The sequence below is a fragment of the Phascolarctos cinereus genome, unplaced genomic scaffold (assembly GCF_003287225.1).
Source record: "Phascolarctos cinereus isolate Bilbo 61053 unplaced genomic scaffold, phaCin_HiC Scaffold_1;HRSCAF=81, whole genome shotgun sequence".
Lineage (NCBI taxonomy): Eukaryota > Metazoa > Chordata > Mammalia > Diprotodontia > Phascolarctidae > Phascolarctos > Phascolarctos cinereus.
Window position 1 is genome coordinate 22794413 of NW_027555514.1, and position 71372 is coordinate 22865784.

A 71372-nucleotide genomic window follows, 5' to 3' on the forward strand; every position below is an offset into this window, starting at 1 on the left:
GGCTTCTAAGGCTCCTTCCAGCTCTGGATCCTGAGCACAGGGTTCAAATCTTCTCTGGGATGCTTTTTGCCTGCGTTACCCTGGGCAGGTCACAAGCTCCCTGGGCCTCAGTTTGCTCATCTGGAAAATGAAGGGGTTGGGTTAGAGGGCCTCTCAAGTCCCCTCCAGCTGGAGATCCCAGGAGCCTGGTGCTACCGCTATGTATGTAGTCCTGGGAAACCTCTCTGGGCCTCGGTTTCCTCATCTGTAAAATGGGAGATAGGCCCTAGATGGCCTCTTGAGTTTTGTTTCAGTTCTAGGTCTAGGACCCCACGATCTAGGTAGCAGAGTCACCAGACTGGAGGGTGGATTAACACTTCAGCACTGATTAAAAGGGGACGAGAACCAGCTAACGACCTTGAAAACAGCAAAGAACTTTACCAAGGTCAGACGTGTCGGGGTGCCAGCAAATCAAGCAATAGCCCCATGGGAAGATCAGAAATCCAGCCGTTGGTGACAGCTGGGCCTGCTTGAAGCCAGCAAAGCCGCTTGGTGGCAGAGGGAGGGTGGTGGTAACCAAGTCCTGGTCAGGGGACTGAGGACTTCCGGGTACACGGAGGCCATTTCTGGGGAAATCTACCTGGGCACTTAGCCTGAAGCATCCTAGATTTAGGGAAGAACCTGCTGGTTCTGAAAAAGACACTTAGAGATGGACTCTGAGTTCAGATTGGGAATTCTGGCCATCACACAGAGGAGACAGTTAGGGCTTGTGGACAGCAAGGCTGACTGGACCCCTGGGAGGAATTGGGGACTTTGGAAGTGGGTCACAGACTTACCTCTAAGACCTACCTGGGGGGACTCTAGGAACTCCTGGTCTTTGGGTGCTTTCCTGGGGTCACTCTCCTTAACAGCTCAAGGTAAGGGGCTGTGGGAACGCCTTAGACTGAGAGCTGGACTCTCATTTCAGAGACCTCTTTGAACTGGCCCAGGGGCTGGGCTCCTCCTTTGTTCTAGGAGGATGGGAAGGGGCTTATTAAGTCCTGTGGAACAGATAAACAGCTAAAGTAGCCCGGGTGTTTGAGATCATGCTGTCCGTGAAACCTGAAACCAGTTTACATCTGCCTAATTAGACCTGCAACTAAGATCAGGTACAGGGGATGGGGCTTGGCCCCCCAGTGCCCGAATTTAGAGGGGTTAAGGAGATGTGGTGGAAAAATACTGGGCTTTGGAGTCACAAGATCTCGGTTTGAATCACGGCTTTGCCACTCAGCTTAGCATGTGCTTAATAAATGTTTATTGATCAATTGCCACCTGCTCTCTGTGTGGTGTTATGAGCAAGTCACTTAACTTCTCTGTCCTCAGTTTCCCCTAGATGTCCTCAACAGCTCCACTCTATGATTCTATGACCACTTTAGCAGCTAGAAACAACAGAGCTTAGCCTCTAATTAGCAAGAATAATTAGTTCATAGGGTTAGAAGAGCTAGTGTATTATGTTATTTTTTTGGAGAAGCAATCGGAGGTAAGTGACTTGCCCAGGGTCACACAGCTAGCAAGTGTCAAGTGTCTGTGGCAAGATTTGAACTCAGGTCCTCCTGACTCCAGGGTTGGTGCTCTATCCACTGCGCCTCCTAGCTGCCCCTAGTCTACTATGTTATGCAAATACTTGGTTTTTTTCCCCATAAATTGAAAATAAATAAAAATTTTAAGGGTAAGCTAACCAACTCTGGATTATAACGAGCTCCTGTATGGTCAGTCATATATGTTTTGTCCCAAGAATAAAAATTCCTAGATCTGATTGTGAATTTGCCATCATACCTGAGCGGGGGCATGACAAAATGAACAGGATGCTAGGGATGGAGTTGGGTTCAAATCCTGCTTCTGAAACTTACTGTGGGACCCTGAGGAAATAACTTCAACTTAGTGCCTCAGGACTTTTTAACTAAGTAGCTTAGCCCTGGGCCTGGTGCACAGTAGGCACATGTTTATTAAAGGTTTATTGGCACATAATAGGCACTTAATAAGTGTTTATTGGTATACTGTGGGCACTTAATAAATGTTCATTAAATCCCAGACAGGTTGAATTTTGCATTATGGGAGGGTGTTCCAGACTTGGCTCTTGGCTATATGTGACCCTACGAAGGACATTTGCTGGAGTTCCAAATCCAATTACCCTTTAAAAAATAATGGAAGCTCTTTATGGCCCCACTGCTTTGTACACATCAGGTGATTAACACATGCTTTTTTCCTTCAATGTTTGAGGGCAGAGACTATCTTACTTTACTATTTGTATCCCTAATGCTTTGTATACAGTAAGCAATAAATGCCCCCCCCCAAGCTATTTAGGGGCAGGAAGTTTCATTTTCATCTGCTTCTTTAGTGCCTGGCTCTAAGTAGGTGTTTCATAAACGCTCGTTGATTATAGGCGATGTTTCCAGTCTTAAGTTATTAAAAAATGGCATCACATCTATTTCTCCTCAAGGAAAAACAGGCGTGAGCCTCAGAATCTTAACTCTGAGGGAGGCATCGTCAGGAGTGTGTGGGCTGCTGGCAGGTGCCTGCAGGGTGTGGTACCTCTGGGTCAATAAGATTTATCAAGTACCTACTTTGTGCCAGGCACCAGGGTGATACAGAAAGAGGCCAGGCAGTCTTTGCCTTCAAGAATGGCTTGGGATGCTAGGACCTGGGCTCCTTCTAATCCTGGCTCTGCCACGGGGTCCTCGGGTGCCTTGGGGACAATCTCCCTCTCAGCCTCAGTTATACAGGAGGTGGGTGGATGGACTAAATGGGCTCCCACATTGACATGGCTGAATTATATTTATGACCCAGAAGTGAGGGGAGAAGATGGAGAGGAGAAAGCAGGCCCCAGCCCGGGGCGCCCTTCCAAGAGGAGCCAGCATGCTTGCTGGGAGCAGGTAGAACAGGGCTTGCTGCTGACCCGCACGGCCAGAATAGATGGGCTGGGTGACCCCAGGCTGATTCCTTCCAGCTCACGACTATGTAAGATCCCATAAAGGACATGAACTGGAGTTCCAAACTGGGGCCCAGTATTTGGTGTCAGAGGAACTGGGGAAGACCCCAGCTGCACACCATGGCACTCTGGCTGGGCCTCTTTAGTCAGTGAAACCAGGAAAATCTTCAACCTTAAATTAGGTCCAGACCAGTGGAGTGAACTCCCAATCAAGTGAAAAGCCTTTGATCCTCAGCATAGAAGAGCCAGGGATTCTTGAGGCTGAACGGTGAACTTTCAGTATTAAAAACTCTTGGAAAGTGTCATCAAGTTCAATAATGGGCCCTAATTCTTGGCGAAGTTGGCTCTGAGAATGTCTGATCCCGCCTGGGCCTGTACCGGGCCTGGAAGGAGAGTGCGTTTGTCTGCCCAAGGGTGACCTCTAGTGGGAGAGCTGGTCACCGGGTGTTGGGCCTGGAAGGCTGTCCTCAGGGACCATCTACTGTGCTGGGCAGAGTGCTTTACAATTTATAAAACTATCGTTTCCCTTGCTCTCACAATCCATGGGGCCTTTTACTGTACTCCCCCACTGACACCAAAACACCCCAAAACCCAACCCACCACAAGGGGATAAAAACCGCCCCAGGAAGGTGTGTGATCTCACCTCCACTGTGGCAGGGTCTCAGATCCAGAACTGAAGGGGCATTAGAGACCGACTCCAACCCTCTTATTCTATGGAAGAGGTCCAGCCCGGGGTCAGTCAGTAATCAACAGAGGTGGTCCTGGCTCCAAGATCAGTTTTCTATTCTCAACAAACCCAAACAAACAAACAAACAAACAAAAACCCACAAAGACCAGGATTCAGGGATAAAATGTTTATTGTACCAAGCTTTTAATCATATGCCCATCTACAAGAGGCAAACAAATACAATCCACGTAAAAGTAAATGATGGTTAGTAAGCTTAGTAATGGAAAACATTCTTTTTGTCCACGGACACCCCACTCTCGCACCATCTCCTTTCCCCATCACCCACCTGGTCCACACAATGGGACCATGACATCTCCAAGATTAGTTTATAAACTAGGTCCTTCCTTCACCCCACTCTTAGACGGGGAATCCGAGGAGGTGGACACTGGCTCCGTGCCACTATTGGCCACGCTTAGCAAGGCACCCGATGTCGTCTGCCCGTTCACAAATGGGCACCCCCCCCCCCCCGTTAGCAGGAAGCGGTAATACAAGTCAACATCAAACCAAAGGTCACAGGGGGTCAGCAGATGGATACAAGCAGTGAAACAATAAACTGAATCACCAGGGTGCAAAGTTCTTAAAGAATCTGCCCCTTTCCATATTGTGTGGCTGTTGTATATGTCTAAGGTCTAAATGGACTTTATTTAGAGAGAGTGGTACCAGGGCCTGTCCAAAGAAAAAAATACTCATGTATAAAACCCAGAGTAAGATAGACTTATGCAGAAGAGAATCCACAAAACCCCAACCGCCCCCCACAATTAAGGTGCAACAGGAGACCCCCTGATCAGTGGACTGCCCTTTAAGGACCTTAAAATGCAACTTTTTTGTATGAATGTACAAACTTTTAAAAGGCTTCCCACCAGTCAAGTGGTTTGAAGTCAATTAAGAGAATAACAGCACGAGAATGGGTCCAATTTGGGGCATTTCATGTGCTTTTCACAGGTGTCCATGTTTCTGATTCTAAAATGCCCAGTGATATCTGGGATGGAATTTTTTAAAAACCCATAAAACATTCATCTACAATCATTTTCAGCAATAGCAAAAATAAAGAACAAATGTTTCTCAGAAAGTGATTGAGCAGACCCTGAATGCTTGGAGACATTCACACGTTTCCTTACCATTTGTCAGATGCTAGAGGGTGGTCGAAAGAAATAAGTCGGGTCCCCTGGCTGAACCCAGGCCCATTCAAATCCCAGAATGAAAAAAAATCACATGGTACATAATGTGCGCATTAGCGAGGCTGATTTCTCCTAGGTTCTGTTGGCTTCTGGAGTTACCTTAATGCATCATAAAGAATTTGTGGGAGATCTGAGCAGATAGCGATAGCCACCACGATGCCCAGTCTCTCACAGGGACTAAGGTGAAGGCTAACAAGCCAGTTCAAGATCGCCATGAGCCCAGAGCAAGCCTTCTGAAATGAAGACAGGCTTACACTGGTAGATGGGTCTGTCTTAATGTGCGTGATTGGCCATCCCTGGGTCTCAGGCGAACCCTCGGACTTTGTCTACCCCCTCGGCCCTCATCCCTGGTTGATAGAGCGACTGAGCTAAGGATGAGGAAAAGGCAGAAAGCCAAGGTCATCTTCTTAGGGCCTCCTTGACCTGCCATGGCCAGGTCATCTTCAAAGAATCATGGTTCCCTGGTGATGGAGGCCCAAAGGTCAGGGCTTCTCTTTCCACTTCAATCGTGCTAAAAATCACACCTGTAGTGTTTTCACAGCTTTGCAAACAGAGACACAGAGAATGGTTTGACTACTGATGAGGCCAAGGAGGAGAGAAGTGGCCTTGAATAGCAGGCATCACACAGGCCTGATTCTGCATCAGGCCTCCAAGATGGCCGTCCTGAAACCTTCTTTGGAAAGCCAGGCACACCAAGGGGGCTAGGCCCAGAGATGCTGAAGGCTTGTGAGTTGTAGCAGGCACAAGGAGAGATGCTATTTACAAGAAGCATCTTATTGGGTGACAACACAGAGCTGGGAAAGGCCCGAAGCAGGCTTAGAAGACTATTCTGGAAGTGGCGGTGGGTGGGAGGCATGCAGTTTTCTCAATGCTGCTCTGCAAATTCTAAGCCGAAGCAACATGGCAGAAGAGGCCTGGGGCCCCACATCAGCCCACTGCCGTTGCCACTGGACTTCCAAAAGAGCCAACCAAGATGCTCACAACAATGGAGGTGATAGAACATAGTTTAAAATGTCATTTTAAAAAAAACCGCATCCAACAGTATTACTAAAAAACAACGCTGGCCTTGTTATTAGACTGTAAGCTCCTTGGATGCAGGCACTGGTTTTTTGCCTTTCTTTGTAACTGTCTCCCTCCCACCCCCACCCAGGGCACTGAACAGAGTACCTGGCACACAGTAGGTGCTTAATAAATGCTTGCCGATTTGACTTGACTGCCCAAGGTAAAATTCTCACTGTATATTTGGTGCATTCAACAGATAAACGTTATTCCTTCTTTCCCACCCACCACAATAATGCTGGTTAATTGTCTTTTAAAAACAAAATTGCCCTCACCCAAAGACCTAATATTAATGAGTTTTAATTTAAAAACAAACAAAAAGAAACAATACAGTCCCAATCTCCCAAGCTACCACGATGGAGTAATTCCAAAAGATGGATTCAAAAATCCACAGGAGTGGGTTTTGGAGGTGCACACACACAGAAGACAAAGATGCACACAGACACACACACACACACACACACACACACACACACAGAGCTGTGCAACATTTGCATGATGGTGTTTTAAACACCCACATCTCGGCCAATGAAATGAGTCTCAAATCCATCCACCCATCCCCCTCCACCTGGGCTAGAAAAGAATGAACCTGGAGAAATCCACCAACATTCATGTGTGGAGTAAAACGTCACGCAAGGAGCGTCTGGCCTTCACCATCATTGCTGCCACAGCCTGGGGGTCGCTCGGAAAGGCAGAGGCTGCCCGGCACGTGGCGGTGTCATCTGTCAGATATGCTCTGGGTGGCTCTGGAGGCAGGAAAGCATCTCCTGGACTGGTCGACCTTCGTAGCAGATCTGATAGACGGCTGTAAACAAGGGAAACCTGGAGGGAGAGGAGAGGGGGACATGGTAAGACGGGCCATCCGGGCTAACGCTTGCATGGCACCTAGCAAAGGCACTCCGCCTCCTGAGCCTTCCTTTACACCTGTTCGTTCCCATCTGAACCAAGAGTTCTCATGGCACCAGTCGCTCCAAAGCATGCATCACCACTCCCATGTGACAGGCATGGACCGTGGGGCTGGGCAGAGGAAGGCTCCGCCCTCCAGCTGGCATCTCGGTTAAGCCAGTGGTTCCGAGTTCAGGTGCTTTCCACCATCTTCACTTACATCATTAGCCCTAATGAAGGGTGGTCTCTTCCTACATAATCTCAAGATGGAAGTCATAGGTGATATTGAAAACGGGTCACTGATCAATCCCACAACATTAAGTGCCTACTATGAGCTAGGCAGAACGCTAAGGCGTAGTACCTTACAAAGGCAAGGCTGAGACTAGACAGGAGGATGGGGACTGGCGTGTGACCGAGCTCTCACCAAAGAGCCAGAAAACGATCCAAGGTCGTGGGAGGGCACTAACAGCTGGGGAAGGGGGGAGGGAAGGGAACCGTTTCGTGATGTCATACAACCCGGGGACGTCCCCCAGCCTATCACCTTCGTGCTCAGTTCACTGTTGTTAAGAGCAATGGCATAAAAGTCTTAGCCTGGGATGTGTAACTTGGTTTCTTAAAATTCTGATAACTGTAATTCAATTTAGTTGTTTTTCTTTGCAACCTTAGGTATTTTATTTGATACCTGTGCAGACTGCTCTGAGAAGGGGCCCCTAGGCGTCCTTGGTCCCCAGTACAAAAAGGACCCTTGGGTCTGAAGTTTGGTTCCCAATCCTGGCCTTCCTCCTGCTCTCGACCTTGATGAGAAGAGGGCTCGAGTCACCTCTGTGACACACTGGATTGTTGTGGATAATACGGAAAAGAAGGGAATCTGCAAATTCACTTTGCCATCCTAGCTGCACGTTACTGAAAGATGTCGGGAGCCTTGCTTCTTAAAGAGAGCGCCATGGTGCAGCACAGCCCTCCTGGACTCATGAAATTACTGGTCAGAAGACAAGGCGGTGACACCCATTGCTCACAGAAGATCTAAACAGCCTGCCGATGGATGTCATGGAGCATGACTGTGCTCTGAGAAACAACGAGTGGGATGGATGTGGAGAAGCAAAAGGAAACCCACAAGGATGGATGCAAAGTGAAGATGGAAGAGCCAGGAGAAACATCACTGACAATGATGCTGATGGAGACGACAAAGACTGAACACACGCACACACACACACACGCGCACGCACACACACACACACACGTGCACGCACACACACACATGCGCGCACACACACGCACACGCGCGCGCGCGCACACACACACACACACACACACACACACACACACACACTGTCTCCCTGGCTGGACTGGAAGCTCCTTGGGGACAGGGGCTCTGTTTTTGCCTTCCTCCCTATCCCTGGCACTGAGCACAGGGCCCAGTACGTAGCAATCGCTCAATAAATGCTCACTGCTTACACGCTTACATGAAAACGTGACTTGGGTGCTGAGAGCTCCTGATGCCCAAACGTGGCCTCAAAGAAGAGAGGTGAGAAGACGCCTCCCCCAATTCTCTGCCGAGTTCCGGGGGAACTCATAAAACAGCCTTTTTTTGATATTATGGCTAGTTTTGTCAAAACTTTTTTCCTTCTAAAAAATGATTTATCATAAGGGCCCCCTGGAGAGGCATAGGGGAAGGGACAGCTTGAAACGTGAGGCAGTTTTTGAAAGGATCGATGACATCTATTTTAATTTCTTAAAAGAAGAGTCAGTCGGTAAGAGCACAAAGCACTCACTCCTTCTGGGACGCTCTCGTACAGGGTGAGGGAGAAGCCAAGGCAAAGGCCACTTCTCACAGGAATAAAGGAGTGAGAAGGACGTGAAGTGATCACTAGCCGCAGCCTCTGCTCTCCAGGACATCCCTGCCTGGGAGCAAGAGGAAGAAGAAAGACCTCGGTTCAAGTCATGCCAGCGCCCCCAGGCAAGAGCAGAGGCAGATCTGCATTGGGCAAGGGAGCTTCCTCATACCCATAAATCACAGACAAAGTAGTAAGGTCCACAAAGACTTGCAGGAGAGCAGGAGCGCCATGGCCGGGGTGGGGGGAGAGAAGGCTCAAGCCCCTTCCTCTCCACCTCTCGGCCCACCCCCATCAGTGGTAGAGGCTTCTCCTGGGCCTCCAGGGTTCCACCTTCTCCCTTCCGCTAACCGCCCTCCACACTGCTGCCCACGCTGGCCTCTTAAGGCACGTGCCTGGCGCCAGGCTCAAACACGTTCGTGTTTCCGTGCTGATTCTTGGATAAAATCCACGATTCTCAGTCTGGCATTTGGGCAAAGGTCCCCACAATCTGTTCCCAAACTAGTGAGGGCATGAACAGAGGCACGGCCCACTCGTTCTCAAGGCCAAGTGCTATGTTCAGGTAAACAGCGTGCGCTCTGGAGGAATTTAGCAGAGCGCAGATTCCCTGAATGTAGGGATTGCTTCTTTTTGGTCTTTGTGTCTCATCCCCAGAGCCTATCACAGCACCTGACAAACAGCAGGTGCTCAACACACGCTCGATGACTGACATACAAAGCACCGAGTAACATCCTTGCGCTGGCGACCCAGAGGGGGGAGACGCAATGCAGCCAATGGAATTACAGCCCGGTTGGACATCAAGGCGCCATGTGACGAAGTGGTGAATGGGGATAAAGACCATGGCCTCAGCTTCCCGCGCTTCCCCCGGAACCAGGAGTGCCAGAGCTGGGCCCGCGCCCACTGCCCTGCACCTCCTGAGAAGCAGCCACTTACTTCTCCAGGATGCCCTTCTGCTTGATGATACGATGCACCTCTGCGGCGGTCGGGGGGCCCTGGAGCTTCTGGCCATTTAGCATATCTCTCTCCAACTCCTCTATGCTCTGAAAAACCAAAAACCCAAGCCGTCACCGTGACGAACGCGGCAGAGAGGCCCCCGGCCAGGGCAGCACACTGCCCCTGGCCCGTTCTCCCACTGCCTTTGCCCAGGCTGGCTCGGGGAGCCAAGGTCAACTCTCCCCACCCCCCGGGGCAACGGCTCCTCTGGGGCTCCTGGACATCGGCCAAGGGAGGGGCGGGCCGACTACCTTTCCCGTCTTGACGAACGCTTCAGCGACTCTCCGGTTCCGGCCCGCGTAGCACGTGGTGATCAGGTCGGCCACGCCGCAGCTCTCCAGGAAGGTGGCGGTGGACACCTGCCCCTTGCAGAAGATCCTGGCGAAGGCGATCATCTCCATGAGCCCCAGGCGGATGACGGCGGCCTTGGTGTTATCTCCGCAGCAGAGCCCATCGCAGAAGCCGGCTCCCACCGCCACGATGTTCTGGGGAGGAAGGAGAAGACGCGGCGTTAGAGGGGCTGTGAACGATCACAAAGACCCAGCACCGGAAGGTCTCGGAGCCCTCACCGCACCGCACATGCTGCTGAGCCCCGTCACCACCCGGTCCTGTCCAGCCAGACTGGCCTCCCTTCTGGGCCTCACACAAGACATTTTATCTCTCACCTCCCTGATGTGGGAGCTTGGGCGGGGTGTGGTGGGCATAGTACTGGAATCAATCTCAGGAAGACCTGAGTTCAAATCTAGCCTTAGACTCTCAAACTTGCCCAATCCTAGGCAAATGACTTAACCTCAGTTACAATGCGGAGGAGAGAAGGTGGAAGCGAGATTGAAAAAAATATTCAAAACCAAGACTGCTCAAACACTCTCTCCTGCAGGAGGCTGTTAGCCAGTCAACACGCATGAATGAGTTACTAATGCTCACTCGGTGCCAGGCACTGGGCTGAGCGCTGGGGATGGCCCCTTCAGGCCTGGGACGCCTTTGTTCTTTACATATCCTCACTGAGGGGAGCACAGGTCAGGGGGCGTGAGGACAGCACATCCCACAGGGAGGGAGACCCCAGGACGCTGGGACGGCGGCACTAGTGACGGCGCGGACGCAGAGGCTGAGGAGAGCTGGGATCTGCCTGGACGGGGACAACAGAGGCCCCTGGGCTCAGCCCATCTTAGGGCAGTTTTTATGAATAGTTTTATAACTTCATTTCAAGAGATTTCCTTTGTAATCTCACGTATTTTATACATTTAAAAACACGACTTGGAAGTGGGCGTCAGCTCCTGAGAGCTAGGCACTAACTTAGCTTCCAAGCTCCATTCCACGGCGTCAAAGCTGGTGATGGACAAGGCCAACCCAGCCACTCGTCCCTTCCCCCCAGACCAGGAATTCCCAAGGGGCCCATGAATTCTGCCTGTGGGTCACGCCTTCCACACCCACCGGTGCGGTCACTGTGCAGTTGGAGGCTCTTCGGGATTCCTACTGATTTGGACAAAAAAGGATCTAACCCTCCCCCCACACAGAGCTCTCTCCCAAGTGAGGACTGGCTGGCCTTTCTGCACTTTGCCTGGGGGTGGGTGTGGAGAGAAGTGGAAGGAACTTGTCTGGAGAGGGAGTGATGGTGCTGGCTTCCAATGGGACCCGGTCACTTAGCACCCCCACAACCATCAATCGATGAACAAGCATGCGTGTGAGGGGCTCTGGAGGAAGAATGAAAGAGGTCTGACCTCAAGGAGCCCCCCACTTCTACTGGGGGGCCATGCGTGTGCACGTGCATATATATGTGTACACACACGTACGTACATGCCCGCAGACAGGTATGCACGCACGCGCACACTCCAAGCACATGCATGGTACACACGTGCACACATACACACACACACGCCTGTCTGATATAATGCACTATCAGTAATGTACTAGGCAATACATGAAATCCCTCACACCAAAGCCACACTGTCCATGCACAGACAAGATGAATGTAAAGACTCAGCATGAACAGAATGCCCAGGAGGCGGTCTAGGGGGAGATCCGGGAGGGCTTCCAGCCCCGGGTGGTACAGGGAGCTGTGTCTACAAGAGGGTGGCAGTGAGGCCCGGGGCAAAGGCAGCTGTGCACAGACACAGCCGTGGGGTGCCCTGGGTCAGGAAAGGGAGAGAAGGGGTGTTTGGCCGGACTGCAGAGTCAGGAAGGGGAAGAAGGCGGACCGAGGCTGGAAAGGCCCTGGCTGGGAAGAGCTTTCAACGCTAAACAGGGTTCGTGCTTCACCCTAGGGTAAAGGGGGCTAAGTGAAATCCTCGGGGCCTCAGCGCCCTCCCGGCTCAAAAATCTATGACTGGATCATCCCATAGACCATGCCGCCAGAAATATGAGGACCGTCCCAAAGAGTCTCAGGCACAAAGGGCCCACATAACAGTGTTCTGTGATGGCCAAAGTGGGTGCCCAGAAAACTCTCATGTGAATGTAAGGAAATATAATGCCAGACGTAGCTGGTGGCACAGCGGATAGAGCACTGAGCTTGCCATCAGGAAGACCCGAGTTCAAATTCAGCCTCAGACACTAATTGTGTGATCCTGGGCAAATCACTTAACCTCTGCCCTCAGTTTCCTTAACTGTCAAATGGTAATAATAATAGCATGTACCTCCGCGGATTGTTGTGAGCATCAAATGAAATAATATTTGTTAAAAGCACTCAGCACAGCGCCTAGTCCTAGCACACAGCAGGCGCTATAAACATGCTCGTTCCTTCCCTTCCTTGCCTGCTGTAAGAAAAGACATGAACAGAAGCTTGTTGCGGGTTTCTGCCCTTGTTCTCCCAGTGCTGGGCACAGCTGGCACTTAATCTTTCTTAATGGATTAGGAGGAATTCAGAGAACACGGCAAGGCTGCTATGACTCGATACGGAGCAAGGTGGTTCCGAGGGTGATCCGAAGAAGCTGCCGGATGTGACTACCAGAGTGACACAAATGGAAACCCCGCGGAGGGGCAGGAGCCCTCGCCCCCCTGCAATGACCACTCGTGGGCCAAGGGGGTGGGTGGGGCCGCACGTGCCCGTCCGCTCTGTTTGACTTTGTCCTCCTGGTTACAGGGGGACAGTGCAGACAGTCACAACGCCTCGATGGCTGAATGGGTGACAGCGTGGCCTGGGGGCCTTGGAAGCCACCCACCAGTCCCCCCCCCTGCACAGCCAAGGAAGTTGAGGTCAAGTGACTTGCCCAGGGTCACAAAGTATTAAGTGTCAGGGCCAGGATTTACACCCAGGTTTTCTGCCTCCAGAGCCAGGGCCTTTTCTGCTGCCTGTGTCCGTCCCCCCCCCTCACTTTAGAGGGCGCACCCCCCTTTCAGATAGAGTACCATTATCTGTGATCAGTCCCTAACATGCCTATTCCTTCTATCAGAGGCATCTGGCCAAGGATAAACAAACCCACAGGCCGAGATCTGGGGAGTGTTGGGCGACTGGCCTCGCAGGTGCCCCGGTGTCCGCTCAGCCGTGACAGTTACTGGGACACAGGTGGCAGCTTAAGTCTGTGGACTTTTCTGAGCTAAAATTATCACTCTTCCAGCAGGCCTCCCTGTCTGCTCTGTTTGCAAGCCACAAGGCTAACCAGCCTCATTCGAAGGTGGAATGGCAAAGTCTCTCTTCCAAACCCAAAGGGGAAAAAAAGAAAGAGGCCGGGCTTCCGGACAAACCCTCTGCCTGCCATGCCATGAGAACATAAGGACACAAACAGATCTTAAGGTATCGTATGCTCCCGAGGCCTTACCAGCCAACCCAATATGGTAGCACCCTCCCTACAACTCTGGTCCCGAGGGGAAGATGTTCTTGGTTCAGTAACACCCAAAGCGGCCAATGAGAGCTTCCCTCTTTCATAAAATACACGTGAGGCAGTGGAGGGGAAACAGGGGAAGGTGAGAGGGAATGAGGGAATCTTATTCTCATAGGATTTGGCTTAAGGAGGGAATAACACAGACATTCAATTGGGTAAGGAAATCTGTCTTACCCTATGAGAAAATAGGGGGAGAAGGGGACAAGAGAGCAGGGGGGTGATAGAGAGGAGGGCAGATTGGGAAAGGGGGTAATCAGAAGTAAATACTTCTGAGGAGGGACAGGGTCAAAAGAAAGAATAGAATAGATGGGAGGGCAGGATAGGATTAAGGGAAATAGAGTTAGTTTTTCACAACATGTCTACTAAGGAAATGTTTTGCATAACTGCACATGTACAACCTATATTGAGTTACTTGCCTTTTCAAGGAGGGTGGGTGGGGAGGGAGGAAGGAAGAAAATTTGGAACTCAAAGTTTTAAAAGCACATGTTTTAAATAAAATGTTTTCACATGCAACTGGGAAATAAGAAATACAGGAAATGGGGGTACAGAAGTCTATCCTGCTCTACAGGAAAATAAAAGGGGAAGGGGATAAGAGAAGGGAGGGGGGAGAGATAGAAGAGAAGGCAGACCAGGGGAAAGGGTATTCAGAATGCATGCCATCTTGGGGTGGGGGGAAGGGTGAGAAATTTGGAACGCAAAAACTTGTAGAAGTGAATATTGAAAACTAAAAATAAATAAATTTATATTAGTAAAACAAAAAATAAAATAAAATAAAATAAAATACATGTGAGGAACAGCTGGAGGAACAGGGTGGGCAGAATGCAGAAAGAACTCTGGACCAAAAGGGAAGAAGATGGCACGGAATGAAAGCCTGGACCCAGCTCTGGAGGACCCTGAAGGAGCCATTAGTTTCCATAGCTGAAGAGTTCAGACTATTTACTGGGAATGTCCCTCTCAGCTCTGACCCTGGTTCTCAAGGTCTGGTCTGGAGCTAACATCCATGGCCCTATAGGCTTGGCATGGCTCTAACATCTTTTGTTCTAAAAGTTTCCCTTGACTCTGAGCTCTGACCTTGATGTTCCAAAGGTCCCTCTCACTGTGGTTTCTCCGTTACCCAGAACACAAGCCTGCAGGAATCACTGTTACCCAGTGAGTTTCCCAGGCCCATTCTGGGGGGGCCCATAAAGGCTTCTCACCGACTTTCTTCCTTCCAGAAACTCCCTCTGCATAATGGTAGTCAGCATACACCCACTTCCAGGCTCTTTGCCAGCAAACATTTCTTGTCTATTTCAAGTCCGAACATGGGCTGTCCCTGTGATAGCTGACAGCTGGAGATCGCAGGAGCCCCCTCAGACCCAGCCAGGATTTCACCAGGCTCCAGCTACACACAGCACTCATCGTCAGCCTTGGGGTTTCCAGGCCAGCCACTGGGCAATTAGGCGCTTTCCAATGTCAACGGTGCCCCGCTGTTAAGCGGTCATTACCTTAATGAAGCACCATTAAACAGACATTTAGAAAAGGGCCCAACAAAAGTCCAGTCGCCTGAGCTAGTGTTTAAATGGCGGCGCTGCCGACGTGGCAGGGCACGCATCCCCCTACACAAGCAGAGAGACAGGGAGAGAGGCTGGCCAGGGGCCAAGACCTGCCTTAGCTTCAATTCAACGCTTTTCAATTTGCACAGGGGAGGGGTCTGAACACCTATGCTGGTTGTGCCAGGAACTGGTTTTTCTATTCCTCCTGCCCTGAGCCCCCATTCTTCCTCCCCACCCCACCAAAAAAAGAAAAAAAAACAGAAACCAGCCAGGAAGTAGAGTTCTCATTTCTTGGAAGATCAAGGGTAGGACTTTTGGGAATGATGGTAAAGCAGGTACAGAATGAGGCATAGGCTGATCACTGTCCCCCGTAGCCAATGTATTTGTTTTACTTAATTCTACTTTGTTAGAAGACAGAATTCTATTTAGGGAAGTGATAATAATGCAAAAAAAAAAAAAGAATGAAAACCATTACCAACAGGCAAGAGGCAGGTTTCATTTTCTGTCCTGTTACACCCTGAGGGCCTGGAGTATCACCCACTTATTTTTAAGAACCCCAGTCTGACCTACAAAACGATTGTCGGGCTGCATCTGCAATGTCTTCATGCCTCCCTGCGTCCAGGAATCAGCTTTACCTTGAGCGCTCCGCATAGCTCTACTGTGTCTGCGTCGTCCACGACGGTGATTCGGAAATTCGGGGTCTGGAGGAGTTCCTTGAAGAGAAGCCCGTTCTCCAGAACCTTGCTGCCTGTTATCGAGGGGCAGAGGGAAAAAAGACATTAACAACCAAGACTTATCTTTTCTGTTTGTTTGTTTTTGTTAAGAATAAAATTTCCCCATGATCTCTGTTTGAAGGAAAAAACACAAAACTCTTGTAACAAATAACATAGAGTTTTAGAAATCTTTAAAGCATATTGACATTCATGTACAAGTTCTAGATTTAAAATGTTGGGGGGGGGTTCCCCACCATCCTGTTGCTGAATGTTTCCTGCTGAACAGTTCAAACAGTCTGTACAGTCCCCATGGATGGCAAGTCTCTGCTTCTGAAGCCAATGACAAATAATGCCAAGTAGAGGGTTACTGAGGTGCCTTAAGGAGTTAAAAAATGTTACTGAGTTAGAAATGGCAGAGGAGAGAAGGGAAGGCCAGAGCAAAGCCTGGATGGCCAGGGTGTGTGTGTGAAAACCCCTGCAGAGCCCTGCAATATGGAACACGGGACAACGGGAAGGAATGAGGGGAGGCTTTCTGAGAGGTGCCACTGCACTGCTGGGTTCTGAGGAGGGAAGGACGAAGAATAGGCCCGAGGGAGGCAAAGGCTCTCTCCTCTTTTCAGCCCCCAAGCTATAATCAAATCAACACTGTCTTGTATTGCCAAGGGGGTGACATCTGCGGTGACTTTCCAAGCCCAAATGCCTCCTCCGCTTAGGGGTGGTCACCCCCATCAGAACATAAGATCCCCAGGGCTTGGCACATTGCAGGGAATGCTCCTTCATTCATTTCAGCTGCTTAATCACGGACGCAGCTTAACTGCTAAGTCTCGATGTTCTGGTCTGTGAAATGGAATATTATACCTGCCCTATTTACCTCCCAGGGCTGCTGGGACAGTGAAATGAGACGCTCTTTCTCAAGCAGCTGGGAGACCTTAAACTGCTACCCGAATACAAACTACCACCCTCATCATCACTTAGGAGGCGGGCACAGAGCTGTCCACGAGAGCCCTCCTCCACTGAGGTGTGACTGTCTCACTGAGGTGGCCGAGGGTTCTCCAAAGAGAGGTCAGGGGAGCAGGTAGGTCCTACTGACCAGGGGGGCCTCAAGCATGGACTGAGCTCGGTGTGATGATACCAACGTTTGCATTAATTAAGCACCTACTATGTGTCAGACACAGGAGACTGCAATACAAAAACCCCCGAGATAGCTTACATTCTATTGGGTGTAAAAACATTTACAGAGAAAAGGAATACTAGCCATGTCTAGAGAAATGGCATTTGCACCTCGGGTTAGGGGGGAGTGAAGGGAGAAAACTCAAACATGAGCTGAGATTTGAAGGGATTTTATGATAATGAGAGCTCATACATGTATCAAGCACTTTATACATGTCATCTCATGGGATCCTCACAACAACCCTGGCAGGGAGATGCTTCGAATTTTAGAAATGGGGAAACTGAGGCAGGCAGTTCCGAGCTTTGCCCGCACCCCACAGCCAGTAAGTGTCTGAGGTTGGGCTGCATTCTGGGGAAAGGTGGGGGGTGCCTGAGCCACCCGCCCTCCCCATTCTTCTCACGGCCCCCCTTTCTTCCTTCAACACGCACTAGATGTGGCACACCAGGCTTTTCCTGATGTCCTCAGTCACCGGTGCCCTCTCTCTCCCTACAGGTTTGCTCTCTGCCTTTCTCTGTACTCCTCCTCTTCATCTTCACTCCAGAGAAGCTATGAGCAGATGTGCTGGTCCCACTCCGGGTTGGGGGAGACCCCCACCACGTCTGGCCCCACAGAGTAACGGATCTGACCTCAGCCAAGCCAGTGGACCTCGGAGCCTCGGTCTCCTCAGAGGTAGAAGAGGATTCTCTGCATGTTCTACTGCCTGGGGGTCTTCCCGAGAAGGGGCTTTGTGACTCAGACTTTCAACAGTGCGGGCCAAGAAAACCAAACCATCCCCTGGGAAACAACCGTTCCTCAGCAGGGCTCTTCTTTCACGTTTATTCCCTCTCACTGAACACCAAGTCCTGCCAGAGTCTCTGTTCTCTAAACCCGAGGACGCGTCCACAAGGACGAGTGAGGGGTTCGCAGCCATGGCGCTGCTCTGCTCACGAAGCTTCCCAGCCTCCTCGGCTGCAGAAGGAGATACAAACTCCTCTTTGGCATCTAGAATCTGCCCCAACCCGCCTCTGGCCTCCCTTGCAGACTTGTTCCCACAGCTCCCCAGTACCCACTCTCCCTCCTGGCCCAAAAGCCCAATCCCTCCCCAGGAGATGCCTTCGTCCTGGGGGTCCTGGCCTGAAGCGTCCTCCCCCTAGCATCTGCCTCAGAGAACCCGGAGCTTCTGTAAAGGCGGGGCTCCAGCACCTTCTCAACCAGGTTGATCATCGTCTCCCCTAGATCCCAGAGGCTGTTCAGTCACTGTAGTTGCATCTGACTCTGTGTGACCCCATTTGGGGTTTTTCTTGGCAGAGAAACCAGAATGGTTCACCATTTCCTTATTCAGTTGATTTTACAGATGAGGAAACTGAGGCAAACAGGGTTCAGTGATTTGTCCAGGGTCACCCAGCTAGGAGGTGTCTGAGGCCAGATCTGAGCTCAGGAAGCTGAGTCTCCCTGATTCCCGGCTCCATGCTCTACCTACTGACCCACCTGGCTTCTAGTTACTAGCGTTTCCCTTCAAAATTACCTTGTAGTAACCATGTGTCGTCATATTGTTATTTTCACTGATCTGCGTCCGTGTTTCCCTCCACAGAATGTACGCTCCATGAGGGGAGGGACTGCTTCCTTTGGGGCTTTGTATTTCAGTGCCTGGTATACTGCCTGGCATGCAGTAGGTGCTCAATAAATGCTTATCGAATGAACAGAGAGGGAGGGCAGTAAGAAGGCACCCGCCTTGGCCGGCTCAGGAGGTCCCCCTCCCACTTGGGGCTGTCTCTGGCCTATCGTTGTCCCCCCGCCCCAGTCACCTCCTTTCCCCGGACTCCCCTTATACCCCTGCCCACAGAACAACTGGAATTCCAGGGCCGGTCTGTGCCTTGCTAGTTGGCAGCTGACCCATGCCACAGGAAGGGGTCTCTGGACCACCCCCCATAACAAATGTCGGTGACAACAGCATTCTAGGGTCCAGACCCTGCCTCAAGTACCAGGAGGGCAACATTTTATTATGCAAAACTAATGGTGGGAGGGAGGGAGGGAGAGGGCCCAGACCCAGAATCCCAAGGTCAGGCAGCAGAGGAAAGACCCACAGATGGCAGCAAGCATCAGAGCCTCCTCCAGGGCAGGCCAGCCTGGGGACCTGCGGAAAGCAGGAGGAGTAAGGGCTGAAGGGGACTGGGGGAGGGAGGAGGAAAAGCATCGGCTCAGAGCAGACTGAGATCAAAGCCAGGCGCCCCAGGCCACGAATAATCACCCTGCCGGACAGGTTACCCCAGTTTTCTAGGCCAGCGAAGACTGCACAGTCTGGCAGGGCCACTGGTTGTCTTCACCTTGACTGCTCCCAGAGTTGGACCCGGGCCCATCGGCTAGCCTGGGTTCATCATCCAGGCAATGCAATGGGTTTGCATAATGGGAGGCATCCTGGGAGGCGGTGCCCAGGCATGGGCTACCTTCAGGGTTAGTGTTGTTATGAGGTCGGTATTTCTTAAAAGCCTTTGGGACCTTTGGTAGGTTGGGCTGGTGCAAATGGGCTCTGGCCTTGGATTTGGGAGCCCTCTCCATCCATCCATCTCTGCCCCACACTAAGCAAGGGCCAGATCTGGAGGGGGGAAAATCTGAGTTCCAATCCTCCCTCTGACACATACTGGCTGTGTGACCCTGGTCAAATCATTTACCCCCTAGGGGGCTAAAATGCAGAGCAAGAAAGGGGCTGGCCTGATGTAGGAAGGCTACAGGAGGAGCTCCCTGTGCCAGTGAAATCCCAGGTCCAATATACTTAGGCCATCAAAATAAAATCAGTTACAACTCATGTTGATTGAAAACAGTAACCTCCCTGTTCTAAGCTTCCCTCTGGCCTGACTCCTCAAAGCAAACAGCCCCTGCCTGTCACAATCTCAAGCTCCCACCCCCAGGCTGGTCAGGACCAGGCTGATGACAAGGCTTTATTCTCCTCCAACACTCAAGGCCACGGGCTCCAGGCCCAGCAGGCCCCTCCAGGTGGCCGGGCCTGAGGCCCTCTCCTCTCAGCAGACCCTGCCCTTCCCCTCCAAAGGCTCCTGCTCTAAGGACGTGGTGCTGGGGCAGGAAGAATGAGACTTTGAGGCCCTTTGAAAACGCCAAGTTTCACAATCCAGGCAGGTCCAGGCAGGGTCACAGGTTATAGATTAGAGCTGGAAGGGACCTTAGGATCCAGCCCCTTCATTTTGCAGAGGAGGAAACTGAGGCCCAGGCAGGAGAGTGACGTGTCTGGGGTCACAAGGCCAGCACCCAAGGCTGAGCCCTCCTGACTCCAACTTCCGGCCAAAGGGGCTCCCGGGCCTGATCATGTTACGTACAGATTAACGCGCGTGCTCCCCCGGCTGCTTTTCAATGGGTGTGCTGGCCTGATTCCATAACTGAGGCACAGATGAGCCTCGCAGGCAGAGGCCCCAGAATCACAACAGAATAAGTGACAATGATGGCCAAACCGCGGCGAGGCTGGCGGAGGCGCCTGCACCAACACTGACTCTCTCGATCCCCCCAAGAACCCAGAGACTTTCCTTCAGCACCAGAACCCTGGCAGAATGTCCTGGGCCCCGGGGAACGGAACACCAAAGCTCCCGCTGTAGACTGGACAAGATGCAGAGCTACGCCATGCCAATTAGAGGAAGCCAGAGCCCGCTGGGGTCTGAAGGAAAGGTGTCACTAACTGCAAAGGCACACGCTACACACATATGGCCCCGTTTTACAGATGAGGAAACTGAGGCTCGGATCATTTGCCATACATTGGGGAGAGCCCTGGGGCAGAGCTGCCCTCCAAGGTCCAATAACAAAGCCCCTCCTGAGCCCCATCACCTCACATCCCTCCAGGGAGATCACACCTAGAGGTCACCAAGGCCAAACTCCCCATTTCACAGAGCCCCAGAGGAGCTGGCTGACTTGCCCGTGACCACAAAGGCAGTAAGTGACTGAGGCAGGATTTGAACCCATGGCCTCTGACCCCAGTACTGTATACCGTACTACACTGCACCCCCAGGGCTGCTTCCGGTGAATGCGGTGTGGGCAGTGTGGCTCTACAGGGTCCTCTGAAGGCCCAGTTAACAACCTCCCCCCGAAATCACTTTGAGTGTATTCTGAATCGAAGCTCCTCAAGGGCAGGGCCTCTTCTGTTTTGTCTCTGAATGTATTTCCGCCCCATCCACCCAAACTAGCATAGCGCCTGGTAGTCAGCGGGTACTTCATAAGTGCTAGTTGAACTGAATTGCCCAAGGTCACTGAACTAGTAAGTGGCAAGATCTGAACCCAAGACTTTCCTCAGTATCAAGGAATTCCAAGCTAAAGATCATTGCTGCTCCGGCCTTACCGATTGTGGTCTCACAAAACTTCTCAGCAGCCACCTCATTCGCGATGTTGGCGCCCATCAGCACGCTGATATCGATGCCCATCTTCTCTCGGATGATGTCGGAAATAAGTCTGAGCCCTTCGGGACCCTCGTCAATTCCCTGGAAAGAGGACACAAACGGGTCATGGAGGAAACAGACAAATCCACGCCGGAAGGCCACCTGACAACTCGCTGGCTATTAAGCTCTGCCTCTCCTCTCCGAGATAATAGAAAAGGGTGAAAAGGAAAAAACAGGTGCGAACGTGGGCATGAAGGCGGCTGTGGAAATGCGGCACTGATGCCAGCCTTGATGATGCCTGCCCACAGCTTCTGGTATTTTCTCCCTGGGAACATTTACTCATTTTCATCAAAAGCCAATGATTCACTTTCTTTCCAAGATCTACCGACGCTCAGGCTCTTATCTGCACAAAAATGTTTATGGCGGCTCTGTTCCTAACATGGGAAACAACCTAATGGCCGGCACTCGGGACGAGCAGAACAAAGCGTGCTCTGAGACCAGAGGGGGGGCTACTGCCCCCTCAGAAACAGCAGAGAGATAAAGGGAGACACATGAGAAGCAAGCAACAAAGAAAATGTTGACCACAGCAACGTCAAGGAGGGCAGCCGAGAATTATGGGAGCAAAAATGACCTCTGTCCACCTCGTTAGACGGAAAACAAACACACACACACACACACACACACATACACATTTGTATTTAGTTAAGCTTTCTGAGAGAAGGGGTGGTTTTAATCTTTCTAGTTGTAAGCCCAGGCCCTAGCAGAGTTCCGGTACATAGTAGGTGATTAATAAATGCCTAATTTGTGCCTGGCTGTCTTTTCACTGACTCAATTTTCTCGTTTGTAAACCGAAAGGGTTGCACTAAGTCCCTTCCAGCTCAAGATCAATGATCCCAGGATCCACAATTTGACTGTCACACTCATACATTGTTGGAGGAATTGCAAATTTGGTCCAACCATTCAGGAAAGCAGGATTATGCCAAGAAAGGGAAGGTACAAACCCTTGGACCTGGCACATAACCCAGGGAGGTCAAAGACATAAACAAAGCCCCATACAGACATTAATATTTATAGCAGCACCTTTTGTAAGAAAATAAGAGTTTTCAGATAGAGGCCTCTAATTAATAGAAAAGGCCCTAAACTGTGAACTCAGCCCCAACATTCCAATGACGTCCCTAGCAGCCACCAGCTCACCGTTTAGGCCTCTCCCATTCATTGTCTCAGCATCCCTCCCTCCACAGAAGCTCGCCCCCAAAGCTGCCTCTTCATGGTGAGGAGACCCTGGCTTCTTACCCCCTGGGGGACCAGGAGCTAACTGGCAGGTCTGACTGAGCTGGAAAGGATTCTGGGTCAAGTTGGGGCGTGTCTCAGGAGTCGCTCTGCTCAGGCAGGCTTATTCCCAGGAGGCTGGCAACCAGGGATGACTTATCACCCCCAAAATGGCCCTTGGTCACCCAGTGGAGAAGCATGTTAAGTGTTCTATGTACCAGGCATCTGGGGATACAAAGAGAGCAAACACACTGCACCTGGCCTTGAGGGGCCACATTCTTTATATTTTTTTTCTTTTTTTTTGGGGGGGGCAATTGGGGTTAAGTGACTTACCCAGGGTCACACAGCTAGTAAGTGTCAAGTGTTTGGTCTGAGACCAGATTTGAACTCAGGTCCTCCTGACTTCAGAGCTGGTGCTCTACCCACTGCGCCACCTAGCTGCCCCGAGGGGCCACATTCTAAGACGCCTTCCCACTGCCAGAGTAGGCCAGCAGAGAGATGGGAAGGGAGGCAGAGATGCCAAGGCTCGGGATTCTGGGGCCGGCCACCAACACTGACCACCACACTTGACCGTGTGAGCTGCTGCCCACCTGGACGCTCAGCACCTCTGCCCGACGACTGAGAGTGGGATGCTTCAGAGAAACGGCAGCCCGGGACAGCATGGGTGGGTGGGGGTCAGGTCAACCAGGGCACAGATTTCTCCAAGTACCCTCAAATGAACATTCAGGAGCACAGACCAGCCTGGAGTGAGTGGAGCTAAGGCACAGAAATTCACACATGAGGGTGGAGAAGAGTCTGCAGATTTAGCCAACCCAGGGTGGCATGGTGGTACCCAGTCATGCCTTCCCAAAAGGTGAGGGCAGGTGGACTGAGGAGATGCTTGGCTACCAAAGGACTGTCTGGGGCGCAGTGGGGGACTCTGCTAGGGAAACTCAGGTCCAGCAGTGCAGACGGGCGCCTTCTCTGCCACCTGGAGACTCAGAGCAGGGGATCTCACACGGTTTGGTCTCAGGATGTCTTCATATTCTTAAAAATGGAGGCCCCCGCTGCTCATGGCACCCTTCCTCAAGAGTTTTCCTTTATGTGAGTTATACCTATTGATATTTACCATGATTAGACACTGAAATGGTTTCGTATTATTACGAAAATAGTTTTGACTCCGTGGATGCCAGGGATCCCTGAGAACCACTGACTTATAGGAGGGGCCGCAATCAATAAACAAGCATTTCATACTGCCTACCACGGCCAGGCACCGTGCGAAGCACTTTACAGAATTAGCTCATCTGATCCTCAGAACCCTGGGAGGTTACTGCTGTTATTATCCCTATTTTACAGCTGAGGAAACTGAGGCAAACAGGGTGATGTGACTTGCCCAGAGTCACACGGCTAGTACGTGTCTGAGACTGCATGTGAACTCGGGACTCCCTGATGCAGGAAGTAAACAGTACTTGCTGACCGTGGCTGGCCCCTGTGCTCTGTGTTGCCTAATCAATGCTCATTAGATCGTGCACTGCTGAGTGGATGTTCTGCAGAGAAATGAGAGAAGCCAAAAGCTCGTGGGCTACTCAGAAGCCTCATTCTTATACATCATACATGCTCTATTCAAAAAACCATGGCACGATTGAGTGCCCAATGACGTTAATGAAGAAAAAATGGACCCTCTCCCGGGAGACAGGGGACAGCTGCCTAGGGTGACATGCACGTTGGTTTTCAAGGCCGATGTGCCACGTTGGATTGGGGCTGATTCCACAGGTGTTCAGACAAGCTCCTGGCCCAAATCGGGGAGGGAGAGTGGACAAAGTGAGGACGCCAGACTGTCCCTGCGAAAGTGGTCACACGAAGGAACCTCAGCTGGCCCACATTCTTTTCCTGCACCGACCCGGTGACCAAAAGTAGCCTAATCTAGAAGCTTTGCAGAATGTTCCAGAAGGTCAGGGCGACTGCTTTACAGACCAGGTTGCCTGGTCAGCGTGCCAGCTCGAGGCACTGATAAATGAAACCACAGAACAAACAGACCCGAGATGGAAAGGTCTGGCTGGCATTTCCTCAAGGACTGGCCTCCACCTCAGTCCCTAACGTACCAATGTCAGGAGGCCGCATGGCACGTGGGAAGAGTGGGGGGGCCGGACCGAGTGCCCAAGAATAAACCCACACCAGGGGAAGGAAGCAGGGTCTGATTGCCAAGACACAGCTAAAATGTGAGGACACTAAAAGAATAAAGAGTCACCGAGGGTGTTTTTAGGCCAAAAAGGCCAGGCTCCAGTCACTACTGACCCAGACCTACTCACTCATCTCTATAACATCTGTAAGGACTGGTCAGCCAGTCAATTAGCATTTGTTAAACACTCCCTAATTACAGCCAGGCACTGAGCTAAGCAGTGAGGATACAAAACTAATCCCGGCCCTCCCTGGAGGGGCTCACATTCTAATGAGGAGGCAGAGGGGAAGGCCTCCTAGCTGGGGAGCATTCTCAGGAAAGGCCTCCCCCTGCAGAAGACTGGGTCTGGGCTGCGGCTTGCAGAAAGCCAGGGCAGCGCAGGGCAGAGAGAAGGAGGGAGAGGTGGAAGGAGAGGAGAAGGGAGTGCGTTCCAAGTCTGGGGACAGAGGGAGAGTCACATGTAAAGAGCAGCCAGTGCACCAGGGTGGTTGGATTCTAGCATGTGTGGAGGACTCGAAGGCCCACGGAAATCTGCAACATGCAGAAGGGGTCAGCTTTAAATGTTAAAGCACAGACTTCAGCCCGGTCCTGGAGGACAGAAACTGGTCTAATGGCCCCACTAGAAAAATAAAGCAGGATTAAAAAGACATGTACCAGGGACAGCTAGGTGGCACAGTGGATAGAGCACTGTCCCTGAAGTCAGGAGGACCTGAGTTCAAATCTGGCCTCAGACCAAACACTTGACACTAGCCGTGTGACCCTGGGCAAGTCACTTAACCCCAACTGCCTTAATAAAAAGAAAAAAAAAGACATGCACCCAGGCCACGACACGAAGGTGGATGGGTAGTCCATCGCGTCAGGCCGGCCATCTATGCCTCTGACCATCTGTCACCACGGATGCCTCGGCTGCTGTCTCAGCCCTCAGAGAAGCATGCTGGCTAGAGCTGGCCTCAGAGTTGGGGAGATCTGGGTTCAAGTCCTGCCCCTGACAGCTTGGGGCTGTATGACCCTAGGTAAGTCATTAACCTCTCTGTGGGCCAGGCAATAGGACAGGTGCTGATCTGCCCCGTGGGAAGAAGTTTCTCACAGGGTACCCTCTACACCAGGGATATCACAGGTCTGATTGAAAAAAAGACTGGCCTCTATGGAGGACGGATGGATAGACCTGGGCAGGGACCAACCCCACAGGATGCAGGCTTGCGATCTGCACTGGTGGAATGTAAGCTGCTTCTCCTTTTTTTTGGGGGGGGCGGCTAGGCAATGGGGTTAAGTGACTTACCCAGGGTCACACAGCTACTTAAGTGTCAAGTATTTGGTTTGAGGCTAGATCTGAACTCAGGTCCTCCTGACTTCAGGGCTGGTGCCCTGTCTACCACGCCACCTAGCTGCCCTAAAGTTTTTGTTGAATAATGAGCCCTTGCTCCAGTATTGGTATATTTGGAGTTATAGAATACTGTGTTTCTATCCTTTATTATTTCTGGGTCATGTATTCTATTTGGGGGGGGCAATTAGGGATAAGTGACTTGACCAGGGTCACACAGCTAGTAAGTGATCTGCACTGGTGGAGGGAGGGACCACATCAGGGAGCCCCCAGGCCCACAAAGGAGCAAAGCACCCCACCTACCTTGATGAGGGTAATCCCCAGAGCTTTCTTGGGAACTTGCCCCGTGATCTCATCGCAAATCCTGCGAATGAACTGGTGAGGAATCACAAAGACCAGGAGGTCTGCGTCTCCAACAGCGTCACTGAGACTTGGGACGGCAATCTGCACACGTGAAGGAGAACAGGCTTTACGGAGTCCCATGGCTAAAAGCTGCAGACACAACCTCATTCACTCCCCAAGAATTTGCCAAGCTACTACTCCATGCCCAGCACCATGCAAAAAACCAGCAAAAGCTAAGAGAAGGGTCAAGATGCAGTGGAAAGAGCTGGAATGGCAGACTCACAAGAAATGCATCCACCACACCTTTGCCTAGGCTGTGCCCCACACCTGAGAATCGCTCTCCCACTTTCACTCCAACTCTGACAGTGCCCAGCCTCCTTCCAGGCTCAGCTTATGAGCCCCATCCACTGGGCAGCCTTTCCTCATCCCCTGGTGGTCAGGACTCGCTTTATTGGATAAGCAGGAAAGTCTTATGTGCACAAATGCCTCGTCTTCTAAAAGAAGTCAGGCACTTTTGTTTGGTTTCTCCTAATACCCCAAGCCCCTAGCACATAGTAGGTGCTTAAAAGCTGCTGCCTGGACTGAACAGGACCTTGCCTTCTCCTTGCCAGGCCACCTGTGCAGGCTCACAGTAAATTCACAACAGTGACGGCTGACGTGGATAGGGCAATGTGAGGTCATCAAAGGGCTCTGCCCATCCATGTCACACAATGACCGCGTGACCGTGAGCGAGCCAGGCCAGCTGTCTGTGCTTGGGCAGCTCCTGAGCCTCCCTGCACTTTAACATGGATTCGGGATAGGGGCAGGGGCCAGGCTGGTGATTTGGTGGATACAGAAAATTCTGGGGTGATAAAACCTCCTCTGTGCCAGCCTTCCTGCACCAAAGACATCCCAGGGATTTCTATCCCCCTCCATTACCTGCCTTAAGGTAATGACCCTCACAAGAGCCCTCCAAGGCTCTTATACCCATTTCCTGCATGAGGAAATTGAGGCCTGGAGAAATGACACAGTGAGAGTAAGGGGCATGAGCTGGAGCCCGAGGCTTCCCGATGCCAGCCTGGTACCCTGTCCACTCAGGCACAAAGCACATTGGTGACGTTGGCACGGGATCCCGGCACAGGGCCCAGACACCTCTCAGCTAATGAAGCCACTTTCCAATAAAAGCGACGTCTGCTTGGCCTTGTCCCGGCCTGAACAAGACGCCTCCCGCTGCCAGGGCGGGCCCCAGGCATCAAGTCTCTGCTTTCTCAACAGCTGGTGGCTTAATTAACTACACAAATACTAAAGGGCCAAGGGAGCTTTTTAAAAGAAATTTCCAGGATCCAGAGTCTGAAGGCTCAGTCATTTGGGTCCAGCTTCATCAAGAACCAGAAACCCAGGGAAATAAACACTCCCCGTGATCGTGACCTCCTCCAAAGGAGGGATACTGGTCCCCTAATTCTTGTCTCCCCTACAGGACTGAGGCAGCCTGGGCAGTTTGCTCCCAGCAGGAGGAAGGACAAGCAGACGGAGGGCAGAGGAATTCACAGGTATGACCACTGAAAACACAGGAAATGGGAAATAGCCAATGGATGGCCAGACTCATAGTTGGGTTCAAATCCTGCCTCTTTTACAGCCTAGCCCTGTGACCCTTGGGGAAGTCTCCCCTTTCCGCAGCTAACCCTTCCCCATTTGGCCACAGGACCCTTTCCCATGTCCTCTATGAACTGGCCCACTCAGCATTCCTAAAGCTGCTCTCCACCTCCTACCTCCCCGGCACCCCCAGACCCACATCGCAACATATTAGTGCCTGCCTCTCACTGCCTTCCACAACCCTTGGTCCCCTCTGCCCTGGGGAGGCCCCAGTGGAGGAGTCATCACCTGAGGTCAGGGGAACCCCACGGGGCCACCACGCCACACACGCCTCACTTACCACATTTTCAGGCAGCTTGTGTCCGGGGAGGTACTTTACATTCTCGTGATCGTTATTGATGATGTCTGTCAGTTTCCGTCCATTCACCGTTTCCTCAAAGACCCACATCTTGACCATTGGGGCAAACTTCTGATGCTTCTTGACATTATTGCCAATGATTTTGGCCACAGCTGAGCCCCTACAGAGAGGGCAGAAAGGACCAGCCACGTCAAGGTCTGCAAAGCCAGGGTCGGGGGCTGGCCCCCCATCTGGCCAAGCGCCATCATCACCCGGCTAAGCAACAAGGTCTGCTCCAACCAGAGGAGGTGCAGGGAACATGGTGAAAACCACAGGAGGCTGATGTCATTCCCAAGGGCCCAGGCATCACCCCAAAGCCCACCCAAGCGGCCTGTGCCAGGTGCTGTGGAGGGGCTGGGCGGGACCTGTAATGGTGATACATGGAACTCTCATGTGAGGAAAAGCCCTCCACGCATGCAGATTGCCTTCTCAGAGTCTCTGAGCAGGGCTTCTGAGTGTTTGATCACTGTACTGTGATGTACTGGCTTCCTTTACGCTCTCTGTATTTCATTTGATGCACTTAAAAACACAATTTGCCAGACCGCCCAACCTGAGGCTTAAGAGAGGCCAGCAGCCCCAGGCCCAGACTCTCAGAGGGGAAGAGTCAAAGTCATGACTTTGGGACACCCCCCCCCAAGTGGGGAGGAGCTTCCGGGGGGAGGGGGTGTTAAATGTACAATATGGGCTTTAAATGCCCCGAAGAGACCAAAGGGGTAATGGGAAGGAATGAGGGTCAGAGCTCTGTTTTAGGAACAGCCATCTGGCCCCTGACAACTCTGAAACAGGAAAAAACAAGAAAAAACACCGGAGAAGACTGGTCTCTGAGGGACAGGGAAGCTGTGGAGGAGTTTCTCACACAAGGACAAGAACGCAGCATTCAGAGGCCTGAAGGGCCATCTGCTTAGGGTTCACAGCCACCTGAATCCCCAGGTAGGATAGCCATTATCACCTCCATTTCACAGGCGATAAAACCGAAGTTCAGACAGCTCCAGAGACTCGCCTGGGCTCAGGCAGCTGGTAAGGGGCGGGTTGGCTCTGAACCTTCCGTTTTCCCTTCAGCCTCTAGACTGTGGGGAACGGGAGTCCTGGACAGTGAGCTGGGATCAGAATCGGACAAGAAGAGGCGGCCATTGGGCCGGATGGCCTCGGGACACTGCTCAGTTCTCTGAATGACTCCAAACTTCTCCCTGAAACCAAGGCCCATCTCTCGCAGAGATGATGTCACAGGCAGGCCCGGCCTCCAAACACTCCACACTGAGGCTCGCCCTGAAAGCCGCAGAGAGGTGCAGCCTGGGACACGAGTCTCCTACCACGGAGCCTGAGGTTGGGGGATCCCACCAAGTGAACACACTAAGTCTGGCACCCACGTGCAGAGCGCCCAAAAGTGGCGGGTAATCAGGCTGAAGCTGCTGTGCCGATCGGCAATGGCACTGGGCCCTGAATGAGCACTCAGCCTCCAGCCTGGACAGTACCGGGAAGCCCAGTCTCCAAAAACGGGGGGGACAAACAGGAAAGGGGGAGGGGGTCACAGTACCAAGGATCACCTCTGCATGCAGAGCTGGAGAGGGTGGCAAGCGAGGAATAACCAGCAGAGACAGCCCTCATACCCTGCTGGCACCCGCTCAGTGCCCAGTGCCAGGCCTTGGCCGAGCTTTCCCATCAGCCTCTCCCTGCCTAGACTCCATCGCGTGGTGGGCCTGCACAGGGAGGCCCACTCAGAGCACCTCCGCTTTCCACGTGGCAGTCCCCACTTGAGATGGGAGGGGAGTCATCCATGACTCTACTCCTTTGGAGACCCCCCAGTGCTCAGCACAGTACTTGGCACATCTCGGACATCTGCATTCATTCACCTCAGATGCCCTGCCGCCCTCTCAGGGGAGCCCAGACAGCCTCAGAGGGACAGACCGGGCCTGGACCGGCGGCTGCCGGCAAGTCTGGAAAGGGCGCCGTGTTGATGAGACGAGGCTGGGCCTCAGAGAAACATGAACAACGGAGTCAGGGGGGCCTCTGGAGACACCTGTTGGCCTCACACGGGGGAAAGGAAACAATCCTGGGCAGGGTCTAAAGCCAATCTTCCCCTTTCCTGTGTTCCTCAGCCAGCCAACAAACATCAAGCCCCTACTATGCGTCAGCACCACACTTAACTCGGTGGGTGACGAATATGGAAAACGGAGTCAGTTCCTGCCCTCGCAGAGCTCACGGCCTAACAGGGGAAGAGGACCCACAAAGGGACAGAAAAGGAGCCGGGGGAAGGGGCCTGATGGAGACGCCCTCAGGGCGTGGAGGGCCGGCAGGAGCCAGCAGAGGACCCCTTTCTCCGCCCTCCAATTTGACGGTGCTGATGAAGTAAGCGTCGCGAGGCCGGGTCAAAGCCTCGGCGCTGAGGCCTCTTATGGGTCCCAACACAGGCATCTATTATGCACCTACTGCGCCAGCCTGTTATTAAGCATCAACTCCGTACCAGCACTGGGCTGAGCATTTCCAAAGCAGGCTTTGCCCTTGGGGGTGAGGCGTGGGGGGGAAGTCCAAGACAACTACTGAATCCCTGGCTCACATCCCGTTGGGGAAACTAAGTGTGAAACTTCCACTATGGAAAATCCTTCCACTGCCTATCTCGGGGGTAGGGAGGGGTAAGCCACCAGCTTGAGGCAGGATTTGAACCCAGATCTTTCTGACTCCAAAGTTGGCCCTCCATCCACTAGGCCAGAGGGGTCAAACAGACCAGGGTCATGTGGGGCCAGGCCCGCAACGTTCCTAAGTGTGGGCCCAAACCAAATAAAAACGTACTTCCTATCTCATTTTAATGTGTTGATGCATTAATAAAAAAAAAAAGAAATTTATAAACACGTGGTTTTCTAAGTCCATATGTGGTCTGCAAGGGTCCTTATGCACAGATTGGTGTTTCTATCTGAGTCTGACCCCCCTGCCAGGCCATGCAGCCTTTCCAATCACCGTTCAGCCCCACTAGGCGCAGGCCTACGGAGGACCCACAGGGCCTGATGAAAGGTGAATCTGGTCAATGAGATGCTTATTGGGGGATCAAAGGGAGAGCTCTTTACTTAAGAGAGACAGATAAAGAATTCTTTATAAACCAGGAGGGGGAAACTCACTGCTGTGGGCATTCTGACATGTTTTCATATTGGATTTCAGAAGAAACATCCCAGAATCCAATCCCGCCGCTCTGTGGGATGCCCATCTTGCACAACCCGTGCCCTGGCCGGCTCTGCCAGCTGAGATGTTCTCATTTTCTGGGCCTGACTAAGGCTCCCTTCATCTCTTCCAAGAAGCTTCCGTACTTCAGAGGGAGCTCGCTCTCCAATCTATCCACAGATCTTCTGCAAACTCTTATAAGTGCAAAATTTCATATATGTATATGTGTGTATACACACACACACACACACACACACACACACACACACACACTCTCAGGCTGGCCAGTGCCAGCCCTGACCAGGCTGCTTTCCCAGAGTGGTCCTGACTATGACAACGACCTTGAGAGGTCTGGAAGCCACACCGTGCCTGGCATACAGCGGGCACTTAACAAACGTGGCGTTGACCATTCAGAGCACTGATTGAAGAGCTTACCATGCACTATGCTGCTCCACAGAACAAAACAGGCCAAACACACACATATATCTCTCTATATAGCTAGCGCTTATCTATCTACCCATCCACTATCAATTAAAATACAGCACCTCCCATCCCCTACCTGAAGGCAGAAACTGGATCTCAATTCACCTTCAGAAGGCCAGGGGCCTATTAGTTTAATAAATGCTTCCTCTTCAGCAGAAGCATTTAAAAGACTCCAGTCCTAACATGATGATATGGGCCCTGAAAAAAAAATGTCAACTCACACCTGTCCAAGCCCACGGGGAGGCCAGGAGCTGGCCTAGCCAACTGGAAACCAAAGTCCCTCAATCGCACCATGGGCAGCGATTCTGAGGATTCAATCTCTCACCCAAGTGGCTAAGAAGGGGCTGGGCTGGGTTGTTCCTTATGGGCCATCCTTTGGAGACAAACAGTTCTCCAACTCCTGGGGTCTGTGGACTGCAGAACACACACCCTAAAGGACCATGCATTCCATTCTTCCTCACAAAACACTCAGAATGTTCCTTCCTTCCTTGCCAGGATCTCAGCTGTCAGGGACCTCTGATGCCCCTCACAGGGATGACCCACCTAACGCCATGCCCACAAGCGGTCCCCTAGAAGAGCCGCTGTGTCTGAAGGTAGCCCCTTTCAGGCCTGCATCAAAATCTTGGCTCACCTCCCCTTTCTCTCTCTCTGACTGCTCCCAGTTTAGTTCTGGCCTCTGGGGCCAGAGAGAGGTCTCTGCGAAGAGAGGTCTGCACTGCCTCACGTGACCGCCCTTCAAACCCTACTCTGCTGTCTTCTCTGCCCTGGCCCCAGGCCCACCACGCACTCCTCTTCCTCCCCCTCCCCTTTCCCTGGCAGGATCCCGGCAGGATCTCTGGTCACTTCCTTCTGGAAGCGCTCAGAATCACACCTCGTGTGCCAGATGGGGTGTGTCCGAGGCACAGGACAAGGGGATCATCACCATCTTTCAGTAACACTTTCAAAGCCCTTAACAAGATTAGGCCCTAAACGTTCATACGTAGTACTGGGTGACTGCTCCAGAGGTGATCCCTAATTAGGACTTGGGGAGTGCCTAGCAAAGAACGGGCAACTCCCAGCTTCAGGAAGTACCTCTGGTGGGCAAGGAGGTCTCAGAGGATGGCCCAGGTTCCAAAGGGGTAGACCTGGAGGAGCGAGGTCATTATGAGGGCAGAAGGCAGCCAGAGAGCCAGGGAAGGACAGAAGTGGCTGGAACACAGCATGCATGAAGGGAGAGATGATGAGATAAAGATGAAAGGAAAAGATCCCAGAGACAAGGCAGGAGGGGGCCATGGAGACCCCCAGCCCAACCTCCTTGTTTTACAGAAGAGGAAACTGAGGCTCAGGGAATGACTGGTAGCTAAATTCATTTGTGTTTCATTGCACTGAGGAGAATGCCAGGCACAGAACCGAATTCACTAGGCAAGGAGGAAGTCTGGAGGAAGCGCGTGGCACCATCCAGCCTGCACAGAAGGAGGCTCAAACCAGCAGCAGCAGGCAGAATGGGGAGGAGGAGGCCAGGACGAGCCTCCAAGGAGCGACAGCGTAGTGACCAGTTCATACCCTCTGGCCAGGACTGCCCCATCCCGCACTCAGAGCCCTCCTGGTGCCTGCAGGTGGTGGCTTCAGACCCACAGGGTCTGCCCACACAAAGGGCGGGCAGACCCACGGGCAGAGAGTGTCTCTGCCAGAAAATTCTTTCCAGGCTCATCTCCAGACAGTATCTGGTACACAGTAAGCGCTTAACAAAGGCTCTATCTCAGTCTGGTGCTCTAAGCTCCCAAGGTTATTGCTGGCTTTCCAAGCCCGGCTCCTAACTTCCTGGGTGAGCTCAGATTACCTCGCCGCCAGAAATGGAGAGGCTATTCTACTCTTTATTAACAAAGGTTGTTTTGTTTGTTACCACCTCGGACTGTGGCAGAATTTGAAAGAGCAGAGTGAGAGGGCCTGGGTTCAGCCACTTCAAAGCCGTGTGACTTTGGTCAAGTCACTTACCTTTTCTGGGCCTCGTGTGAAGAAGAGGACGGGGCAGCGGGGAGAGGGCAGATCAGACAACCTCCAAGGTCTCTCCAGCTCTCCGTGGGGGAGGTGGGGTTCCTATCTCTTTTGTCCTGACTACTTGCATTCCTCTCCTCAATACCCACAAGGTGCACATGCCCCCCAGGTGCCAGGCTGCCCCCCTGGACAGTATCTGTTCCTTGGGTCTGGTTCTCAGATAAGAGGCAAAAGACCATCCAATCAGGCCCCAACCCCAAGTTTTGCAGGTTGTTACACCCCCCCCACAGAGCTCGGGCTTCACTGGCGGGGCCCTGAGACCCCAGGGTCTACTTCAGCCTATCGGAGGCTACTTTGTGTGAGAGCCAGCTGGGATTTCAGGTCTGAGGCCAAGGCCAGCGCCAGCCCTGACCAGGCTGCTTTCCCAGAGTGGTCCTGACTATGACAATGACCTTGAGAGGTCTGGAAGCCACACCGTGCCTGGCATACAGCGGGCACTTAACAAACGTGGCGTTGACCATTCAGAGCACTGATTGAAGAGCTTACCGTGCACTATGCTGCTCCACAGGACAAAACAGGGACCACCGCAGCTGGAAGCCGCCAGGTGTCAGAACTGTTAAAAATAAGCCAGAGCTTTCTAGCAACCACGGAACGGGACACCTTGAAGGGAGTGAGCTCCCTATCCCTGGGAGTGACCACCTGTCAGACATGTTAGAGACTAGAAGGGAGGTTGAGCTAGGCGACCCTGAAGGACTCCCGACTTGTACACAATTGTCTGGACTCATCTGCTCTACTGGGCCTTGTACTGAACAAGGTCTGAGCCATTGCCTGGGTCTGTCTTTTTGTTGTCATAGAATTCCATTTTCCTCAATGTTTCTAGACTAGAATCCCAAGGAATTCCCTCTTTTTACAGAGCGGGAAAACTGAGGCCCAGGAATGCTAAGAGAGGTGAGGATTTGAACTCAAGTCCTCTAACCTCCAGGCCTCTTTGTACTAGCTCTCACAAGCCGGGTGGAGGAGGTTTGTCCAGCCTTCTTCTGGATAAGCCTGGTACAGGTAAAAAGTCTTCCTGACACAAAAAGCAGTAGCATTGTTTCCAGCCTCTGTCGGGGCATCAAGATGAGTGGAGCTCATGCTATGGCCTCTGGCTTTCCCTCGTGGGTGACCACCGGTGAGACTTCCCTCCCCCCTTTAAGCACCCTGGCTGTCTGTGCAGATCCCCTGGGGGAGTGTGGGAACTGGACTTGGGGGAAGTGACATCTTTATTTTAATTAACCTCAAACTAAAAACTGGCATTTCCTTCAACTGTGAAATAAAACACTATCCTGAGAAAAGGGTCCAAAGGCTCCACCAGGCTGACAACCAAAGAGGCCCAGAGGACCTGGAGCGTATCCAAAGGGACCAAGAGTCCTGCCTGACTCCCATGCCAAGCTTCCCTCGCTCCTGCCATGCCATGTTAGGGATACTGAAAAACAGAGTCTTAAACCTAGTAAAGGCACCAGTGACCTATCCCAAATCAGGGAGAGAGGGAGGAGGAGGGAGAGAAAGAAGAGAGAGAGAGAGAAGGGAGGGAGACAGACAGACAGACAGACAGACACTGACTGACTTTATAGGGACAGGGGAACTTCTTTGGGGAGGGGTCAGCCTCAACACTCCAGGACCATGCTCCCAAACGACCCCTTCTGACCTCTCCTCACACATCTGCCTACATAACCCAGGACTTAAGGGGCAGAAGAGGTCAAACGACTGCTTCGGCATTGTGATCAGTTAACTGTGAATGTCATTGGTTTGTTATTGTTATTAACAATAATGTCTATTTTTAAAGGGTAGAGAGCACGCTCACTAATATGGCCATTAATATCTATTACCCAGAGAGAGTACCCAGCGCTCAGCTCACTGATGCACTAATTAACGTCCTGCACTGTTCTCAGCCCAAGTGCTGTTGTCCACCCCTGAAGCCCCTGGGCCCCTCCCTCCTCTCCAGGCTTCTTGTCCCACCTGGCCCCCCAACAATGCCCAAGCCCTCCCCGCTGGCTGGCTGGCCCCTTCGCTGGCCGGCCCCCTGGTCTCTGCCTCCGCCTTCACATCTCAGTGAAAGACCCTCCCTTCCTTGCCCTCCTACATCTCAGTGCCTCTCTCTGTGGATCACGCCCCACCAAATGTGCGTGTAGCTGTCTGTATGTAGCTGACTCTCTCATTAGACTGGGAGCCTCCTGAGAGCAGGGGCTTCTTTGCCTTTCTCAGAATTCTCAGAGCTTATCACAGGGCTTGGCACAAAGTATGTGCTTAACAACTGCTTGCTGAGACTAACTGGGAGGCCTTGAGGGGGAAGAGAACAGAAATTGCAGAGTACGTGAGAGGCCTATACAACCCCTCCAACTCTTGGAATTTGAGTGCAGGCTTGAAGGGGCAAGACGTGGGTGGGGATTTCTCCCCGGCCCAGGCTAGAATGCTCCAATGGGGGAGCGGGGTGAGAATACTGCATTCAGTTACTGGTCTCCTAACCACTTCCTCTAGTCTTTCTTCCATCTGTAGGGAGATAAGTGAATCTCCCCATAGACCAGATAGAAGCCTTGATCCCTTCGAGCATTAATATCTTTGTTCATGAATCTGGAGAGAAATTGAAAACGTGTTCTGTGCTCTCCTGCCCTCCTCAACAGGACCTCGGCCAGTGTACTTCGGGTGTCCTCACAGGACAGCACCGCCCCGCACTGGGCACCTTGTCTGCACTGGGCACCCTGTCTGTCCACGTCCTTCCATCCACGCAGGGCAGGATCTACCCAGGAGGCTGATGGGATTTCCTCTGGGTCTTAGACTACTTTTGGAGGATCCCCACACTGCCCAACCCTTCCCTCCTTGTGGGCTCACACGCCCCTGAGGGCTTCCAGTCCAGAGTAGCCAGCGTAGCCCAAGCGTACTAAGCTAGCTATGGGTGAGCCAGGCCTAGAAGACAGTTATGCCAGAAATCCACCCCACAGGGTTATTGTGAGGATCAGATGAGAGCACGTGTGTAAAAGAGCACCCAGCAAGGGTCTGTTACACCTCCTCTGCAGACTGTGCTGAGAAGCAAGGAGCCTCAGCGGCGATAGGCGGGGCTGCTTCCCGCCTGCTCCCGCGCCTGCCTGCCTGCCTGCCTCCCTCCCACCCCAGGCTTTAAAGTTGTTCTTCTTTCTTTTTTTTAGTTCTCTCTCTGCTTTTCTATATTTGGGTCCTGCTCCCTCACTGTAAGGCTGTCAGCTCTTACTTCACTGCCAGCAATGGGCTTGTCTCCAGCGAGCATCCTAACTCTGAATTTGCTTTTTCTAACATGCTCAGGCCTAGGATACCAGAAAACAAGAGCGTAACTCCTACCCACCTTTCACAGCCATTTCACATCTATTTCACATCCACTCTCAATTAATCCTAACCAGGCTCGAGCAGTAGTAAGGGAGAATATCGTGATTCCTATTTTACAGATGAGGAAACTGAGACTCAGCCCAGTGCCCAAGCACTAGGTAGGTACTATACCATGGAACGGAATAAGTATTTATATAGCACCTGTTACATGCTAGGCCTGGTGCTGTTTTTTCAAAAATAATTATCTCATCGGATCCTCACAACAACCCTGAGGCAGGTGCTATTATTATCCCCATTTTACAGCTGAGGAAACTGAGGTGAATAGCACTTAAGTAACTTGTCCAGGGTTACATAGCTAGTGCCACCAGCATACTCAGGAGTTCTTAACCTGGGATTAATTGTGAACTTTTAAGATTTTGTTTACTATTTTAATAACTATTGCAATATAATCGATTTCCTTTTCAGTCCTATTTTATGTGATTACAAATACTATTCTAAGGAGCCCACAGGCATCACCCAGACTGCCAAAAGAGTCCAGGACACAAAAAAAGGTGAAGAATCCCTGTCCTAGACTGAGGTATGTATCTTCTGAATAAGGTTGATGTAGCAATTTCTTTGGTTTAATGATGCATATTTATGACAATGGTCTTATTTTTCTTTTTTTCCCATGGGGGTGGTGTGGGGAGAGAAAATAAATTTTTGTTGTGAAGAAAAAATTTAATTGTGAAAGAAACTGCTTAAGAGAGGTTTTGTTGGATTGGATAATGTCAAAAAAAAATAATAACCCCAGAGACAACCAAACTCTGGTCAATTTCAATTGTCTCTAAGTGAAAGTAATTGACATGAAAGACAACAAACTCTGGTCACTTACTTTCACATTAGTAACTTTCACTTGCCCAGAGACAACCAAACTCTGGTCAGTTACAATGGTCAATGTTCCTTTCTCTTCCATTATTTTCACTTGCCTACAGACAACCAAACCCTGGGTAGTTACTACAGACACTGTAAAAGCAGCCATCTTTCCTTCCTATTAACTGATTTAACTTTTCTTCCCAATTTGACGAATGTAGTCTCTGTTTTAGTAGGAGCATTTGTTTGAATATACGTTGGAAAGTCCAAACAAAACCGGAGCGACATAGCTGGTGTCAGAGGCAGGCATGAAACCAAGTAAGGTGATCAAGCTTGTTGAAGTACAATTATACAGAAGAAATAAAGAGTATGTCAACACTTGGAAAAGTCCTTAAATGCCACCCCTGTGATCTCCCTCTTTATCTTACAATCTTATCAAGAGTTAACCAAAGCTTGGGAAGTTAACTCATGGTCACAAAGCTAGTGAGTGAGTTCAGGGGCAGGATGTGAACCCAGGTCTGACTCCAGTGCCAGCGGGATGACAAAGAAAAGTAACAGAAGTGTAACTATGGGCTCCGAGTGACAATTTTGTGGAGTAAAATTCCTGGGCTCCACGCTCTTGCTTAAGCAACAAGAGCACAGAAAGACAAAGAATGAACCAGGCTCCTCTCTCACAGGGCTTACATTTCCAGAAACATGAGGGGGCTAGTGGCAGGGGGCAGATGGTCCTAGCACTTTGTTGTCAAGGCCACCTTGACAGAAGTACCTGTAATTCGGGACCGAATATGAAGGATAATTGCAATAGAAATACAGCGGCCAGCCTCCTAACGGGATCTGAAGCCTGCGCTGAGACTCACGGGTGACCTCGGACAAGTCCCTTTCTCCTCTGGGCTTCAAGTTTCCTCATCTGCAAAGCGAAGGGGCTGTGTGTGAGGCCTGCAAGCCCACAGTTCTGTCCACTGTCACCGCCAACTCCCTCCCTTTGATCGCTTCGGAGCCCAACTCAGTCATTTGTGAGTGGCCCATGTGCTAACTAGGGGGAGCTCGGGGATGCCGGCCGGCCCCTGGATGGCTCTCTGGCTCTCGAGCTTGGAGAGCTTGAGAGAGTGTGGTTCAATGATTAACAATTCATTCCCACTCCTAGAAAATCAACTCAAATGACACCTTGGACTGGCTGCTACTATGACAACTACTACCGGTAAATAAAAACAACTCTCTTTTGGTTCACTTTAAGGTCATGAGCCCTTTGTTTGCTAAATAATGATAACAAACAGCAGCAGCAGCAGCTAGCAGTCTACAAGTGGCTGCAATGTTTGCACAGCACTTTATAAACATCTTGTTTGATCCTCAAAAAGGAAGCATTTATTAAGCGCCAACTGTGTGCCAGGCACTGTGCTAAGCCCTTTACAAATATTATCTCACAACAGGTAGAGGCAGAAGGCTCAAACAATGGGGCATATTGCAAACTTTAAAGCTGGGTGGTGCAGCGAATAGAGCGCTGGCCCTGAAGTCAAGAGGACTGAGTCCAAATCTTGCCTCAGACATGTACTAGCGGTGGGATCCTGGGCAAGTTTCCTCATCTGTAAAATGGGGATAATAACCACATCCACCTCCCGGGTCTGTTGTGAGGATCAAATGAGTTAAAATATGCAAAGTATTTTATAAACGTTAAAATGCTATATAAATGCTACTACTACTAGCTAATTACTGCTAGCTACTAACCCACTATATAAATGCTAGCTATTATTAGATAAGACATTTATTAAGCACTTACTATGTTGCAGGCACTAGGGATACAAATACAAGAAACAGCAAAATGGCTCCTGCCCTCAAAGAGCTTCTGTTCAAAGGGGGGAAGACAATGCATGAAGGGAGTGGAGGCTCAGGTGGGTTTTGTCCTTGGCTACAGAGTAAGAAGATGTCAGTCCCTGGCAAGTTTGAGACAAAAATTCACGTCTCAGAGCCAGGGGAAGAGTCCAAGGTTCCACTGAGAGGCAGAGGAGGAGGAGGATGGCCATAGAGCTTACAATCAGGAAGATTATAAGGCAGAGCAGATTTTATACCCATTTTACAGATGCAAGAAACTAAGGCCCAGAACCTAAGACCACACAGGTGAATATGCCCATTCCCGCTACCTTTGTCCCACAAGGGTCTCACAATATTGATATCAGACTTAACAAGAAAACCTGATCAGCCAATCCCACTGCAGCTCAAAATTCCCAAGTTCAAGTTATCTGCTGGCTACAGCTTCCAGGTAACTGGGATTACAGGCCTTCAGAACCCTCTCGTTTCAGAGATGAGGAAATAGGCCCAGGCACACAATAAGTCATTGGCCAAACTGGGATTTAATCCCAAGTCTCTTCCCCCCAACCTGAAGTGTTCCCTTCATCAAACCTCATGGCCTCTCACAAGCACAAGGAGGAGGAGGGCCGCCTGTGCTAATAAACCCAGAGCTGCAGAAATGAGCCAAGATCCCGGCACTGCCTGGTCATAGCCGGAAGGAGGGAAAGCAATTAATGTCCTCCTTCCTTTCTCTCCCATCAAAGTAGGGCAATCCTATGGAGGGAACTTTGGGGAGAAGTGGAGAAGGAAAAGAGGAGGGTGGAGGGCTGGGGCTATGAGGGGCTGCTGAGCACAGCGTGAGCCTAGACCCAGACCTGTAAGGAGGAACAGAAATACTGTCAGCGGGGCAGCTAGGTGGCACAGTGGATAGAGCGCCGGCCCTGAGATCAGGAGGACCCGAGTTCAAATTCGACCTCAGACCAAACACTTGACACTTACTAGCTGTGTGACCTTGGGCAAGTCACTTAACCCCAGTTGCCTTAAATAAACAAACAAACAAACAAACAAGCAAATAAATAAATAAATAAAGCTAAGCCAGAAGTACCGTCAGCCCAGCTCCCTCCATGCAGAGGCAAGGGGATGCAGCATGAACTCAACCTTTTCTCATCTTGTGTGCTTTCCCCAGAGGCCACTAACTATAACCCTCTCATTTTACAGATGAAGAACTGAGGTTCTGAAGTTTGATTTGAACTCGTCTTCCTGTGCCACCTAATTGCTAGAGTCTAAGTTCCACAACTTAACTGGTGGGAGACCTTGAGTTAGGTCCCTTCCCTTCTCTGGGTCTCAGTTTACTCATCTGTAAAAATCCAGGTGCTGGGTCTATAGTCAGGAAGACCTGATTTCAAATTTGGCCTTGGACACTTACAAGCTGCGTGCCCCTCATTGATAGAGGTCACGCGGCCTCTATCTCCCTCAGTTTCCTCTGCTGTAAGATGAGGATAATAAATGGCACCCACCTCCCAGGTTGTTGTGAAGATCAAACGATTCATTCTTGTAATGGAATTCATGTAAAAGCCAACTCCCTACGCTGCCATCTGGTTCCTCACATTCCAGGTCACTCTACCTGGGTGGAATGGGCAAACAGGCGTTCTGGGTCTCTTTCCAATTCTGCCTGACCTTTTCAATTCTTAAGAGTAAGAGGGCCCCGAATGCCAGCTCACAACAACAGCTCCAGCTACGCTTAGGTCTCCATGTGAGCAGTCAGATCCAGCCCAGGCAGAGACAAAAGGGCTTGAGGGTAGAGAAAACACAAAGAGACAAAAACAATATGGACCACATACCTGTGCCAAGCCAAGGTCACTGCTCCCCAAAGTCAAAACTGCTTCCAGGTCTCTCAGGATTATGTAAAATGCCAGCCAAGACCAAGGGCAACGCTCTTGGGCAGGTCACCCTAGCCAAGCAGTGACCTGGGGAGGCGGATTCTGAAGCTCCCTTCCACATTAATTCCTCCAGTTCCTAGAATATACAGCCGTCTCCTCATCACAGGCCCCTCCTCCTACAAGGAGGGGTATTCTGGACCCCCTCACACAGTCTGGCAAAGCCTAAGTACTCCCTTCTCAGAATATGCTTTTAAATACGTAAAATAAAACATACAAGATTACAAAGGAAACCAGTTATGCTGCAATACCGCTGTAAGCATTTTTTTTTTAACAATGAACTCTGGATCAACAACACTGGCTGCTATAGAAGAAGCTAGAAGGTATCTCCCGTCCTACCTCTTAGAAGGGGACTAAAGACAGGGTCCCAAATCGGAGTGTGGAAAGGTCGGAGTCTGAGAGACTATTCACCCCATGTGAACACACACACATCCATTCCCCTCTGCTGGTCGGTACACATTTAAAGATCATTCAATCAACCAACGTGCACAAAGTTCCTACTACATGCCAGGGCCTGTGCTAAGCACTAGAGCCCAAAGCCATGATAAACTGAAGGTACAGGATGGTGACAGCCTGGTCCCCTTGCCACTGGGGCCATCCACACGTGTTGGGAAGGGGCTCAGAATTCCTGCTCATTTCTCCCCTATAACCACAGCTGGGAGCAAGGCAAGTTGAGCAGTCACCTACTGCCAAAGGCAGACAGATACCCCTCATTGACTGCTTTACTTCCCTGCACACAGTAGGGCAGAGTGGAACAAGCATTAACCGGGGAGGTGAAAGACATGGCTTTCATCACCAAGTTAGGCACCTCCTGGCTGTGTGGCCCTCGACAAGCCCATAAAACTGGTAAGTCTCTCCTCATCTGTAAAAGGGAACAATAACAGAGTAAAACGGAAATAATAACAGTACCTACCTCACAGGGCTGTTATGTGGTTCCAATGACAAATGCTTTGCAAACCTAAAGGTCTAGTTATGGTTTTTAGGATCACAGGAAAGTTCTCTGTAAAGAGAGATGGGGGGGCTGAAAGGTTAAAGGACCCAGGAGGCAGCCTCTCAATCTATTAAACAGCAAGACTCTCAATAAATAAATACTTGGCATCTGGTGCCACTGGAAACATGACTTCCTGATATGTGGCAACAGGGAACGACTGGGCTCCCAGGGCTCTTCTGCCCAAGCAATCCCAGGTAGGAGGAAGTTAGGGAGAAGGGCCCCCGAAACAGCAACAGTGACAAAAAGTCCCAGATTCATAAGCTCTCATCTGAAGGGACCTCAGAAGTCAAGGAGTATCTTTTACAGAAGAGGAAACTGAGGCTGACGGCAGGTTAGTGACTTGCCCCCCAAGTTTGTACCGGAACCCAGACTGTGCTAGGCTGGGGATGAAGCCACAAACACCGAACTGTGCCCAAACTTGAACTTACCTCCTAGCCAAGAGAGGCCCAGGGACGCTGATAAATTCATACTAAGATACAAAGTAAACATGAAGAGTATGTTCCCAACTTGGAGGAACATAGGAGAGAATGTAATTCGGCAAAGCCTAGAGCAAAGCTAAGGCTTCTACTAGTGGGAGGGGAAAAGGGAGGTTACTCTCCAGGTATGGAGCCTGTCCTGGGCAAAGGCGGGGAAGCTGGAGATGACCCAGAGTGCTGGGGGATGAAGAAGGGGCGCAGCATCCCGGACAAAAAGGCCATACCTTGCAGCCAGCAGCCAGGGTCTGAGTACGGAAAAGGGGATGGCGTTTGAAAAAGGAGAAGTGAGCTCCCTGGTCACAGGGAAGCTCCCACCTCTACCCCACAAAGTCATGCCTCGAGGCTCGAGCCTAGGAGGATGGAGGCCAAGGGTTAGAAGCCCGGAGAAAGGGGGCGAGGACAGAGCCTTCTCCAAGTTCAAAGGGCACGCGCTATCCAGCCGCGCGGCCCTCCCAGCCTGCCCAAGATCCCGCCCTCCGCGGTGGCAGATAGCAGCTATGGGAGGCAGGCACACAGCCGGCTGCAAACTACGGCCCGAATCTCTCGTGCAGAAACCTCCATGTGGCTTGGACCCCAACAACAAAGCCCCACCCCAACGGGGCCCGATAAGCCCCTCGATCTTCCGCCCGAGGTGTGGGTTCTCCCGGAGGCTCCCTCCCCTGGGGCTACCCAAGCAGGCGAGGCAAAGGAGCGGAGTCTGGAAACGGCCCGCGCCCACGCCAAACTCGTCCCCGCACCCTGGGCTGCGCATCCCCCTCCTAAGCTAGGCGAGGCGGGGGTGTCAGCGGGCGCACGCACACGCTCAGGCCTCCCGCAGAGTGGGGTGTCCACCCGCGCCCGTGGGCTGCAGCGTGCCGCGCCAGCCCGCCGGGGTCCCCCCTGCTCCCATCTCGGCTCCGATGCACGGGGACCCCCATCCTCGGAGCGCAGCGCCCAGGCCCGGGCGGTCCCGCCGGGGAGCGGTGCGCGTGGGGCGGCGGGGCCGCAGCTGCCCCCCACCCCAGCCCTCTCCCGCCCGCGCCCGCGCTCACCAGTTGCCCGAGCCCACGATGCACACTCTCAGGGGCGCCATGGCCATGGCTGAGGACTGAGGACTAGGAGGCGGCGGCTCCGACAGCTCCGGCAGCTCCGAACGGCCGCAGCAGCAGCAGCAGCAGCGCCGCCGGGCCCAGCCCCAAGTCAAGCCGCCGGCCTGCCCCTCCCCGGGGCCGTCCCCACGCCGTCGCCCCGCCCTCCCAGCCTGCTCGTCCAATGGCCGCGCCGCCCCGCCCCTCCATGGCCCGATGGACGGGCCGACGGAGCCCGGGCCCGCGAGCGCGCGCGCCCCGCCCCCGCGCAGGCGCCCCGTAGCACTCTGGGACTTGTAGTTCTCGGCCGCCGAAAGCCCATAGGCGGTGCGAAGTGAGGCCCCCCCCCCGGGGTTCTCCGGACAATCGGAGCGCCCCCTGGAGGCCTGAGGGAGCCCGGGGGCAAAACTGTGCATAGAGGGGAGTGGCAGGGGAGGGACCTTAGAATCGAAGGACCTCTGGTGACGTCATCGTGGTCTTCCTCACCATCAACATCAACACGTACTGAACAATAATAATAAAAATGAGCGCCTAGATGCACCTAGAAGTTTGCAGAGCGCTTTAAATGCTTAAGCTCATTTTATCATGACACCAACCTGGGGAGGTGGGTGCTCTTACTCTCTTACTATCCTCATTTGACAGATGAGGAAACTGAGGCAGAGGTGACGCGCTGAAGCCCAGGGTCCCACAGCTAGGAAGGGTCGGAGGCTGCCTTTGAACTCAGGTCTTCCCGACTCCAAGCCTGGTGCAGCATCCACAAGGCCCGCTTCCCTGCCTCTGTGAGCTGTCATTTGACAGATGAGGAAACTGAGGCCGGGTGAGGGAGGGAGACTCGCCTCGATCGCGTGTCCTAGAAGCAGTAGGCTAGGATGTGAAGCCCGCACCCTTCCTCCATTCTCCTCTGCTTCTTCTCCCTTTTCCAGCCTCAGCTCCTAGGGAGAGCCGGTCAGCCAGACCAAGCGCTGAGCGCCGCAGCCCTCTCTGTCCTGGCGGCCCGCACGGCCCAGGGTTCTGGACTTTTCGGAAAAAGATGTTACATGTGGGATGCGGAGGGTTAATTGAGTTAACTGTGATTTAGGAACAAAAGATATCAATGAAAACTTACAAAAAACAAGCCACACTTTAATCAAGTCCACAGTCTCCAGCCTTTCAAAAGAAGGGAGGTGCATTTTTTCAACTCTTCTCTAAGGATGAATTCATTAATAATTAGCTTAGTCGTTGATAATAGACGCAGCCAGATAGAGGGCTGGGGTCTTGGAGGAGCTAATTTCAAATCCTGCCTTGGATATTAACTGTGTCAGCCAGGGCGGAGGAGGGGGGTTGTCCTTGACACATTCAGGACCTCCTGCATTCTCTGGGTCCAGTGTTTCTAGAAAATAGGGCAATTCAAAAGGACAAGTTTGGGGGACCCCTTAACATTCCTTAACACTTGGGTGACCCTGAGTCACTTAAACTCTGCCCTAGTTTTCTTACCTTTCAAATGTGGATCATAAAAAGCACCTGCCTCCCCAGGGTTATCATAAGAAGAATGAATATTTGTAAAGCACTTTACAAACCTTAAAGTGCTAAAGAAATGTTAACTTATTATTAATCACCCAGCACTGTCTTTTTCATTCTTTCCTTTTCCATTGTTGCATTTCTCCTCACTCTGCATGAGTTCGTTGAAATCACCCCACGTTCCCCTAACGGCTTCCTTAGAGATAGCCCTTAAGCAAACGGATTTCATTATGAGAGGTAGGTAGTGAGCTCTTGGGTTTCTCAGTCCAGTGAGTTCACCGGTTCAGGGTACTAACTCCCCTCACCAGGGCAGATCAGCACCTTCCTTAGAGCTGTCTGCGAACTAGAGGTTGCGAAGTGATTTGCTCCTGGTCGGTATGAGAGTCCAATGGCACCTGGACCCATTCGTCTGACTGCACCCAGGTCCAGCCTCATTTCCCCCTGAATCCTGCGGCTCCTGGTGCCCTGATAGAAATGCTCCTAGGTTGTTTGGTTTTCGATCCATTTCCTGACTCAGCATCTTCCCTGGCTGTCCCACCCAGAATTGTCTTCTCTGCTCATCTCCTCTCAGGCTCTTCTACCTCCTGGCTTTCCTCCTCAGCAAACACCTCATCCTCCCCACTCTCCTTAACTATAGTTACCTCACAGCAGGACTACAGCCTCGGAGATGTCTCCCGTTTATATTGAATATGTCTTGCCGTTTACAACATGGTCTTTTACAGGTGGTCTCTCCCATGAGACTGAGAGCTGCTGGAGGAGAGACCGTGTCTTTGCCTTTCTTTGTAGGCCCAACACTTAGCACCATGCCAGCACATAGTAGGTGCTCAATAAATGCTCCTTAGCTGTCTGGCTTGACTTGTTGAATATGTACTGAGCACAAGTGGCCAAGGTCACCCAGGAGGGATGCCTAGACTCAAGCCTAGGCCCCCCAACTTCAAACTTGGTATTCTTTTGGCTAAACCAAGCTGCCTCACTGCTAGGATTTTAACAGGGAGCATGGTCCATAGATCCCTTGGGGCTCCCTGAACTTGGGTGGAAAAAAATGACGCCTTTATTTCAATAGAATTGGCTTCTTTTGTAATCCTCCATATTTGATGCATTTAAACACAGAGCTCTGAGCAGGGGTTCCCTGGGCTTCCACAGGCTGTCAGAGGGCTCCAAGACATGATCCCATGAGGTAGAGAGACCCTACAATCAGACAACGAAAGTGGCTCAAGTACCATTAGAGAGAGGCTAATGTCTGTGACAGGGTACAGGCCCTGGGAACCACCCCCCTAACTCTCCTTGAGTTCTCTCCTCTCCCCACGTGGTCAAGTCTCTGGCAGTCGCCTGAGGCATCAACACATCTACCAACTGACCTTTCTTAGTGGCTACTGCCCAATCTCCCAATTCTGTTACCTCTGACCCAGTCCAATCTTCCTCGTCTGTTACTTCCTTATCTCCTTATCTCCCCTGGCCACTCCCCACCCTTAATACCATCGAGACCCCATTCTCCCTTGGCCACCTAGTCCCGGTCCCTGGCATTCACCCCAAACTACTTGGCCACTCCTAGATCCTTCCCACAGTCTTTCTTGCCTCCATTAAAGGGCTCAGATTCAATCTGGCCCGCCTGCATTAGTGATTCAAATGCTTAGATTCCTTAAGAGTCTGGCCAATATGGAGGATTCTTTAAATCTCGCCCACCCTCGATTAGTGTTCTAATAAGCCTTGTCTTTGGCTGAAAGAAGGCTTGGGTCAAAACGATTGAGGACAAACCCCAAAGAACTTTGGTTTAGGTAGTTCTTTCTATCAGTATTTGCCATATTAGGAATTAATACTGATCCATTTAAAAATATTCACGAAAAATAACGATAATAAACCCATTACATGTTGACATCTTTTTATGAAAAATAACTATTTTCAAAAGCTCAAAATTAATGAGAAGAATAACATTGCTTTTTTTTTTAATTCAAGTTTCCTTTTTTGGCACTGAATTTTCTTCCTCCCTCTTCCACCTCCCACCCATTGAGAAGGCAAGGAAAACTAGACCCATTACAAATGTGTATCATTATGCATGTTTTACATATTTTTGCAAATCTCTTTAATGTTTCATAGAAGACAGCTGGATTCTCTTATCTGCTTCTTTCGTCAGCCTGTTGGGATGGGTTATTTTGGCTGAAGTTCTATACAAAAACCAAAACCAAAACCCGGCCTCACACAGATATGTAGCTGGAAAAGGAAGGAGGTTTTCTTTTTAATGGTCAAATAACATCTTAGTATTATTATGAAAATAGTTTTGATTTCACAGACCACCTGAAAGGGTCTTAGGGCCCCCCCCCATCCTGCAAGGGTCCAAGGCCCACACCTTGAGTACTCAGATCCCATTCAAGCTCATCTTTTTTACAAATGAGGGAACAGAGAAATGATCTGTTCAAAGTCACACAAGTACTTCATACCCAGAGCCAGCATAGATTAAAAAAAAATTTGGTAGATAGGAAAGGGGGAGGGGGAGGAGAGGAGAGAAAGAGAAAGGGAGAGAGGGAGGGACAGAGAGAGAGAGAGAGAGGTTTTTAAAGGCTTACTATGTGCCACACACTGTGGTAAGTGTTGGGGAAACAAATATATTATTAGTTTCTAAAGAAGGAAGCCCGCGCAAAAGAGAAGTTAGAAAGCTGGGCTTAAAGGGAAGGGAAGGAGGAACAGCAGAAACACGAGGAGACTGAGAAGACTGGGAAGTAAGCCCAGGCACCAGTGAAATAGAACATGGCGGGTGCTTCCTGAAATGGTGGCCCCGGGGAAGAAGTTACCTACCAGGAGAAGAGGCCCAAGGGTAAGCAGCTGTCGCGTGCAAAGTTCGGAGAAATCCAGAGCTGAGCAGGTGTAAGTGAAGGACACATCTCTGTCGTGTACATAATGCACTGTCCTTCCCCACTCCCCCCACATCCCCATACTTAAGGAGACTTCAGAATGGCATGACAGCCTTGTTCAAAGATCAATACCATCAACACCGCTATAAACAATTCACCACATTGGCTGATCTCCAGAATCTTGGGCAGTTGGTCTATTTGCTCCTTTTTATTTTTATTTTTATACCTCAGACATTTCAAAATATACATCCTTCACCATTAATCATCCCTCCTCATGACATAACCTAACCTAACCTAACCTAACCTAACCTAACCTAACCTAACGTAACGTAACGTAACGTAACATAACATAACATAACATAACATAACATAACATAACATAACATAACATAACATAACATAACATAACATGTTAGATCCCAAATTCAGAGTTCTTGAGCCTCAGCTGGTCCCACCAGGTTTCAAACTGTGCTGGATTATTTCTCCTCTTCTGCCCAGCCACGGGGGGAGTAGCCACTGAGGCTGAACAAACTGAATTATGCATTTCCCACAATGGGAATAAAGCCCTGGCTGTTGTATTTATTGTCTGGAAACTGCAGAGGAGTTACTGAGAAGCTGGACACGTAGTAAATACTTTATTATGTAGTTTATTGCTTATATGGATTCTATGCTCAAAGAAAATCAATTAATAAACATTTGCTAAACACCTACTGTGTGCCACGTGCTGGAGTACAAATTAAAAAAAAAAGATAGTCCCTGTACTCAAGGAGCTGACAATGGAATGGGGGAAGATTTTATTTAAAAAAAAAATGCTGAATAGGGGGAAGATGGAGGAGGAGAAAGGTACCTGATTTGGGTATGGGGGCATGGTGAAGCAGTCAGTCTGAAAGTAGTGCAGCCAAGTGAGAAATGAGATGTTCTGAGCCGAGGTCTCTCCTTACATGGAGGTTTGACATTCATGGTCCCACCCTTCAATCAGAGGGGCAGAGAGAGGGTAGTGATAAGGTGGAATTCCACCAAGTCTTCCAGGACCATGAGCTAATAACGAGCTTCCTGGGGATGAGATTTGAGGGGACAGGAGAGTCAGTCAGAGAAATCTCAAAGTAGTTCAGCCAGGTGAGAAATGAGGAGAAAAGCCTTCTGTATAGTGGAAACTCATTCATGCCAATGCCATATGACTAGGACTTAATGAAATATAGTGTGTTCAGGGGAGAGACAGGGTTTGCCACCAGTGGGGGCTTTGAGAGCTGATTTGTGGCCTGCTATTGAGATGGGTGAAAACCGAGTGATTTAACCTGGGAGATCAAATAGTCAAAGTGACTGGTGTGGGCAGAGGGCTACCAGGCCTAGGTGACAAATGCCCTATCAGTCAAGAAGCAGTTATTAAGTGCTTACTGTTTGATTTGTACTTAGTACTAGGCACTAAACACTAGAATATACATTTCACTTGTGGCAGTTAAGAGAAAAAATTAAATGTTTAATAGGAGTGTATAGGTAGAGTCTATATCAGATTGTACACTGTTTTGGGAAGGGAGAGGGACAAAAACTGAAAATGCAAAAGGGTATGGAAGTGATTGTTGAAAACGAAAAATAAATGAATAAAAAAGAGAAAAAATTAAACTATTTGAATTGGGCTGAAAGTGTCCCTAGTAACTCCAAAGCATTTCTTCACATATAGGTTACAGAAGGACAAGAAGAATTATTGCACCTGGAGCACAGATTTGAAGACTGAGGTAGAACAAAAATACATGTTTACAAGGAAATCAAGATATTCATAATGTAGATATAAGGAGATAACTAGAGATGAATCAACCCACCACCTTGATACTCAAGACTCATTAAAAGAGGCTGAAGAAGAAATTCCTCCACTGGGATGGCTCAGGAGGGTCAACACCTCTTTCCAGTCAGCTGCTGAAAAAAGTGTTGCCTTCAACACAGAAGACACTGGATAATAAAATCTTCATCACTTTGTCTAGGTCCGGGGAGTCCCCCAATTCAGCAAAGAGAGTAGTAGCTTTCTGGTCTTAACTGTAGTGACCTCCAGGATAAAGAGACAGTATGGAAAACTTTGGGGCAGCTAGATGGCTCAGTGGACAGAGCGCTGGGCCTGGAGTCAGGAACATTCATCTTCCTAAGCTCAAATCTGGCCTCAGAAACTCACTATGTGACCCTGGGCAGGTCACTTAACCCTGTTTGCCTCAATTTCCTCATCTACAATATGAGGAGGAGAAGACAATAGCAAACCACTCCAGTGTCTTTGCCAAGAAAACCCCAAATGGAATCATAAAAAATCAGACATGAGTGAACAACAATAAATATTTTATCTATTCATCCTTAACAATACTAGTAGCTAGCATTTACATAGCACTTTAAGGCTTGCAAAATATTTTACAAAAATTATTTCATTTTATCTTCATAATACCCTGGGAGGTACATGCTATTATTATATCCATTTGTATAGATGAGGAAACAGGCACTCCAAGGTTGTCCAACTAGCAAGTATCTGAGCCTGGATTTGAACTCAGGCCATTCTGACTCCAGGCCCAATGCTTTACCCAGGTCTACCTAGTTGCTACTCATGTATGCATCTATCTCTCTATCTATCCATCCATCTCTACCATCTCTATCCATCCATCCATCCATCCATCCATCCATCTCTATCTCTATCTATCTATCCATACCTATTTACCATCGACCTCTGTTCATTCATCATCTATATCTATCCATCCATCCATCTATATTGGTCTGTCCATGTGTCTGTCCATCTATCCATATCTATCCATCTATTTATCCATCTCTGTCCATCCATCTGTATCTATCTATTTATCCCAAAATGAAATGCACTGCCTCCCAGAGTCGTGGGTCCCCCCTTGATGGAGGTCTCCAAGCAAACTTGGGGTGATCATTGGTAGCTGGTATTGTAGACAGGATTCTCAGGTAGGTAGAGGGTGAATTACATGGTCTTGCAGTTTGCTTCGGGCTCTAAGATTCTGTGGTTCATTCAACAATTATCTGTAAGAAGCTTCTCCCTGGCTCCTGCCAGGACTATACTTAATCACAAGCCTAGACAAACAAGTGCCTTTCTTATCATTAAAACACGCATCTCGTTGCCCCTGCTGCTAATGACATGCTGTACAAATAATCTGCTCAATGCAAGATTTCCTCTCTGTACAGCAATCTTCTCAAATGAAATTGCTCATCTTCAATATTGCTAATGACATCCTGGTGAGAGCTTCCAAAATCTTTGGCTGGAGAAATTAAAAAAGCCTCATCAAGAGAAGCGATGGGGATTTTCATCTTACTTCCTTGAGGTGGAAAGCCCCAAGTGAGGACAGCAAAGGAGCAGGAGATAGCTCCAAGCCTGGAGAAATAACAGGCAGAATTGCATTCAGCCTACACAAATAATCATTAAGAATGAAGGAGGGTGGAGGGAACTCAACACGCCAATGAAATGTGGTAGAATCTAGCTGAAAAGCCTTGGAGTTGGAGGCTTAGGCTACTTGTTAACTACGTGAGCTTGGGCAAATGACCTCAGGTCTCCAGACCTCAGTCTCTCCACTTGCAAATTATGAGGTTGGACTAGACCATTTTAGCTGGTGCCTTCCTTTTCTAAACCTATCATTAGACCACATTGCTTGGGCAGCTTGAGGTGATGGAAAGCATGTCCATATGCCATCTTGGGTAAGTCATATGACCTTTAAGTGCCTTAATTTTGTCATTTCTAAAAAAAAGGGGCATAGACTGGCCAATCTCCATGTGTCCTTCCAGCTTTGATACTCTGTGCACACTCATTATCTTGACCAGGCAATGAGCACTTGGACCAACCCTGCTCTTACTGGGGGCAAATGTCAAGGGTCTAGAGCTTCTTTCAAAAGATAAACTCTTTGGCTGAGTTTCATACAATTATGAACCCATCTGTGTGTCTTTGTGCCGGCTGTCTCCCTGTGCCTAGAGTTGTCCTTCTTCACCTCTGCCTCCTAGCCTCTCTGGTTTCCTTCCAGACTCAACTCAAGCACCATCTTCTACATGAAACCTTTCCTGATCACCATAACTATTAGTGCCTCCCCACCAAAGTTACCTTGTATTTACTTTGGATACACACACACACACACACACACACACACACACACACACATATAAAGTAAAATATATACACACAAGTATATATGCACACATATATATGCACACTATATGCACACACCCATGTAGATGCATGTGCATGTATATGCAAAAGAATATACATAATTAATATAAAGATAATAAATATATGCATGTATATATACACATATACATATACATATATCTATGTATCTCTATCTATCTATCTATCTATCTATCTATCTATCTATCTATCTATCTATCTATATATGTTTGGGCAGCTAGGTGGTGCACTGGATAGAACACCGGCCTAGAGTCAGAAAGACCTGAGTTCAAATTTGTCCCCAGACACTTACTAGCCGTGTGACCCTGGACAAGTCACTTAAGCCTATCTGCCTCAGTTTCCTCATCTGCAAAATGAGCTGGAGAAGGAAATGACAAACTGCTCTGGTATCTTTGCCAAGAAGACCCCAAACAGGATCATGAAGACTCAGACATGACTGAACAATAACATATATGGATATGGATACATTCATGTATATATCATATAGGCTATATTTTGCATACATACACGTATGCATTGTCTCCCTTGACTGCGGGTAAGGTCCCTGAGGGCAGGGGCTGTTTCAGTTTGGTCTCTGTTTTCCCAGAGCCTAGCATCTTGCCTGGCCCATAGTAAGGGTTTATCATCAATTGATTGTACTGTCATTCCCTATCATATTCAACCTCTGCGCCCCTCCAAGCCTGGGCAAATCTGTTTCCCCGAATTCTGCATAGCCTTGATAGTGTTCAGAGAGCAGTTCCACCTCTTCTCCCAACTCCTCATGTTTCCTTGTAGAGTCTGAGAGTAAAGGACAGGGGGTGCTAGGTTCTGGCTCCGCAGCCTCGTGTCCCCTTGGCTGTCTGCTGGAGGCCCAGCTGGTGCCCACCCATCTGCCTCTCACTTAGCTTAGGGAACTTTGTCTCCTTCCCTCTCTCTAGCTCAGCTCCACGAAGGTCTCCTCACGCCTCCTCCTCTTCTCTCTTAGCCTACCAGCTCCCAAGTACTCAGCACCAAAGCTAGCTGTCCTCCATCCCCCAAGCCTTCCCCCACTAAGTCCAGGCCAGTTTCCAGCATCTGACCCAACCCTCAGTCAACTTTAGGAGTGGGCACATGCCCCTACCTGCAGCTCCTGGCAGATCCCCTCCTTGCCCTTCTCCCCCTCCCCAGCCTCTCACACAGTTATTCCTTCCGGATCATTTAAGCCCATGGCACCCTGATCCTCTGGGCCAGGGCCTGAGGCACCTTGTTTTGCTTAGTAACTGGTGTCCGTCTCACCCCTCACACAGGCGCAGGGCATAGATTGCCCCCACTGAGGAGAGAGTCCTGTACCACCGGGCTTGGAGCTGGGTGCTATAAGGCACCACTATAGATGTCATCATAGGCAATGCTAGTTATCCTGACTTCTCAGATCAGGGGAGATTCAAGGCCTCCTAGTGAGAAGCTGGGATAGAATGAGAGCCTCGGAGTAAGAAGAGGCCACGAGGCAGAGCAGCCTAGTAGAAAAAGCTGAATTTGGATCCAGAGGACTCATGGCGAGTGGGGTGAGTCGTTGAACTGACGTTTCTGGGCTTAGTTTCTTCATTTCTAAAATGAGAGGGATAAGGTAGACTTGCAGGGGGTATTTACCCTGGGGTCTGTGAGCTTTTTAAAAAAATGTAATAACTGAAATGAACATAATTAGTTTCCTTTGTATTTTAGGTATCAATTGCATAAAATAATTTTTATACATCTATTGAATTTATGCAATAAAAACATTATTCTGAGGAAGGATCTGTAGCTTAACTAGACTGACTGCCCAAGGGGTTCAGGACTCAAAAAAAGTTAAGAACCACTGGACCGTGGAGGTCCTTTCAAACTCTAAATTGGGAGGGAAGAGGTGGGAGGATGGGGAGAGAAGGGGAAAGAGACACAGAGACACAGGGACGCCAAAAGAGGAACAGACAGATAGAGATACAAAGAGACAGAGACAAAGGCGGACAGACACAGAGAGGCAGAGAGAGAATTAGAGAGACAGACAGAGACAAAGACACAAAGAGGCAGAGATGGAAACAGACAGCCACAGAGACATACAGGGAGAGACAGAGACACAGACAGAAAGAGAAACAGAGAGACAGAAACAGACAGAAAGAGAGAGACACAAAAACACAGAGACAGAGGTACAGAGACAGGGAGGGAGAGGGGGAGGAAGAGGGAGGGAGAGACAGAGAGACAGAGGCAGATGACTAGCTAGGATAGGTGGGTGGATAGACAGACAGGCATCTCAGACATCTTGTTTCCTGCCCAGCAGCCCTCATTTTGGAGTTTGGGGCTCTTCACCATGTCCCCTGGGACTAATTCATTATTGGGAAATTTCATCATCTTGCAAGATCTAATCACGTCTATCTAATCTATCCAATCACAATCTAATCTAATCACCAATCATAAGCAATTTGTGTCTCTCTGATTGTCAGATGGAGCCATGAAGTCCTCCCTTTAAGGATAAGGCAGAGGGCAAGCATCTCCTCAGACATCCATTCCCCACCCCACTGCACTCATTTCAGATCTTTTTGACCTTTCCACAGAGCTCCTATGCTAAGTACTTTCTTCCCTCCCCATTCCCAACCCCCAATTTTCTATGAGATAGTAAGCACCCAGGGGGCAGGGACTGTCCTTTTTCAGGGCTAAGCACTAGGGATTTTCCTAGCCCCACAGGGCCTGGCATAAGGTAGGTTCTTAATCAATGATTATGGACTATTGACAATAGATGGATGGATAGATAAAATGATAGATAGAGCATTTATTAAGTGTTTACTATGCGCCAGGCACAGGACTAAGCTACAGTGTCACCTATAGTGGTCCTCTGGTTCAATCTCCATCCAAATGAAGGCACCTGGAACCCAGGAGAGCAATGACGGGGCCTTGGGTGCCTTTACCGAGGGAAGCTGATGTCTTATTCCAATCTGGATATCTTAAGAAAACTGTCCAGAAGTGAGCCTGGCCTTGTTTCCTAAGGTGAATCAAGACTCTTCTATGGAGGTTTGCTGGGGAAAACAGTGTAATGAGTTGGTCTGGCCTTAGAACCCCCGGATTGAAGACTTAGTGCTAGAAGGGAGGTCAGAAGCCATCTAGTCCAATGCCCAACAGCCAAAGAAACTGAGGCACAGAGTTTGGTGAAGTGACTCACCCAGGATTCAAACTGATGTCCTCTGAGCTCAGATCCAGCTCTCTTCCCAAGGCACCAGGCTGTCTTTTTTTTTTTTAAAGAACCTACTGATGGGAGATGGGACCTGGACCCCTAAAAGGAAAAGATCATATCTTTGCCCCTGAACTTTCCCACACATTTCTACCTAGATACTCAATAATCCTTTTAACTGCCCTTTCATTGTAGCCTAGACCACTTTACTCCTTTCATTGTCAGCACCTGGCCCACCCCAGAGTATGTACCACTCCTTAATCCCATCCATATCTTCCCACATCTTTTTCTATACAAAAGTACTGATCTTACCCCCATTACATTGCACAAATTCTTAGGATCTCTCCTGCTTCTATTGTTGTCACAATTAACTTGGGGTGGTCAAATTCTTTCAAGGCAGACCCCACTCCTGTACCTTTGCATTTTGGGGTTCCCAGTACCCCAAACTGCAAGACTACTATGGTCAGAGAGGCAGCATAGCCTAATGGATCAAGAGAGGTGGGATCAAAGCCTGGAAGCCCCTGGTTTAAGTGCCTGGTACATACCTGCTATGGCCCTGGGCAAATCATTTTCTTTCTTTCTTTTTCTTTCTTTCTTTCTTTCTTTCTTTCTTTCTTTCTTTCTTTCTTTCTTTCTTTCTTTCTTTCTTTCTTTCTTTCTTTCTTTCTTTCTCTCTCTCTCTCTCTCTCTCTCTCTCTCTCTCTCTCTCTCTCTCTCTCTCTCTCTCTCTCTCTCTCTTTCTTTCTTTCTTTCTTTCTTTCAGCAATCAGGGTCAAGTGACTTGCCCAGGATCACATAGCTAGTGTCTGAGGCCAGGTCCTCCTGACTCCAAGGCTGGAGCTCTATCCACTGGACCACCTAGCTGCCCTGGGCAAATTATTTAACCTCTCGGGGCTCTGGAGGCTCTCTGAGATGATAGGTGTAGAGAAGGTGCCACATTTGCACTGGTCAAGGGTGTTTCCTCACCTGGGAGTTCCCTACACTAATGAAATCTTACTTCTAGCCCTTACCCCCATCTCTATCCTGCCTACTATGTGGAACTTAAAAGATTGAGCAATCCCTACTCTTCAAAAAAATTTACATTCTAGAGAATGAAACTAAACAGCACCATGGGTAGAGTGCTGGACCTGGAGTCAGAAACAACCATGTGGCCCTGGACAAGTCACTAACTCTTCTTCTGCATCAGTTTCCTCATATGTAAAATGAGGCTAATAATAGCACCTTCTTCCCAGGGTTGTGGTGAGGTTCAAATGAGATGACAAATGTAAAACAAAACTTAAAGCGCTCTAGTAATGCTAGCTACTTCATTTATGCACCCCGGGGACACTAACATTAACAAATGAAGAATGTATCAGGAAAGGCTTCTCACAGGAGTCAAGAACTCTTTGTGGCCCCGTTTGGGGTTTTCTTGGCAAAGATCCTGGAGCAGTTTGCCGTTTCCATCTTCAGCTCATTTTATAGATGAGGAAACTGAGACAAACAGGGTTAAATGACTTGCCCAGGATCCCACAGCTAATAAGTGTCTGGGGACAGATGTGAACTCAGGTCTTCCTGACCCCAGGCCCAAGGGTCCCTCCACTGCACCATCTAGAAGACTAGAGTTCAAATCCCCCATCAGACACCAGGAAGCTGTGTGAGTCTGGATAAATCATTCCACCTGAGTGTCAGTTTACCCATCTGTAAAATGGAAACAAAAATGCTCACTGCATTGTTGTGGAAGGAAGTGCTTTGCAAACCTGAAGGCATGATCTAAAAATACACTACTATCACAAAACCTCCGCCTCCTCTGAATACCCCTTTGTGCGTCCCTCTTTTGAAGCAATGACTACCTTCTCCTTTATCTTTTAGTTATTTGTATATTTGGCATTTCAATCAATGGAGGGCCAGGGCAGGAGGGGCCAAGAAAGAGGCTAGGAGGGACCTCTGGGGTGATGTAACCCATCCACCTCATTTTACAGAAGAGGAAACGGAGGCCAGGAAGAGACACTCCTCGCCCTGGGTCATAGAGGTATCACAGGTGGCAAAGCCAGGCCTGGGACCCCAACCCTCTGACGCCCACCGTGCTGCAAGCTTTCCCTCCTGAGCCGTTCTGCTTCCAGGCTGGCGTGTGCAGCTGAAAATTCCCTTCGTGCCTTGAAGCTGGTCAGACGACACCAAGCAGGCGACAGGGATCAGCTCAGCCCAAGTCAGGTTGTCTGGGTGATAGTTTAGGCAGATCAAGGATTCTGAGGCCGAGGAGACCCAGCTTCCAGTCCTGTGCCCACTCACGACCGGGCTTACCTGCCTGACCCCAGACAAGCGGCTCCATCCGTATTAGTCACTTCCATTTTTATAGGCTGTTTCCTCATCTATAAAACAAAGAAGATGGGTGTATATTTTCGTAGGTGTTTCCCTATTCTATAAAACGAGGGCCTTGCACTAAATGGTAACTGAGGTTCCTTTTTCACCTTAAATTCCACAACCCTGCACATACTTTCCTTGCTCAGATTCTGTAAGCTTTATTCTTTTAATCTGATTTCTCTTCTAACCCCTCCTAGTCAGGAGGGAATTTGTTGCCAACCTTAGTGTTTGTAGTTCTTGTAGTAAGTTATTAAATTGCTTCCGCGCCTAAAGCAATTTGGTGTGAGTCTGGCAACAGCATCAACCAATTTTCTCTGAGCTTGCTTGCCCCTAGGTGTGCAAACCCCCTGGTGGGTCTGCCTCAATGCTCAGAAAGCAAACTTCAGACTATAGAGAGATCTTAAGAAATGGAGACCTTTCCTGGCTGTGATCACATGATAATCTCCCCCTACCACCAACTAGGAAGGAACTGTTTTTTAAATAAATGTTTTCTTAAATATTTTAAACATCGTTGTCAAAGTCTCCCACTCCCATCATTACCCCTCTTCCGTGGGATCTTCTCTTGCAACAAAAAATATAGCCCAGCAAAACAAAACCAACCTGTATGCCTCATTCCATACCAGGAGTTCACCGCCTCTCTGCCCGAGGGGAGGAAGTGTTTCTATTCTACTCTTATTCAATCCTCTGATGCCAAGACTGGTCATTACATTTGTTAGAGTTCTGATGTCTTTCAGAATCCTCCTTCCATAAAGAAATGCTAAAGCTGGGGTTCATAACTGGGGGCTTGAAGCACTCCCCAAACTGGTTCCTGGATAGATTTCAGGGAGAAGGACATGGCAAACCGCTGCAATATCTCTGCCGAGAAAACCCCAACTGCCGTCATGGAGAGTCAGATGTGACTGAAAATGATCAGACAACAGTAACAGCAGATTTCAAGGGGTCTGTGAACTTGAATCACATTTTTACTAACCCCTGGGTGAAATTTAGTACTTCCTTCAATGATTTAAAATTATGATTCTGAGAACGGTCTGTAGGCTTTGCCAGAGGAGTCTAGGTCACACAATACAGAAGAATCCCTCGTGTAGAGGGACCCACCTAGGACGGCTCCTATTCAGAGCCATCACCCTCTGTTTCCAGGGGAGAAAGTCAGGGGATGGACAGAGCACCATTCAGTGGAATTGCTGCTGAAACAGACCTGACTTTACGCCATAAACTAGTGGCAGTTAAAAGTGGAAATGATTCAGGGCAATGACGCTTTTGATTAAATCCCCTGCCAAGGGCTTGAGAGATGGCTGGGCCTGCCTTCAAGACCAGGGAATAAATACACTGTTTGTCGTGAATCAAGGCCATGGTTGGACGTTAGCCAGGGGCCAGGCCCTGAATCAGCATCTGTGACTCAATTTTCTGTTCAATACAACATATAAATGCAGGGACAAGGAACACTTCCCATTTAAAGGAATGGAGGATTAAGTTCAGTTAGACAAAGGAATGTGCCCCAGCCTCTGTGGGCCAGGAAAGAATGCTGGCTTTGGAGACTGAGTCCAGAGCCTGGCTCTGACCACCTGTGTGACCTTGGGTGAATCATGTCCAATGTTTGGGCCTAGGTTAGCCCACATGGTGGGCTATGAGGAGAACGGCTTAGGTGACCCAGATACCCCTCCTAGCTCTAATACCTAGAATCTTACCTTTCCAATTGTCCATAAAATATAGCTCAATACCTCTTTAAAAGTGATTTATCTTTTTATCTTTTTTTTTTTTTACATTGGATGAGCCCCCATAGAGGAACACAGAATCATAGATCTACATCTCAGAGGTCAGGTCTATCTCCTCCCTTATTTTACAGATGAGGAAACCAGAGGGTCAGGGAGGTTAAGGAACCTACCCAAAGTCATATTACTAATGTTTTTGTGATCACAAACAGTGCTACGATGAATATTTTGAAATTCTTCTCTCTGTTTCGTCTCGCTCTCTCTCTCCTCCTCTCCTCCTTCTATCCCTCCCTCTCTCTCTCTCTCTCATGCTCACCGGTACACACACTATACAGTAATATGTATGTATAGTTGCATATAAGTATATAGATAAATGTGTGTCTATGATTTTTCTGTTTTTACCATGATCCTCTTAACACAACAATCCCAGGAGATAGGTGCTATTATTATCCCCATTTTACAGATGAGGAAACTGAGGCAGGCAGAAGTAAAATGACTGGCCCAGGGTCACACAACTAGTAAGTATCTGAGGCTGGATTTGAAGTTGCATCTTCCCGGCTCCAGGAACTGTGCCATCCTTCTGACTCTGGACAGGTGGGATTTAATGACCTGTAACGACCCTCTCCAGCTCTAAATCTGTGTTATAAGATACGGACCTTATCTCTTAATGAACATGTCCCATGTGCCCTAGAATGTAAGCTTGACAACGGTTTCCCTTGTTGTCTAGCTGCACGTACTGGGAATTTAAAATATTTGTTGAACGATTTTAATGGATACAGCCTGCCCCCTTCCCTCCCCTGGAGTTTAGTGGCAAATTTAGAAATTTCCCCACCCGCCCACATTTCCCTTTCTAGCAAGGGCTCCAGAGTGCAGAACAAATCCTGTCGAGGCTGTTGAGTTCCTCTAAGGCATGATGCCTTCACCTCGGGTGGCTGCCACCAGCCGGTCCCATGGCAAGGCTTACTTCAGATGTGGAGGACAGTAGTGAACTGCCCATCCCGTTAAACTGTGAGTTCCTTGGGAGCAAGACTCTCCCACTGCCTTGTCCCGCACACAGGAAGTGCTTAATAAATGCTTCTTTACTTGATTTGACCTAATAGCTCACATTTATGTAGCACTTTAAGATTTGTAAAGCACTGTACATGTACATGTGTACATATACATATACATATAACATACGTGTAATTATTATTGTTTCATACAATCCTCAAAACAACACTCTGAAGGTAGATTGTCATTATTCTCCCTATTTCACAGATGAAGAAACTGAGGCTAAGAGGTAAAGTGACTTGTCCAGGGTTACTTATAGCTAGTAAGTGTCTAAGGCAGGAAATCTAGCCTTTCTAATGGCAAGTCTAATGGCACTCCCTTCTAAACCACTTCAAGGAGGGGTTCTTAACCTTTTGAATCCTGAGAACTGCCTTGGAAGTCTGATAAAGCCTATGAGTTCTTTTCTCAGAATCATGTTTTGTTTTTTTAAATTAATTTATTTATTTTTAGTTTTCAACAATCACTTCCTTAAGTTTTTGAGTTTTAAATTTTCTCCCTCTCCCTCCCCACCTCCCTCCCCAAGATGGCATGCAATCTGATGTAGGCGCTACATATACATTCCTATTAAACATATTTTCACATTAGTCATGTTGGAAAGAAGAATTAGAACCAATAGGAGGAACCACCAGAAAGAAGAAACAAAACAAAATGGAAGGGAAAAAAAAGTATGCTTTGATCTGCATTCAAACACCATAGTTCTTTCTCTGGATGTGACAGCATCCAGACCTTTAGAGATGTCTTAGATCCTTACATTGCTGAGAAGGGCTAAGTCTATCAATGTTAGTCATCATACAATGTGGCTGTCATTATGTACAATGTTCTAGTTCTGCTCACTTCACTGAGCATCAGTCCATACAAGTGTTTCCAGGTTTTTCTGAAGTCTATTTGCTCATCATTTCTTATAGCACAATAGTATTCCATTACATTCACATACCACAACTTGTTCAGCCATTCCCCAATTGATGGGCATCCCCTCAATTTCCAATTCTTTGCCACCACAGAAAGAGCTTCTGTAAATATTTTTGTGCACATGGGTCCTTTTTCCATTTGTATGATCTCTGTGGGATGCAGCCCTAGAAGTGGTATTGCTGGGTCAAAGGGTATGCACATTTTTATAGCCCTTTGGGCATAGTTCCAAATTGCTCTCCAAAATGGTTGGATCAGTTCACAACTCCACCAACAATGCCTTAGTGTTCCAATTTTCCCACATCTTCTCCAACATTTATTGTTTTTCTGTTTTGTCATGTTCGCCAATCTGACAGGGGTGATGCAGTACCTCAGAGTTGTCTTGATTTGCATTTCTCTAATAAATAGTGACGTAGAGCATTTTCTCATATGACTATAGATAGCTTTAATTTCTTCAGAATCATGTTTTTAAAGGCATAAAGTATATAATGTTATAACTGAAATAAATTATATTGAAACACAGTTGTTAAAATAGTAAAAATGCCTGTTCACGGACATCAGGTTCAGAACTGCTGATAGGGAAGGAGAATCATAATTCTTCAGAGGTAGAAGGAGCCTTGGAAATCAAGAAAGACCATGCCATAGGATATGCTAAGTGGTGCTTTTTATTTAGAAAGAACAAAAACATCAATTAGACGAGAGCACATGAATTAGTTCATATAACTTCAACTTAGAACTCATAAAATATTCCATAGAGCAAGACCAAAAAAAATTTAAATACTAAGTATTTAAATCATTAAATTTATTATTATATTATATGCAATTATAATTAAATAAATTCTTAATAGGAATAATTAATTTAGATTAAGTACTTAAATAATTTTTTTAAAAATTAAGTACTTTGCCAGTAATTTAACCATTTAAACGCTGTTCCTCTAAATATTAAGTGGTAAGACTCGGGTCAGGATCTGTGGTTGAAATGAGTGTACAAAACCCAGCTCCTGCTGATTGTCTCTCCTTCCTCCCCTCCCTCGTGATTCTCAGCAATTTCCTAGCTGGCTGTCCCCCTCAGCCCTCCACTGAAGGCACTCTCGCCAAGGTCCCAAACAGTGTCATGAGTGCTCTCATGGTCTTCTCTTTGGTGGTCCTGGAGGCCCTCCATGTTTTGATTTGGTTTGGGGTTTTTGGCTTCCTCACTTCCGTCTCTCTCAATCCCCAACTTCTTTCCATGCTAAGCTTCTGCACATGCTATCTCTTCCTGGGAAGCTTGATCCCTTTCTGTTGCTCTCTCCTCCCTCTTGAGATTACTTGCTAGACGCTCATCTGTGTCGATGGTGTGCCTCCCATCCCCCACACAAGCTCCTTAAAGGTAGACACCGGTATCTTTCTCTTTGTTTGCATCTGTATATCCAGTGTCCGGCACAGTGCCTTGCACAGAATAAGTGCCTAATAAATGCTCGTTGGATTGGGCTGAAGCCAAACTTAGAAGTACTAGGAAAATCACAGCGCTCCATTTCAACGGATCATATAATTAGGATTTGTTGGACCTGGTCTGCCTCTGAAGCAGCAGCCTATAAAAGCAGACCATCCTCACAGCTTCTGGCCCCTTTTCTTCCAGCTTGGCTTCAGGTGCTACTTAGAATGTGGTTGTTACTCTCCCTTAAACATCACCCATATCCTCCCTCTGAGCACGGAATGCCCTCCTATGGTTCTTAGCTTTTCCTGGCCAAGCAACGGATCTCTAAGCTCCACTGGGTCTTTGGGTCCTCCTTCCTGCCTAGTGACCCTGAGCCAAGGTTCCCCAAAATTGTTTTAAGCTTTGAAGAGACCATAAAAAACATGAATAACATATACAGAGCTTACTATGGTAATTCAATTAAACCTACAACCAAGTTAGGCTGATATATATTTAATAATATACACAATTGTTATTTTACTGCTTAGCAATTATGTATAAATAGTAAGCAGGTTCCATGAATTATGTGATCCTGGGCAAGTCACTTCACCCTGTTTGCCTCAGTTTCCTCATCTGTAAAATGAGCTGGAGAAGGAAATGGCAAACCATTGCAGTATCTCTGCCAAGGAAATCCCAAATGGGGTCACAGACTGAAACGACCCAATAATAACATTACTTTATGTGGACAAAGCAGACTTAATTTTTCTCTCTCATTTTTTAAATTCTTAAATATTTCTAGTTAATATCAGTGATGACAGTTTCCTTTATACCTATATGATATCATCCTCACAAATTAAAAAAAAAACCCCAAAGATCCTGAATATTATTCTCCCACAGCTTAGGTTCTTTGCCCCCACTGCTCTCAGCTCGACCAGTTCTGTTCATGTTTTCCCACCACGTCTGTCTCCTTCTGTACCTCCTTCATGATTCCAAGGGGTCTTTGAGTCACCCCTCCCTGCTCCCTGCTCCAGAAAGGCACCTGGAATGCCAAATTGTCTTAGACAATAGAAATTCTGGGCCATGAGTCTGTGGATTTCCTATATAGGGTATAGTCTCAATTCCCTATGTTTCTTTTTTGTTAATACAAGCATCCAGTCTTATAAACTCCTTTGGCTGCATCCCATAGATATTGCTATGTGGTATCTGTTTAGCAACAGGATGTTTTATGTTATAATTGCTAAATTCATCTTCCTCCCCCCCCACACCATTCTTTATTAAATCATTCTTTGATTTGTCAGGATATCAACTTTCTTATCTTGTTATTTGTATAGTGCTGTGCAAACCTGAGAGTGTTATGTAAATGCTAGCTATTATTTTTTCCATTACTAGTAAACTAGTCTTAAAATAACCACACTGAGTAAGATCCTTTCATCTTATATTGCTAATCATATCAGTATCTTACACAGAATGGACAGGGGTGGATAGGTTGCAATCTTCCAAATCGATAATATCACAGACCATTAAACATTTGAATATAAGTATTTCTCATGCTTGAATCTCACTCTATCAAAAATGGAAGCATCATTTTGAAATCACCTCTCCCCCTTCCTCCTTTTCCTTTCCCCCTTCTTTCTTTTCTCTTTTTCTCTTTGTTTTTTTTTTTGAAGGGTTTAGCGATTTCACCCACACAACACATTGAATAAGATCTTGTTCTCACTAAGGAACTGGTTTATCTCAGCATAAAAGTATGCCTTCTTCTAAGTTCTAATCTTTCTGGTTTAAAAGTCATGATGCTTTTTGAATACTGCTTTAAAGGGCATTTTAAAAAAATGTGAATTCTTTTCAAGTTGTTTTGATTCACAAATGGTCCCACCTTCCGCTTTGTACTCAGTAAGGGGTGGAAAGATTTTCTGGGTGCCTTACCCACCTTTCCTAATGTTCTATATGTCATATGTTAATTTCACTGTTTCATTTTTGGTCTTCTTGGGAAAACCCTGCTGTGATCACAACTGTTGCTTCTGAGTATGACACATCTATCTTTCTTCTTGAAGCTCAAGGGATTCTGTTTATTGATGTTGCCATGTTGAAGTCTGGGAAAGCTGAGTTATATGCTGTTCTTTGTCAGGGTTCTATGAATTCTTACCTATTCTAAGTCACCTTCCTTTTTAAAATTCTGAAAAGTTTTCTTGAAATATTTTTTGGAAAGCCACCAAATTCCTCCCTTTTTCTAAATGTTCCAGAACATCTGTGATCCAGAGATGGCTGTGTCTTGACATGTCCTCTAGGATGCTGGCTTCCAACTCCTTCTAGTCTCATTTTTTAAGCTCGTTTTTCCTCTTCTGTGTTGTTTCCAATTTTGCCTTAATTCAATTGTCTGTTCTTGGTTCTATTATATATTTGAGCTTCCTATGATAGTCTCCATATTGGTAATTTTAAAATTTCCTCCTAATCTTTTTCAGTACCTTTTAATTCTAGCTTCAGTTCATCTTAGGACTTTCTTATCTGAACAAATTCTATTTCCTCTCATTTTTTTTCTTTGTTAATATTTAGTATTCTTTTAAATTTTTTAACATGTGATTTATTTATTGAGAATTCTCTTGAGAAATTGTGGGTCATTCCATTTCTCATCTGTATTGTTTCTTATACTCTTATGTCCATTTTGGTAACTGTGTAGGATTTTAAAAATTATTTCTGTATCGGAGCCCTTCTTCTCTCTTCTCTCTCCTCATTTTCTTTTGCAATGATATTGAATTAACTTGTGTGGCTTTTTAGCTATTTTGCCTTGTCAGAATCTCACTTCTTCCACTTCCTAGGTGGGTGAACTTGGGCACATTCCTCTGTAAAATGGGAGTGATAATAGGGTTGCTACCAACCTCACAGGGTAGCTGGGAGGGAAGGTCTTTGTAAACCTTAGAACACTATATAGATATGAGTTGGTAGTAGTAGTAGTAGTAGTAGTATAGTAGTAGTAGTAGTAGTAGTAGTAGTAGTAGTAGTGGTAGTGGTGGTGGTGTGGTGGTGGTGGTAGTAGTAGTAGTAGTAGTAGTAGTAGTAGTAGTAGTAGTAGTAGTGGTAGTGGTGGTGGTGGTGGTGGTGGTAGTAGTAGTAGTAGTAGTAGTAGTAGTAGTGGTAGTGGTGGTGGTGGTGGTGTTGGTGGTAGTAGTAGTAGTAGTAGTAGTAGTAGTAGTAGTAGTAGTAGTGGTGGTGGTGGTAGTAGTAGTAGTAGTAGTAGTAGTAGTGGTAGTGGTGGTGGTGGTGGTAGTAGTAGTAGTAGTAGTAGTAGTAGTAGTGGTAGTGGTGGTAGTAGTAGTAGTAGTAGTAGTAGTAGTAGTAGTGTAGTAGTAGTAGTAGTAGTAGTAGTAGTAGTAGTGGTAGTGGTGGTGGTGGTGGTAGTAGTAGTAGTAGTAGTAGTAGTAGTGGTGGTGGTAGTAGTAGTAGTAGTAGTAGTGGTGGTGGTATAGTAGTAGTAGTAGTAGTAGTAGTAGTGGTGGTAGTAGTAGTAGTAGTAGTAGTAGTAGTAGTAGTAGTGGTAGTGGTGGTGGTGGTGGTAGTAGGTAGTAGTAGTAGTAGTAGTAGTAGTAGTAGTAGTAGTAGTGGTAGTGGTGGTGGTGGTGGTGGTGGTGGTAGTAGTAGTAGTAGTAGTAGTAGTAGTTAGTAGTGGTAGTGGTGGTGGTGGTAGTAGTGGTAGTAGTAGTAGTAGTAGTAGTAGTAGTAGTAGTAGTAGTGGTAGTGGTGGTAGTGGTGGTGGTGGTGGTGGTAGTAGTAGTAGTAGTAGTGGTAGTGGTGTGGTGGTGGTGGTGTAGTAGTAGTAGTAGTAGTAGTAGTAGTAGTAGTGGTAGTGTGTAGTGGTGTGGTGGTGGTGTGGTGGTAGTGGTAGTAGTAGTAGTAGTAGTAGTAGTAGTGGTAGTAGTAGTAGTAGTGGTAGTGGTGGTGGTGGTGGTGGTGGTAGTAGTAGTAGTAGTAGTAGTAGTAGTAGTACTGCATTGTTTGAGCATAGTAAGAACAGCATTTGGCTGCTCAACATTTGTGAGTCTTGGGGGAGAGGGAGGGAAGGAGACAGTTTAGGGTAGAGAGAAGAGAGTAGAGAGCCCCCATACCCTGCTATCATGTCAGATTAGCAATACTGAATATTTTTTTAAAAAACAAAGACTATAGAGTTGGAATGACTTGGCACTTGCTTGAGTGTGTGACATGAGGGAGTCCAGAGTTGAGGATGACTGAGGTTCTGAGCCTGGGTGACTAGAAAGATGGGGGTGTCCTCATTAGATATAGGGAAGTTTGGAAGAGGGGTAGGGTTTAGGGGAAAGACTCCTTCCTTCCTTAGCCTTGCCTTCAGGTAACTTCGGTAACAACTGACTCCCCTGCCATGCACATACTATATAGTTCCTGGGCATCTGGTCAGGCACTCGGGCACACAGCTCTGTCATTTAACCCTTTGGGTTTGTCCTTGGGAATGCCGGCCCTGCTCAGTTGTATTTTACAGCACAAATCTTTTTCACGTGAGGCAGCACCTTTGACACCATAATCTTGCCCAATCACTACTGGCCTGGAGGATGACTTTATCTCATACCTTGGGTCCATTGCTTTCAGGGTCAAGGAGTAGGCTTCCTGCCCTCGGTAAAAACCTCTCTTTAAGCTGATAGTTATCGCCTGAAACCCTTTGCATTCTATAACCGGAGATAAAAGGTTTCGATAGCAGGCCTTATGACACACAGGACCGGTATGTCCTTGGGGGGCTCTCTCTACTGCTTAGCTTTCTTTCCAAGGGAGCATTCCTTATATGTTCAGGAGTTGACAGATGTCCCTGTCAACTGGTGAGCAGCTGGTAGAATTATTCAAATCTTCTAAAACTGTCAGGTTTTTCTAGTAACCAGACCTACCTAAGATGGCGTGCCATCTGTCCTCAGGTGGCTGCCCTCTCAGTGGATACCAGAGATTCTAAGAGCAGGAAAAGGGGGAAAGAGGCCACTATTAGCTACACTCGAAATGTAAATATTATAGAATCCTGGGCGGTTAGGTGGCACCATAGCTCATAGAGCACTGGACCTGGAATCAGGAAGGCTCATCTTCCTGAGTTCAAATCTGGCCCCAGACACTTACTAGTGTGACCCTGAGCAATTCAGTTTACCTCAGCTTCCTCACCTGTCAGATGAGCTGGAGAAGAAAATGGCAAGTATTTCCAGTATCTTTGCCAACAAAATTCCCAATGGGATCACGCAGAGTCAGAAGTGACTACAACAACAGAATCCTAGATCTTGAGTATCTTAAGTTGAAAGGACTGAGGCCTGAGAAGGCGAAAAGATTTACCCAAAGAGATAGTGATCACCCTAGAATCCAGGTGTAGAGTTAGAAGGAGGCTCAGAAGTTATTTACTCCAGTCCTGCCACTGTAAGTGAGGAAGCTGTAAGTATATAAGCTTATATAACCTATAAGTAGGAGTCCAGGCAAGAAGTGACTAGAGCCTGACCTAGAGTCAGGGGACCAAGAGAGTACAGAGAAGCGTTTGGATTCAAGAAACGTGGAGGGAGAGACAGCAGGATTTGGCAACTGATTTGCCATGAGAGTGAGGGAAAGGAAGGAATGGAGGATGACGCTGGGCTCTCAAGCCTGGGGGACTCTTCTTCACCAAACCATTTTTATCCCCAATGTTTTCTTTTTCTCAAACTCTAAAATGTGTTTCTGGATCTTGGCTCACTCACATAAGATTCTCCAAACATCCCTGAGGGAGGCCGATGGAGGTGGATATCACAGCATCCCCATCAGTGCCCACTGAGCGTCAACAATCCATTAGGCCAGATGAATCAGCTCCAATTAGAGTCTGCCCAGAGTACGGACTGGACTGGTGGAGGGCAGTGATTGATTTGTTTTTTCTTTAGAAGGCTCTGTAATGAGGCCCCCTGGCCTCACTTGGAGAAATGCTGTTCACTAGTTCTTCCTAGATTCATTAGAATCTCTGATTGATTCCCCTTTTCCCAAACAACTTTAGGGCTTGGGTGAGAATGGAGAATATGGAGGCAACTCTCAATCCCTAAGCTCTTCTAGGAAACAGGATACCAAAAATGTAGCTGCTGGCCTGCCCTCTGTCTCCTTCAGTCAATGTAAAGCACAAAACAACTCTGGCCTGGTCAGTACACAGGACCCTAGATCTTACAGATGAGGAAGCTGAGGTCTGGAGAGTTCTGGTGAATTGCCCAAGATCACATAGCTAGTAAGTAATAGAGTCAGGATTTGAACCCAGGTCAATGAAACTTTCTGTAGTATGTCTGCTAGTGGCCAGAGTTCTCAGCTTGGCATTAAGGTGACTTGGTTTGGAGGGCCACTTCTAACTCTGACTGTTTGTGTGCCTTGGGCACCTCCCTAGGATTGATCAGTCTAGGAAACTGTCACAGCCTGGTTTCAATTAATTGTCTGCTGGTTTTGTTGGCCTTGAAAGAATATTTTTGAGGGTGTGGTTAGGGGAGCTCTTACATGAAAAACCAATTATGGGATTCCATCTTCTATGGATTTTTTTACTTTAGTAATTCTGAAAAAGACCATCTGGTCTGTCTCTCAGTTTCTCTGTCTCTGTCTCTCCATCTCTGTCTTTCTCTGTGTCTCTTTCCCCATCTCTCTATTTCTCCTCTCTCTCTTTCTCTCTTTACCTCTCTCTGTGTGTCTCTCTCTCATCCTTCCTGCCTCTGTCTTTGTCTCTGTCTCCCTCTTTCTTTCTGTCTCTTTCCCACCTCTCTATTTCTCTTTCTCTCTTCATCTGTCTTTGTCTGTCTGTCTCTGTCTCTCTATCTTTCCTGTCTCTGTCTTTATCTCTGTCTGTTTCTTTCTTTCTTTCTTTCTTTCTTTCTTTCTTTCTTTCTTTCTTTCTTTCTTTCTTTCTTTCTTTCTTTCTTTCTTTCTTTCTTTCTTTCTTTCTTTCTTCTTTCTGTCTGTCTTTCTTTCTGTCTCTTTCCCATCTCTCTATTTCTCTTTCTCTCTTTATCTCTCTTTGTCTCTGTCTGTCTGTCTATCTCTCTCCCTCCCTCCACCCCACCTCTCTGTTTCTATCTCTATCCATTTACTTTGAATGATTTTTATATGTACTTATTCAGTGGTGAGGTAGCATGAACTAGTTAATATTTAATATTAATAGGTAATATATCTCTGCCTCAGAGACGGAAGACCTGAGTCTAAGGCCTGCTTTTGATACAGGCTTTCTATGTGACCTTAAGTAAGTCACTTAACTTGTCAGTGCCCCAGGTACTGATCTAAAACTATAAATTGCTAAAATTGTTTCCTCACCTGGGAATGTCCTATACCAATTGAATAACAAGGCCCCTCCCTAGCCCCAGGCTTCTTCTCTCTATATTTGTAATGAGTCAATCAGGAGAACCCCCTCACCTGCCAGACTGGTCACCTTCCCTGGAGCAGGGCACGCATGACCTTCTCTGTGAAGCTCTGGGAATGAAGCAACAATTTTTTTTTGGTCCCTGTGCCTGGGAGCTGTGTCGGTGAGGTTTGAGATTGTAATAGCATCTACCTCCCAAGGTTCGTGTGAGGATCAGAGGAGATGATATTTGTAAAGTACCTAGCCCAGCACCTGGCACACAGTAGGCACTTAATAAATGCTTGTTCCTTTTCCCATCCTACTATGTGTCAGACGTTGGGCCAAGCACTTTACAAATATCATCTCCTTTGATGTTAGAACTGAAAGGGACTTTAGAGAAAAATCTAGTCTACTCATCCCACCCCCATTTTATGGATGAGGAAGTTGAGACTCAGAGAGAAAAAGTGATTTACCTGAGGTTACTTACTGAGTTAATTAGGTTAGAGTCAATCAACAGATACATATCAGGTATTCACCACGTGCCAAGCTAAGAGCTGAGGTTACCAAGAAAGGCAATACAATTAGCCCTTTCACATCTGGGCCAAGGGTTAAGGGCGCAGCACTCTCTTGAGCTGGAAAATCTGCCTAAAACTTTTTGACCCTCCCTTTGTACCAGAGAAGATATTATACAATACCTTAATATATTATAT

The 71372-nt window shown here is 48.6% G+C and overlaps 1 protein-coding gene across 2 annotated transcripts; it reads right to left on the reverse strand.

Moving 5' to 3' along the window:
- Positions 1 to 3786: 3786 nt before the first annotated feature.
- GPD1L (glycerol-3-phosphate dehydrogenase 1 like) lies at positions 3787 to 44444 on the reverse strand. Of its 2 annotated transcripts, none has more exons than XM_020993329.2 (8): positions 44273 to 44444; positions 28207 to 28384; positions 26256 to 26396; positions 21168 to 21306; positions 15604 to 15716; positions 9873 to 10106; positions 9562 to 9668; positions 3787 to 6733 (listed from the first exon to the last, which is right to left on the reverse strand). In XM_020993329.2, the coding sequence occupies exons 1-8, from the start codon at positions 44317 to 44319 to the stop codon at positions 6637 to 6639; spliced, it is 1056 nt and encodes a 351-aa protein (XP_020848988.1). In that variant the 5' UTR covers positions 44320 to 44444; the 3' UTR covers positions 3787 to 6636. The 2 variants fall into 2 exon arrangements, with proteins under 2 accessions (XP_020848988.1, XP_078007374.1); XM_078151248.1 differs by lacking the exon at positions 44273 to 44444 and adding an exon at positions 42688 to 42758.
- Positions 44445 to 71372: the final 26928 nt, after the last annotated feature.

Bases quoted from the DNA above. Each gene is read 5' to 3' on its own strand.
- GPD1L (XM_020993329.2), bottom strand. From the start codon at position 44,319: ATGGCCATGGCGCCCCTGAGAGTGTGCATCGTGGGCTCGGGCAACTG. The intron at 21,307-26,255 runs GTAGGTGGGGTG...TCCTCTTTCCAG, and splicing joins TGGGGATTACCCTCATCAAG to GGAATTGACGAGGGTCCCGA. The intron at 10,107-15,603 runs GTAAAGCTGATT...CTTCCTCCCCAG, and splicing joins AGCTATGCGGAGCGCTCAAG to AACATCGTGGCGGTGGGAGC.